Below are 72,089 nucleotides of genomic sequence, written 5' to 3' on the forward strand. Positions count from 1 at the left end.
GTTATAGCACTTATTCCATATAAGTGCTTATCTAAACTGATTTGCAATAGACTGAAGGTGGATGTGAATCAACTGGTAGCAGCAGATAATCAATCAGCCTTGGTCCAGGGGAGATCCATGTTACACAATGTCCTAATATGTCATGACATTCTTGAGGCACTACAATAGAAAGGCATCTCCTAGATGCCTTATGAAAATAGATCTAAGGAAAGCATATGATATGGTTAGCTGAGAATTTCTTGAAGAAGCACTAAGTGACTTTGGGTTTCCTGATAAATTCATCAAATGGATTATGATATGTGTATCAACTACCAAGTTCTCGGTCAAGATTAATGGAGAAAACCATGGTTTCTTCACAAGAAAGAGGGGCATTAGGCAAGAGGATCCTATCTCTCCCCTTCTGTTTTGTCATTGTAATGGAGCATCTATCAAGAATGCTGAAAACTGTTAGTATGTTACCAGATTTTAAGTATCATCCTATGTGTAAGTCTGTGAAACTTACTCACCTCATCTTTGCCCATGACTTGATGATTTTTTGCAAAGGGAATGAAAATTCAGTAAATAGAGTAATGGAGGCACTTAATCACTTTATTAATGTCACTAGACTGGTTGCAAATATGAAAGAGTCTAGTATTTATATGGAGGGATTGATGATAGCACAAAGGAAACATTGCTTGCCAGAACAAGTTTCACTCATGGAACCCTTCCTATCAAGTACTTGGGCCGTCCTCTTCCTCCAAAAAAGTGAAACAAGCTGGAGTGTCATTTGTTAGTTGAGAAAATCACGTAGAGAATAAAAGTTACATCTGAAATCTGTATCTATTACAACTGCTTTATCCCACTACACCTCTTCTGGAAAGGCCACAATCTTTTTTTAAATATTAAGTATTTTAAAGTATAAAAGTAAAGTATTTTTCTATAAAAAATATATTACATGTATCATTAGAAAATGAGACTCAGGCATATGCAAAGTTCAGACAAACATCCTACTTTGCTGAAATTTACTTACAACAAAGAAGTAAAGCTACCTGAATAAAGTTGGGGGATGATAACACTAAATATTTTTATTCAGTAATAAGAAATAGAAAATTGAAGCAAACAGCTACACAAATTAAAGGACTCAACAGGAAGTTGGCAGACAGATCCTGAAGTTCTTGCAGGTCTATTTCTCAATTACTATGAAGAGTTGTTGGGAAGGAGATCACATACTAAGAGCCAGCATTCAAAAGCATTCTAAGAAATGGCCATGTTCTCACAACTGAGCAACAAATTACATTAGTAAGGTCCTTTGCAGAAAAAGAAGTGAAAGAGACAATGTTTCAAATAGATAGTAATAAAAGCCTCGGTTTAGATGGGTATGGTAGTGGCTTTTACAAGGCAGCTTGGAAGATTATGGGACAAAATGTTACAGAAGCTGCGATGGAATTTTTTCAGAATAGACAACTGCTTAAACAGCTCAACTTAATTGTTATAACACTTATTCCATATAAGTGCATATCTAAACTGATTTGCAATAGACTGAAGGTGGCTGTGAATCAACTGGTAGCAGCAGATAATCAATCAGCCTTGGTCCAGGGGAGATCCATGTTACACAATGTCCTAATATGTCATGACATTCTTGAGGCACTACAATAAAAAGGCATCTCCTAGATGCATTATGAAAATAGATCTAAGGAAAGCATATGATATGGTTAGCTGAGAATTTCTTGAAGAAGCACTAAGTGACTTTGGGTTTCCTGATAAATTCATCAAATGGATTATGATATGTGTATCAACTACCAAGTTCTCTATCAAGATTAATGGAGAAAACCATGGTTTCTTCGCAGGAAAGAGGGGCCTTAGGCAAGGGGATCCTATCTCTCCTCTACTATTTTGTCATTGTAATGGAGCCTCTATCAAGAATGCTGAAAACTGTTAGTATGTTACCAGATTTTAAGTATCATCCTATGTGTAAGTCTGTGAAACTTACTCACCTCATCTTTGCCCATGACTTGATGATTTTTTGCAAAGGGAATGAAAATTCAGTAAATAGAGTAATGTAGGCACCTAATCACTTTATTAATGTCACTAGACTGGTTGCAAATATGAAAAGTCTAGTATTTTTATCGAGGGATTGATGATAGCACAAAGGAAACATTGCTGGCCAGAACAAGTTTCACTCCTGGAACCCTTCCTATCAAGTACTTGGGTCGTCCTCTTTCTCCAAAAAAGTGAAACAAGCTGGAGTGTCATTTGTTAGTGGAGAAAATCACGTAGATAATAAAAGTTACATCTGAAATCTGTATCTATTACAACTGCTTTATCCCACTACACCTCTTCTGGAAAGGCCACAATTTTTTTTTAAATATTAAGTATTTTAAAGTAGAAAAGTAAAGTATTTTTCTATAAAAAATATATTACATGTATCATTAGAAAATGAGCAATTGTAGCTGAAGCTGAGGAGGATAGGAAAGCACTAAAATATGCTCAGATACAGTTGCAGAGCAATCCAAAGAGTGCATCTCATCAAGAAACTGAGGCTCAGGCATATGCAAAGTTCAGACAAACATCCTACTTTGCTGAAATTTACTTACAACAAAGAAGTAATGCTACTTGAATAAAATTGGGGGATGATAACACTAAATATTTTTATTCAGTAATAAGAAATAGAAAATTGAAGCAGACGGCTACACAAATTAAAGGACTCAACAGGAAGTTGGCATACAGATCCTGAAGTTCTTGCAGGTCTATTTCTCAATTACTATGAAGAGTTGTTGGGAAGGAGATCACATACTAAGAGCCAGCATTCAAAAGCATTCTAAGAAATGGCCATGTTCTCACAACTGAGCAACAAATTACATTAGTAAGGCCCTTTGCAGAAAAAGAAGTGAAAGAGACAATGTTTCAAATAGATAGTAATAAAAGCCTCGGTTCAGATGGGTATGGTAGTGGCTTTTACAAGGCATCTTGGAAGATTATGGGACAAGATGTTACAGAAGCTGTGATGAAATTTTTTCAGAATAGACAACTGCTTAAACAGCTCAACTTAATTGTTATAACACTTATTCCATATAAGTGCATATCTAAACTTCAATAGACTGAAGGTGGCTGTGAATCAACTGGTAGCAGCAAATAATCAATCAGCCTTGGTCCAGGGGAGATCCATGTTACACAATGTCCTAATATGTCATGACATTCTTGAGGCACTACAATAGAAAGGCATCTCCTAGATGCATTATGAAAATAGATCTAAGGAAAGCATATGATATGGTTAGCTGAGAATTTCTTGAAGAATCACTAAGTGACTTTGGGTTTCTTGATAAATTCATCAAATGGATTATGATATGTGTATCAACTACCAAGTTCTCTGTCAAGATTAATGGAGAAAACCATGGTTTCTTCGCAGGAAAGAGGGGCCTTAGGCAAGGGGATCCTATCTCTCCTCTACTATTTTGTCATTGTAATGGAGCCTCTATTAAGAATGCTGAAAACTGTTAGTATGTTACCAGATTTTAAGTATCATCCTATGTGTAAGTCTGTGAAACTTACTCACCTCATCTTTGCCCATGACTTGATGATTTTTTGCAAAGGGAATGAAAGTTCAGTAAATAGAGTAATGGAGGCACTTAATCACTTTATTAATGTCACTAGACTGGTTGCAAATATGAAAAAGTCTAGTATTTTTATGGCAGGGATTGATGATAGCACAAAGGAAACATTGCTGGCCAGAACAAGTTTCATCATGGAACCCTTCCTATCAAGTACTTGGGCCGTCCTCTTTCTCCAAAAAAGTGGAACAAGCTGGATTGTCATTTGTTAGTAGAGAAAATCATGTAGAGAATAAAAGTTACATCTGAAATCTGTATCTATTACAACTGCTGAAGCCTTAATCACCCAAAACCTGGTGTCACAGTACCACAGACGGTCTAAGACTGCTAAATACAAGGTCTGAAAGTAAAAGACACATTGTTTCTGAATCAAAAGATGAAATAGGAAATAAATGATAGCGGAGACGTCAGGGCATGCGGACGCCTACAGGTCTACCTTGGATCTCCGCGTGGACTGAGAGTAGCCTCCAACTACGGTCCAAGAGCTGCTCCGGGATCTGCACATAATGCAGAGTGTAGTATCAGCACAACCGACCCTATGTGTTGGCAAGTGCCTAGCCTAACCTCGGTGAAGTAGTGACGAGGCTAGGACCATACTACCAAATAAACCTGTGCAGTTATATAATATACAACGGAAAGTGAAGCAGAAATAAACAAGTAAAGATGCGAGGGGAAAAACATACTTCGGGGAATAACAGGTAAAAAACAGAATATCAAGAGAATTATAAAGGAACCAAAATCCAACTACTAACAAGGATAAAGAAAACAAAGGCAGATTTCACATCTTGTTGCAGGCGTGCAACCCGATCCCATTTCATTTATCTCGTTGCAGGTGTGCAACCCGATCCCATTTCACATATTTTGTGGCAGGCGTGCCACCCGCTCCCATTTCATTTATCTCATTGCAGGCGTGCAACCCGATCCCATTTCACATATCTCGTGGCAGGCGTGTCACCCGCTCCCATTTCAAATATATCATGGTAGGTGTGCCACCCGCTCCTATTTCATTTATCTCGTGGCATGCGTGCCACCCGCTCCCATTTCAAATATCTCGTGGCAGGCGTGCCACCCACTCCTATTTCAAATATCTCGTGGCAGGCGTGCCACCTGCTCCCATTTCAAATATCCCGTGGCAGGCGTGCCACCCGCTTCCATTTCATATATTACTGCGGCGGTGTGCCACCCGATCTCAATTACAATCCAACAATAATCACAAAGAATCCCGGCAAGGAAACAAGAGCAATATAACAACTTCTCGGAAAGGGAACATTAATATTTCAACAACATCCCGGTAAGGGAACAATGATATTTCAACAATATCCTGGCAAGGGAACAATAATATCAAGACAAACATCCCAGCAAGGGAACAATGATGATAATAACATGTGAGGCACAATAACCCACAACGGAGTCATAACAATTACAATACAAGACGCACGTGCAAGCTTGACACCAACGTATAGATACTCGTCACCATGCCTATACATCGTACTCCACAGTTAACATGTAGCAAATAAGACACAACTCCTAATCCCTCAAGCGAAGGTTAGACCAAACACTTACCTCGATGCCACGAACACAATTCAAGCCCCAAATATAGCTTTACCTCGTGATTTCACCACCAATTCGCTCGTATCTAGTCACAAGTTACTTAATTGCATCAATAAATGCTAAATGAATCAATTTGAATGCATGAAAATGTTTTCCAAAGTTTTGCCCGAAAAGTCAAAAATCGGCCCCGGGCCCACATGGTCAAAACCCGAGGTTCAAACCAAAACCCGATTACCCATTCCCCCACGAACCCAAATATATTATTTGTTTTAAAAATCGGACCTCAAATTCCCAATTTTTGAAAACCTAGGTTCTACCCAAAACACCCAATTTTTCCCATAAAAATCATTGATTTTAAGTTGAAATCATGTTAAAAGATGTTAACGATTGAAGAAAATGAGTTAAAAACGACTTACAATTGACTTGGAGAAGAAGAAGCCTTTAAAAAATCGCTCTAGTGTGTTTATGTTTTGAGAGGATATGAAAAATGAGTTTAAAATCGTCTAGTATAAAAGTTGCAGGTCTCAGATGTAGGAATTGCGAACAGGGGTTTGCAATTGCGAACCCCGACCTCTGCTGGCTTGGAAATTGCGAAGGGAAGCTCGCATTTGCGAAACCTTAGGAAATCTGGATTTTTCGCATTTGCGAAAGGGACCCTCGCATTTGCGAGATAAGGAAGTCCTGGGCTGGCTCGCATTTGCGACCAAGCCCTCGCATTTGCGATATTGTATTTGCGAGCCAGCAGGCCTGATCACACCACCAAAAATCCTGCAATTTTTCTAAGTTCAAAATGCACCCCGTGGCCTATCCAAAACTCACGCGAGCCCTCGGGGCTCCAAACAATATACACACAACCTCAAAAACATCCTACGGACTTATTCGTATACTCAAATTACCAAAATAACATCATGAACATCGAATTAAACCTCAAGATCAATGAAATTTTGTCAAAACTTCTTTAAACATCAAATTTGCATTTAAGGTCCGAATCACGTCAAACGGATTTCGTTTCTCACCAAACTTCATAGAATTATCTTAAATCACATATAAGACCTGTACCGGGCGCCGGAACCAAAATACGGGCCTGATACCAACATGTTCTAATCAAGATTCATTTCCAAATCCTTTAAACAATTTCAGAAAACAATTTTCTTTAAAAATTCATTTCTCGGGCTTGGGACCTCGGAATTCGATTCCGGGCATACCCCCAAGTCTCATATTTTTCATGGACCCTCCGAGACCGTTAAATTACGGGTCTGGGCCCGTTTACCCAAAATATTGGCCGAGGTCAAATTAATTCATTTTATAGTCAAAATTTATCATTTTTCACAGATTTTCACATTTAGGCTTTCCGGCTAAGCGCCCAGACTGTGCACACAAATCGAGGTGATGCTAAAAGAGGTTTTTAAAGCCTCGGAATGCAGAATTCTTGTTAAAAACAAGTGATGACCTCTTGGGTCATCACAATTACCCTTTAAAAATAGATTTCATATTGGACAAAATAATTATTTAATTATTTCTCGAATATTTAGGACAATAATTATTTAATTATTTCTTTAATATTTAGGATTCTAATTATTTTATAATTTTTAGGACTTTTAAACCAACAAAATATTTATATAAAAGTTTTTTTTTTATTTGAACTATGTAGTATACTATATTTGTAAAAGAAAATTAATGTCAGATCATATTAGCAGTATTTTCTGCCTAGGCTCAGTTTTTTATATAGTGTAGTGATATGTATTTTATAGTTTGTATTATTCTCGAGCGGCGTCGACCTATTATAAATATACATATCTGTTGCATTGTGCAAATACCACGATGGATATAGATATTCCTATGGCTGAACAATAATATTGGGGACGACCTTTGTACAATAGAGAAAAAAATTCCAATAATTCTCAGTACAGTACTGAGAATTATTGAATTTTTTTTTCTCACAGCTCAATATGATACCACAAAAAGAGTATACAACAGGTAGATAACGAATAAACTAAACTATTATTCTGATCATCTCATATTCTCATTAACTTACTGCTTATGTACACTTTTGCTCATTTTACTACCACGAAAACGACAAATTATATTTTTTAGTCAAATGTATTATATGTTCTAACAATAGCCTCGTCTTCTCTTTTGGAGTGGAAGGAGAAAACAATATTGAATTATCTTACTCATAATTTTTCTCTTTAACGTTCTGTTTTTTTCTTTTCCAGATTGAATTGTAAATTGCAGTTACAATATTTTTGAAAGTTCAAGTGAGACAAACTTGATTGTTAATTCTACATTACTTGGGTTTATTTTTTTATTTATCAGCAACAATATAAAATAAAGTCAAAGATGCAATATATTCTCAGAAGATAACCATGGTCTCGTAACATAGATCCTTCCAAATTAAAATAACCTCAGTACTCAGAAGAATCAGTCGCTATCAAAGTTATACACACAATAATACATTAATAAGAAACTGAGTAAGATTCAGCAGATAATGATCATCACTAAAGAGTGAAAATTTATCGTAAAACACATTACCAAATTAAATAAAAAAAAAGGTACAAAGTTATGTGTAAAACAGAGGTCCAAAGCAGAGAACGTAGTATGAACCAAGGTGTTCTGGTTTTTTTTTGTTTTAGTTTCATTATTTTTTTAAATGTGATAGACTATCTTGTAAGTTCATAACTTAGCCAGATATATTATTTGATTATCCGCGTGAAGAGATATATTTTTCAGCTAATTCAATACGGTATATTATGGGATTCTGTCCAAAATTTTATTTTGGTTTTTCCTCACCCATCACAACATCTTTCTTGGACAATCCCATAATATCAAGTTTAAATCTTTATTAACATGAATATGTTATGAGAAAATTATACATCTGCCTGCAAATCTTGAACAAATTTAAATATGTAACCTTGAAAATATAGGGAAGAGTTTCTTATTTCAAATTTGCAATGGTTCCAGTCAATTTCTCTTTGACATGGATATTGCCTCATTGGCCTTTTTACCCTAACCCCGAACCAAGTCGTGATGACACCTCTCGTGAAGACAAGGACAACCAATTAAACTCAACTCACTTGTTAAAGCAGTCAAACAATATAAAAGCAGTCTAAAACATGATTTAATGATAATAAGTAGCGGAAATATAGATAACAAAAGCAAAATCCAACCCGACACCGCCCTGACCAGGGTGTCACAAGTCATGAGCAACCAAGGATCCTAACACAAGTCTACTAAATACAATATCTAGCACAACTGTTTGAAGAACATAAAAATAATAAGATAAGGGAGACACGGAGGTTGCGGACGCCAACAACTACCTCGTAGTCTCCGAAACACCGTCTGGACTGGAAGAATCAGCACTCTGGAGCGGGACCTAATGTCTGGCATATGCAGCAAAACCATATGACAAAGAATTCTTCTATCTACTTTGAGGTCGGATTCTGATTCGTCAATTTTTTTTCTCCATAATTCATTCACAAGTTCTTTTACTTTTCATGCCATGATCAAATAAAAATATTTATGACTAACCAATACCTTCAATTAAGCCATTCAGAGCAAATTCACCTGCACTGCCAAATTCACTATTAACACCCAATAACCCCAGTAATACCTAACACTTAGAGTTCTTAAGTTATTCATAAAACTCATGATTATCGTCCCCAAATATACTCAGTGGACTAAATCAAACTACAAAATATTTACCTTGGGATGGGTAAGTAATTGGAGTTGGCAATTTCACAATGGAGACCCCTCAGAGCTGAGTACACTTGAGGACGAGGAAAAGAAGTGATGAAACACAGAACTGGACATGCGCGCCTAGGTGCGCGACCGCGCTCCTTTTAGCGCATCCATGACAGAATCTTAGCCAACTAACGCGGCCAGATGCGCGTCCAGGTGCGCGGTCGCGCTAGTCCAAAATCTGGGAAGAGTTATTTAGGGGCAGAATTAAAAATCTGGAGGAAAACTCACTTAATCTATATAAAGTCAAGCTCTCCCAAGGAAGAAAAGAGGAAGGTTTTCATAGTCGAGTGCAAGAAAGAGATAGGGAAGAGGCAAGGAGGAGATTTGACCATCAAGTTCTTCTTTTCTTCTCTTGATTTTTCCTATTTGTGATGAAATTGAACCTATTTGTGATGAACACTAGTATGAGTGGCTAAAACCCATTGTTCTAGGGTCATGGGTGAAACATGAATGTTGTTGTTTGAAGTTTAATTTGACAAAGTTGGTTTATCATATTGGGTTGTTTATTTAATTCTGCTTTTAATTATTTTGCTGAGTAGCTAACAGTGAAATACTATCTACGAATCTTTAGTTGAACTCGAAAGTGGGAACCTTAGATTGCATATAGAATTAAATAGAGCAAGTTCTTGAACCCGGGCCTCGGGGAACGGATTAGCAATTGGGATAGACATATACCCAATTGCCTTGCTTGGTGGAAATACAGGAATTATAAATGCATTCTTGTTAATCTTAATTCCATAGACAGATAGGCATTGAGTTAACTTGAATAGGCGAGTAAGAACTCGACAGATTCTTATGAGTAACATTAACCCTGTCAATCAACAATCTAGATAAATCGATTAGTCATTTTAAGCCAAGAACATAACACGATTGTTAATTAGCCTGTGACCATGGGATATCCTCTCCTACTGTTTGTTACTCGAAATTGTTATTTGTTTGGTTAATTGCTCTAGCTAGATTATTGCTTGGTAGTTTAGGTAATGAAACAATTACATCTCTATTTTGTAAAAAACCTCTTGGATAGACAAATTAATTGAGTTTGAATTAGTCAACAGTTAATCATAAGTCTTCATGGGAACGATACTCTACTCACTACTCTACTACTTGACGATCACGTGCACTTGCGTGAGTATTTTTGGTCGCAACAAGTTTTTGGCGCCGTTACCGGGGACTTAAAAATTAGCTACTTGACTGAGTTGAGCTTTTATTATTTATTTATTCAAGTTTTAATTTTCAGTTCACTTTGTTTGTGCTAATACAGGTTTTTTTTTCTTGAATGCGAAGAAGTAGAAGCACAAACAATCTCCTTCCTCTTGATCCCGAAATTAAACGAACACTTCACAGATTGAGGAGGGAGGTAGACGCTAGAACTAGAATTGAAAGAGAGTTGGACATCGTAGTTCAATCACACCCAATTGAGATGGCAGGTAATGAGGAATGCGCGGTGATCGAAATCGCAATGCCCAGTCTGGCTAATATGACTCAGGCTATTGTGAAGCCTGATATCACTAGGCACTTTGATCTAAAACAATACATGGTGCAGCTGATCCAATCCACATGGCTATTTGTGGGCTTACCTCATGAAGACCCGCAGAGGCACATTCAGAATTTCTTGGAAATTACGGACACTTACAATTATCCGAACATTTCCAAGGACAATGTCAGGCTGACACTTTTTCCTTTTTCACTGATCGGGGAAGCTAAGGAGTGGTTGAATAAGGAGCCAGCGAATTCAGTCCGCACTTGGGATGATCTGGCAAGGAAATTCTTAATCAAGTTTTTCACCACTAAGAAAACAAAGATATTGAGGAGTCAAATTCTTGGGTTCGAACAACGAGCTGGCGAGACACTTCGTCAAGCATGGGATAGGTACAAGAAGATGCTCAGAGACTGTCCTCATCATTGCCAGATGGACGAGGTATTGGGTCACACTTTTGTAGATGGTTAGATGATGCTTCAAAGATGAATCTTGATTCAGCTTGTGGGGGTAGTTACATGGCCAGACCGCACAATGAAATCCAAATCTTGCTGAATAACTTCAGTGCTAATGATAATAACTGGCAAGGTGAGGATGATTCACGAAAGGCAGTTAAGCAAAAATTAGCTGGGTTACTTGAGCTCGATGAAGTGTCATCCATGAGAGCCGATATTGCAAAGCTGGCCAATCAGATGACTAGGATGACAATGCAGCAGCCACATACAATGCAACATGTACAACAAATGACTATTTGCTGCGAACTCTGTGGCGACAGTCATATGAGTGATATGTGCCCAACGAATCCAGAATCCATCTATTATGTGGGCAACAGAACAGAGGTCCACCGAATCAGCATGCACAATACGGGAATTCTTACAATCCAAATTGGAGGAATCTTTCCAACTTCTCATGGGTAGAAATCAGCAGAATCAGAATCAGCATAGACCCCAAGGGGGTTTCAATCAACCTCAGAGACCGCCCAAATAAATGGAAGAAAGTACCAATGATTTGCTAAAGAAGTTGTTGATTGACAATCAACAACTCAGGATCGACTTCAGAAATCTTGAAAGGCAAATGGGGCAGTTAGCAACAAATCAAAACACTAGACCCGCAGGCGCTCTCTCCAGTGATACAGAAAAGAACCCTCAAGTGAATGCAGTTACACTTAGAACGGGAGGGAGCTAGAGTAAGTGCCAAAGAAAAAGAAAGACAAGCCCATACCTGAGGGAGAGTTGATCCCTAAAGTGATTCACGAGCCAAAGAATGTTGCTGAAATCCCAGATCCAGTGGAGGCCCCAAGGCCACCACCACCTTTCCCCCAGAGATTGCAGAAAAAGAATGATGATCGCATGTTCAGAAAATTTCTCTCTATGTTGAGCCAGGTTCAATTGAATATCCCACTTGTTGATGTGCTTCGTGAAATTCCATAGTATGCTAAGTACATAAAAGATATAGTGGCTCACAAGAGAAGATTAACTGAATTTGAGACAGTGGCACTTACTGAGGAGTGCACTTCAAGGGTCCAAAATAAGCTCCCTCAAAAGCTTAAAGATCCTGGCAGCTTCACGATTCCTGTGCGCATTGGTAATATTGATGTGGGTCGTGCTCTTTGCGATTTGGGGGCGAGCATAAATCTGATGCCCTTATCTTTGTTCAAGCAATTGGTCCTGGAAGCTCCAAGGCCCACTATTGTGATGTAGCAGCTGGCTGATAAATCGATAGCACACCTTGAATGGGTGATTGAAGATGTGTTGCTGCAGATTGGGAAATTCATCTTCCCTGCTGATTTCATTATCCTCGATTATGAGGCTGATGAATTGGTTCCAATCATATTGGGGCGACCTCTCTTAGCTACTGGTGATGCAATTATCAAAGTGAGAGAGGGAAAGATGATTTTGAGGGTAGATGACGAGGAAGCAGTTTTTAATGTCTACAAAGCAATCCAACTTCCCCGCCACTATGAGGAGCTCTCAATGATATCTGTTGTTGAGGCTGATGAGCAGATTCATGATCTGAGTGTATATCTAGACGATTCTTTAGAGAAAGCACTTATATTGCTTGATAGCCTGGGGACTGAGGAGGAAGGTTTTCAGAGTCTAGTGCAAGAAATAGAGAGGCAAGAGGCAAGGAGGAGATTTGACCATCAAGTTCTTCTTTTCTTCTCTTGGTTTTTGCTATTTGTGATGAAATTGAACCTATTTGTGATAAACACTAGTATGAGTGGCTAAAACCCGTTGTTCTAGGGTCATGGGTGAAACATGAATGTTGTTGTTTGAAGTTTAATTTGACAAAGTTGGTTTATCATATTGGGTTGTTTATTTAATTCTGCTTTTAATTATTTTGCTGAGTAGCTAACAGTGAAATACTATCTACGAATCTTTAGTTGAACTCGAAAGTGGGAACCTTAGATTGCATATAGAATTAAATAGAGCAAGTTCTTGAACCCGGGCCTCGGGGAACGGATTAGCAATTGGGATAGACATATACCCAATTGCATTGCTTGGTGGAAATACAGGAATTGTAAATGCATTCTTGTTAATCTTAATTCCATAGACATATAGGCATTGAGTTAACTCGAATAGGCGAGTAAGAACTCGACAGATTCTTATGAGTAACATTAACCCTGTCAATCAACAATCCAGATAAATCGATTAGTCATTTTAAGCCAAGAACATAACACGATTGTTAACTAGCATGTGACCTTGGAATATCCTCTCCTACTGTTTGTTACTCGAAATTGTTATTTGTTTGGTTAATTGCTCTAGTTAGATTATTGCTTGGTAGTTTAGGTAATAAAACAATTACATCTCTATTTTGTAAAAAACCTCTTGGATAGACAAATTAATTGAGTTTGAGTTAGTCAACTGTTAATTATAAGTCTTCGTGGGAACGATACTCTACTCATTACTCTCTTACTTGACGATCACGTGCACTTGCGTGAGTGTTTTTGGTCGCAACAAGTTTTTGGCGCCGTTGCCGGGGACTTAGAAATTAGATACTTGAATGAGTTGAGCTTTTATTATTTATTTATTCAAGTTTTAATTTTCAGTTCACTTTGTTTGTGCTAATACAGGTTTTTTTTCTTGAATGCGAAGAAGTAGAAGCACAAACAATCTCCTTCCTCTTGATCCCGAAATTGAACGAACACTTCACAGATTGAGAAGAGAGGTAGACACTAGAACTAGAATTGAAAGAGAGTTGGATATCGTAGTTCAACCACAGCCAATTGAGATGGCAGGTAATGAGGAACGCGCGGTGATCGAAACCGCAATGCCCAGTCTGGCTAGTATGACTCAGGCTATTGTGAAGCCTGATATCACTAGGCACTTTGATCTAAAACAATACATGGTGCAGCTGATCCAATCCACATGGCTATTTGTGGGCTTACCTCATTAAGACCCGCACAGGCACATTCAGAATTTCTTGGAAATTACGGACACTTACAATTATCCGAACATTTCCAAGGACTATGTCAGGCTGACACTTTTCCCCTTTTCACTGATCGGGGAAGCTAAGGAGTGGTTGAATAAGGAGCCAGCGAATTCAGTCTGCACTTGGGATGATCTAGCAAGGAAATTCTTAATCAAATTTTTCACCACTAAGAAAACAAAGATATTGAGGAGTCAAATTCTTGGGTTCGAACAACGAGCTGGCGAGACACTTCGTCAAGCATGGGAAAGGTACTAGAAGATGCTCAGAGACTGTCCTCAACATTGCCAGATGGACGAGGTATTGGGTCACACTTTTGTAGATGGGTTAGATGATGCTTCAAAGAGGAATCTTTATTCAGCTTGTGGGGGTAGTTGCATGGCCAGACCGTACAATGAAATCCAAATCTTGCTGAATAACTTCACTGCTAATGATAATAACTGGCAAGGTGAGGGTGATTCACGAAAGCCAGTTAAGCAAAAATCAGCTGGGTTACTTGAGCTCGATGAAGTGTCATCCATGAGAGCCGATATTACAAAGCTGGCCAATCAGATGACTAGGATAACAATGCAGCAGCCACATACAATGCAACATGTACAACAAATGACTATTTGCTGCGAACTCTGTGGCGACAGTCATATGAGTGATATGTGCCCCACGAATCCAGAATCCATCTATAATGTGGGCAACAGAACAGAGGTCCACCGAATCAGCATGCACAATACGGGAATTCTTACAATCCAAATTGGAGGAATCTTCCCAACTTCTCATAGGTGGAAATCAGCAGAATCAGAATCAGCATAGACCCCAAGGGAGTTTCAATCAGCCTCAGAGACCACCCCAACAAATGGAAGAAAGTACCAATGATTTGCTAAAGAAGTTGTTGATTGACAATCAGCAACTCAGGATCGACTTCAGAAATCTTGAAAGGCAAATGGGGCAGTTAGCAACAAATCAAAACACTAGACCCGCAGGCGCTCTCCCCAGTGATACAGAAAAGAACCCTCAAGTGAATGCAGTTACACTTAGAACGGGAGGGAGCTAGAGTAAGTGCCAAAGAAAAAGAAAGACAAGCCCATACCTGAGGGAGAGTTGATCCCTAAAGTTATTCACGAGCCAAAGAATGCTGCTGAAATCCCAGAGCCAGTGGAGTCCCCAAGGCCACCACCACCTTTCCCCCAGAGATTGCAGAAAAAGAATGATGATCGCATGTTCAGAAAATTTCTCTCTATGTTGAGCCAGGTTCAATTGAATATCCCACTTGTTGATGTGCTTCGTGAAATTCCATAGTATGCTAAGTACATAAAAGATATAGTGGCTCACAAGAGAAGATTAACTGAATTTGAGACAGTGGCACTTACTGATGAGTGCACTTCAAGGGTCCAAAATAAGCTCCCTCAAAAGCTTAAAGATCCTGGCAGCTTCACGATTCCTGTGCACATTGGTAATATTGATGTGGGTCGTGCTCTTTGCGATTTGGGGGCGAGCATAAATCTGATGCCCCTATCTTTGTTCAAGCAATTGGGCCTGGGAGCTCCAAGGACCACTACTGTGATGTAGCAGTTGGCTGATAGATCAATAGCACACCCTGAAGGGGTGATTGAAGATGTGTTGCTGCAGATTGTGAAATTCATCTTCCATGCTGATTTCATTATCCTCGATTATGAGGCTGATAAACTGGTTCCAATCATATTGGGGCGACCTCTCTTAGCTACTGGTGGTGCAATTATCAAAGTGAGAGAGGGAAAGATGATTTTGAGGGTAGATGACGAGGAAGCAGTTTTTAATGTCTACAAAGTAATCCAACTTCCCCGCCACTATGAGGAGCTCTCAATGATATCTGTTGTTGAGGCTGATGAGCAGATTCATGATCCGAGTGTATATCTAGACGATTCTCTAGAGAAAGAACTTATATTGCTTGATAGCCTGGGGACTGAGGAGGAAGGTTTTCAGAGCCTAGTGCAAAAAATAGAGAGTCAAGAGGCAAGGAGGAGATTTGACCATCAATTTCTTCTTTTCTTCTCTTAGTTTTTGCTATTTGTGATGAACACTAGTATGAGTGGCTAAAACCCATTGTTCTAGTGTCATTGGTGAAACATGAATGTTGTTGTTTGAAGTTTAATTTGACAAAGTTGGTTTATCATATTGGGTTGTTTATTTAATTCTGCTTTTAATTATTTTGCTGAGTAGCTAACAGTGAAATACTATCTACGAACCTTTAGTTGAACTCGAAAGTGAGAACCTTAGATTACATATAGAATTAAATAGAGCAAGTTCTTGAACCTGGGCCTCGGGGAACGGATTAGCAATTGGGATAGACATATACCCAATTGCCTTGCTTGGTGGAAATACGGGAATTGTAAATGCATTCTTGTTAATCTTAATTTCATAGACATATAGGCATTGAGTTAACTTGAATAGGCGAGTTAGAACTCGACAGATTCTTATGAGTAACATTAACCTTGTCAATCAACAATCCAGATAAATTGATTAGTCATTTTAAGCCAAGAACATAACACGATAGTTAACTAGCCTGTGACCCTGGAATATCCTCTCCTACTGTTTGTTACTCGAAATTGTTATTTGTTTGGTTAATTGCTCTAGTTAGATTATTGCTTGGTAGTTTAGGTAATAAAACAATTACATCTCTATTTTGTAAAAAACCTCTTGGATAGACAAATTAATTGAGTTTGAATTAGTCAACAGTTAATCATAAGTCTTCCTGGGAACGATACTCTACTCACTACTCTATTACTTGACGATCAAGTGCACTTGCGTGAGTGTTTTTGGTCGCAACAAGTTTTTGACGCCGTTGCCGGGGACTTAGAAATTAGCTACTTGACTGAGTTGAACTTTTATTATTTATTTATTCAAGTTTTAATTTTCAGTTCACTTTGTTTGTGCTAATATAGGTTTTGTTTTCTTGAATGCGAAGAAGTAGAAGCGCAAACAATCTCCTTCCTCTTGATCCCGAAATTGAACGAACATTTCACAGATTGAGGAGGGAGGTAGATGCTAGAAGTAGAATTGAAAGAGAGTTGGACATCGTAGTTCAATCACAACCAATTGAGATGGCAGGTAATGAGGAATGCGCGGTGATCGAAATCGCAATGCCCAGTCTGGCTAATATGACTCAGGCTATTGTGAAGCCTGATATCACTAGGCACTTTGATCTAAAACAATACATGGTGCAGCTGATCCAATCCACATGGCTATTTGTGGGCTTACCTCATGAAGACCCGCAGAGGCACATTCAGAATTTCTTGGAAATTACGGACACTTACAATTATCCGAACATTTCCAAGGACAATGTCAGGCTGACACTTTTTCCTTTTTCACTGATCGGGGAAGCTAAGGAGTGGTTGAATAAGGAGCCAGCGAATTCAGTCTGCACTTGGGATGATCTGGCAAGGAAATTCTTAATCAAGTTTTTCCCTACTAATAAAACAAAGATATTGAGGAGTCAAATTCTTGGGTTCGAACAACGAGCTAGCGAGACACTTCGTCAAGCATGGGAAAGGTATAAGAAGATGCTCAGAGACTGTCCTCATCCTTGCCTGATGGACGAGGTATTGGATCACACTTTTGTAGATGGGTTAGATGATGCTTCAAAAATAAATCTTTATTCAGCTTGTGGGGGTAGTTGCATGGCCAGACCGTACAATGAAATCCAAATCTTGCTGAATAACTTCACTGCTAATGATAATAACTGGCAAGGTGAGGGTGATTCACGAAAGCCAGTTAAGCAAAAATCAGCTGGGTTACTTGAGCTCGATGAAGTGTCATCCATGAGAGCCGATATTGCAAAGCTGGCCAATCAGATGACTAGGATGACAATGCAGCAGCCACATACAATGCAACATGTACAACAAATGACTATTTGCTGCGAACTCTGTGGCGACAGTCATATAAGTGATATGTGCTCCACGAATCTAGAATCCATCTATTATGTGGGCAACAGAACAGAGGTCCACCGAATCAGCATGCACAATACGGGAATTCTTACAATCCAAATTGGAGGAATCATCCGAACTTCTCATGGGGTGGAAATCAGCAGAATCAGAATCAGCATAGACCCCAAGGGAGTTTCAATCAGCTTCAGAGACCACCCCAACAAATGGAAGAAAGTACTAATGATTTGCTAAAGAAGTTGTTGATTGACAATCAGCAACTCAGGATCGACTTCAGAAATCTTGAAAGGCAAATGGGGCAGTTATCAACAAATCAAAAAACTAGACCTGCAGGCGCTCTCCCCAGTGTTATAGAAAAGAACCCTCAAGTGAATGCAGTTACACTTAGAAACGGGAGGGAGCTAGAGGAAGTGCCAAAGAAAAATAAAGACAAGCCCATACCTGAGGGAGAGTTGATCCCTAAAGTGATTCACGAGCCAAAGAATGTTGCTGAAATCCCAGATCCAGTGGAGGCCCCAAGGCCACCACCACCTTTCCCCCAGAGATTGCAGAAAAAGAATGATGATCGCATGTTCAGAAAATTTCTCTCTATGTTGAGCCAGGTTCAATTGAATATCCCACTTGTTGATGTGCTTCGTGAAATTCCATAGTATGCTAAGTACATAAAAGATATAGTGGCTCACAAGAGAAGATTAACTGAATTTGAGACAGTGACACTTACTGAGGAGTGCACTTCAAGGGTCCAAAATAAGCTCCCTCAAAAGCTTAAAGATCCTGGCAGCTTCACGATTCCTGTGCACATTGGTAATATTGATGTGGGTCGTGCTCTTTGCGATTTGGGGGCGAGCATAAATCTGATGCCCTTATCTTTGTTCAAGCAATTGGTCCTGGAAGCTCCAAGGCCCACTATTGTGATGTAGCAGCTGGCTGATAAATCGATAGCACACCTTGAATGGGTGATTGAAGATGTGTTGCTGCAGATTGGGAAATTCATCTTCCCTGCTGATTTCATTATCCTCGATTATGAGGCTGATGAATTGGTTCCAATCATATTGGGGCGACCTCTCTTAGCTACTGGTGATGCAATTATCAAAGTGAGAGAGGGAAAGATGATTTTGAGGGTAGATGACGAGGAAGCAGTTTTTAATGTCTACAAAGCAATACAACTTCCCCGCCACTATGAGGAGCTCTCAATGATATCTGTTGTTGAGGCTGATGAGTAGATTCATGATTCGAGTGTATATCTAGACGATTCTCTAGAGAAAGCACTTATATTGCTTGATAGCCTGGGGACTGAGGAGGAAGGTTTTCAGAGTCTAGTGCAAGAAATAGAGAGGCAAGAGGCAAGGAGGAGATTTGACCATCAAGTTCTTCTTTTCTTCTCTTGGTTTTTGCTATTTGTGATGAAATTGAACCTATTTGTGATGAACACTAGTATGAGTGGCTAAAACCCATTGTTCTAGGGTCATGGGTGAAACATGAATGTTGTTGTTTGAAGTTTAATTTGACAAAGTTGGTTTATCATATTGGGTTATTTATTTAATTCTGCTTTTAATTATTTTGCTGAGTATCTAACAGTGAAATACTATCTACGAATCTTTAGTTGAACTCGAAAGTGGGAACCTTAGATTGCATATAGAATTAAATAGAGCAAGTTCTTGAACCCGGGCCTCGGGGAACGGATTAGCAATTGGGATAGACATATACCCAATTGCCTTGCTTGGTGGAAATACAGGAATTGTAAATGCATTCTTGTTAATCTTAATTCCATAGACATATAGGCATTGAGTTAACTTGAATAGGCGAGTAAGAACTCGACAGATTCTTATGAGTAACATTAACCCTGTCAATCAACAATCCAGATAAATCGATTAGTCATTTTAAGCCAAGAACATAACACGATTGTTAACTAGCCTGCGACCTTGGAATATCCTCTCCTACTGTTTGTTACTCGAAATTGTTATTTGTTTGGTTAATTGCTCTAGTTAGATTATTGCTTGGTAGTTTAGGTAATAAAACAATTACATCTCTATTTTGTAAAAAACCTCTTGGATAGACAAATTAATTGAGTTTGAATTAGTCAACGGTTAATTATAAGTCTTCGTGGGAACGATACTCTACTCATTACTCTATTACTTGACGATCACGTGCACTTGCGTGAGTGTTTTTGGTCGCAACAGCGAGTAAGAAGGAGAAGATGGGCGAATTTTGTAGAAAGCAAGATGGTGAAGCAGAGCAAAATTATGGTATTATGATAAAGCAGAGCAAAATTAAGCGGTGACAGTGGATTGCGAAATTACCTAAGTAGTCTTTCCTAAACAACACAAATCAATTAGTGTAAGGACACAACAGGAATTTTACCTAATATAGGGCACTACAAATACGAAATTGCCCTCCGTCGGCAAACAGAGATGTCGACGGAGAGCAGCTTGTGCGCTTTTCTATATAAGTAGAATACATATCTGTTGCCAGCAAAAATGTATTTACATACACATATAAGAACTTTAGTATTGAAAATACGAACTTTGCATTAATAAGTAGTGACAGATTTTATACAACAGAATGGCTGACATTTTTTCAGTGCCATGATTGGTATATTATTTCATGATAAGAAGATTCTATATATCATTTCTATGGAGCAATATATATCCTTATATATATTTGGATTTTGGATATATCAGCTGCTTGAATCTGATGCTGCTTTCGACATCAAACATAATGGGAACCTTCTCTTGCCATCTAGATTTAAAATGGTAAAAAAAATAAAATTAGGAGCCATAAATATGGTATATGTATATAGAGAGAGATCCAAGATTTTAAGACAGTAAAGGCAAATTATTACTAAATTCATTAATTGGTTGAGTCTTGGAGCAACGGTAAAGTTGTCTTGGTGTGACCTATAAATCACGAGTTCGAGCTGTAAAAACAGCCATTAATGCTAGTATTAGGGTAGACTGTCTATATCACACCCTTTGGGGTGCGGCCTTTTAAATTTTCGATAAAGGTGGTCAGTTGACCACCCTTTATCCAAAAATTGCAGTGTATATATAGATAAAATATTATATTTTAGAGATATATAACGCATATTGAACGCCCTTTGTCGTGATTTTTTTTTCACTTCTTTCAAATTTGAATATTCTTGGGTAAATTTCTAGCATCGCCACTAGATACGACTCTTTTCCGAACCGTGCGTGAACGCGGGATGCCTTATGCACATGACTGTCCTTTTTTTCTTTATTCGGTCGTGAAAATAAATGAAAATAAAGGAAATACTATCTTCGGTCTATGTTATTTTTCTTTATGACAAATTGAATTTGTCTTAAATATTTGTCGTTTTAGAAAATAAGAAGCATTTATCACCTTTTTTCCGAATCCACCTTCTAGTAGTGGAATATTAATTAAGTAAGATCTTTTAAAGAGAGACAAAATAGTAGTTTCGATAAATATTATTCTTATAATTAAAACTATTAAATATCTTTCTTAATTAAGGTGTGCGCAAAATTATTTAAAGACTAGAGAGATATACCTGAAAATAAGCCTCAAGCTTAGTCTTTAGAGTATTATACTCTTGCTTCACTCCTTGGAATGTGTTTTTGCACCTGCAATTTGGTCCATTAATAATAATACTAGAATTTATATGAAGGGGCCTAATTGGTAAAGTTGCTGTCATGTGACCAGGAGGTCACGGGTTGGAGCGGTGAAAATAGCCTTTTGCAAAAATGCAAGGTAAGACTGCATACAATAAACCCTTGCGATCCGGCTCTTTCCCATTCCACGCGCATAGCGGGAGCTTAGTGCACTGGACTGTCCTTTTTTACTAGAATATATAACTAACTTCAACTTGAATGAAAATTGCTCATTTTGAAATATTCATTGTCTTGGTCTATGTTGTTCGGACTTTTCAAAATATTGTCGTGTACTATGCGTCGAACCCTCTAAAATAGTGCATTTTTGGAGGATCCGACACAAATACGATAACAATATTGGAAAGTCCCAACAACATAAATCTTAATGAAGAAACTAGAAGTAGAAGGAGGAGGAGGCAAAGACATTTTTACCCTTCTATATTTTTGGCATTACAGTATTCCTGGAACTGACAACATTGTCTTTTTACTCTTCTAGCACCAATGCTGCAAACAAAATTTCTAATGTTATATATTATACTTCATTTTGGAAAAGAAATACACAACAACAACCCAGTATAATCTCACTTAGTGAGATTTGGGGAGGGTAGTGTATACGCAGATCTTACCCTTATCCTAAGGTAGAGAGGCTGTTTCCAAATAAACTAACTAGGAAAAAGAAATACACATATACTAATTAAAGGTATTGTTAGTTTTATAGTTCAAGATATTTAAGCTTAGGTAAATGTACAAATGGGATTTTAACTTGATTACTTTTATATAATAATAGTACAACTTTTTTTCACATTATCAAGTCACATTAAAAAAGGCATAATTAGTGGAACTAGTAACATTCAAAATAAGGAAGTAGCTTTTTCAACAAATTAAATTGCACTGATCGATTATGTAAATATTCATTCTTCAATAAATAAAAGATAAATGCTTAAAAACTATGCCAAAAATAAAACTAGGACAATATTTTAATAACGATTTTGAGAAAGGGAAAATTGTTGGGTAACGCTAACATCCTGCCTATGGCAAGCTCACGAGGGGGCTTAAGTGGCCTGAGTCAGAGTCATGGTCGAACATGGCGCTTGCTTGGTGGGCTTAATTAAGAAATAAAGTTGCGCTCTTGTTATCATATATAGCTTTTGGCACGATGATAACCACTTAATCTTAAAAAGTGGTATCAAAGCCAAGATCATGAGTTCGACTTCGAAGAGCAACATGCAGCATGAGGCAGGTGTTAGGAAAGGGATTGTTGGGTAATGCCAACATCCTGCCTATGGCAAGGCTCTCGAGGGGCTTGAATGCCCCGGTCGAAGTCATGGTTGAACAATGGCGGTACTTGGTAGGTTTACTTAAGAATTAAAGTTGTGCCCTTGCCATCAACTATAATTTTTGGCACGATGGTAAGCGCTTGATCCTAAAAAGAATTTCTCAATGAAAAAGTATGGAAATATGCATGAAAACGAAGCATACATAATCCTAGAAAAAATCATGATACGAACTCCCAGATGATTAGATTCTCCACTATAATTATATATTTTGTCTAGGAATCAAGGAAAAGAATTACACTTTTCTTTTGGTTGCTAACGATAAGGATATTCTAAATGATTCTAAGTGGAAAAGTAACTATTCTGCGAGAAAAGAAGAAGAATATAGTCAGTTAGTTTCCTTTTTGGTAAATTACTATTTTTATTATAAAATAATTAAAATATTGGGGGAATATGAAGCTTCTAAATTTGAAGAAATATGGGATTTGAGAATCATGCAAATGATAAGAAAGTCTAAATGGAATATGAGAAAGATAAATTAGTTCTTCAACGCTACCCAATAATTGATTGATCATTATTCACAGGCTTTTATAGCTTGACTATATTCAAAGAAAGGCCCGATTGTGGACACAAATAGATTCATTAAACTTTTCTATCTTTTTGTTAATAATAATAATAATAATAATAATAATAATAATAATAATAATAATAATAATAATAATAATTGAAATTGAACTCATATCACGTAAATGCAAAAATAATTATTGTTTCAATTTACATTACGTAACTTGCATCGACACAAAGCTTAATAAAAATTATGATCTTAAAAATGTCATAACATTATTAGAAGTGTAATATCATTTATTTCGAATTTAGTAAAAATATCAATAGTTTTGAAACCGACTGAAAATGAAATTGTGTCAGTTTGTTGCGAGCTTGAACACATACCTTGAGCTGCTACCCTTGAATTGGTACATCATATTATCCAGTCTAGTAAAATCATAAGGTCCATTTTCCCTGTTTGGAACAAATGAAATAATTAAATAAATATTTGGCCAATGACTAATTATAGTATTATACATATACATTTGTACATATTTTCCAACATAAAATATTGTAAATCATGTAGAAAACTCGTTTTCTAGGATGCTGACATCTAATGTCGTTCGGACTCTTCAGAAATTCTATCGGGTGCATGCCGGATCCTTAAAAAATAATGTATTATTGAAGGATTCGCACGGGTACGACAGTATTTTTGAAAGTCCACGCAACATAGGCTGACATGCCTATACATATATGCCAATTCTATACATATGGAAGCCTATTGTGATTTTCAGTACCAGATTTAGCATTTCTCTACGTATTTTGATATATAAAACATTGACCTAATAGGTTAGATGTTTTAATTTCGACCAATAAGAAGTTGCCACGTAGAATTTAGATAATAATTATTTTTAAATCAATATTGATCTAACAGTCAAAAGGCATAAGTGAATCAAAAAGATGGATGGAGGGGTATTTTTAGTCCAATAGGTGGATGAAAGGTATTTTTAAATCTTTTCCAATAGTTTAAGGGCATTTTAAACCCTTTTCTGTATATAAAAAGAATGCTGCATTTCAAAGTAGAATTTCATTATTTTATGATAATCATATATATATATAAACTTCTTACAGTGCAAGTTCAATATTGCGAATCAATCTGGCTGAATCTGTGTAAAATAGATTGACAACTTCTTCAACAAAGTTAGGGTTTGCATCATCTTGCAATTCTTCAAGATGAATAAATTGGTCATCAATGTATCCCTGCACAAGTAGTAAGAGTTAACCAAAGTTATACACCCTTAATTATAATAAACAAAAATAATTTTAAATTTTATTCACTAACAGTGTAAAATATTTTTAATTATACGTTCAGTATAATTAGTTGGTTGGCTACAAAAAGCTTACACGCCCTCTTTTGACTTCCAAATTTACCTAATTTTATAGTAAATAATTTTTGATTCGTATATGATAAAACTTAAACTCAACGAACATCTTTTGTACACCCACAATAGATAATTATTTAATACCATATCCTTGGGATTTCCTCGGTAAAATCATTGCATATTCCTTCAATTTTATAGATATGTTCTGTTAGAATAGACGTTAAAGAGGGTATTTATGCTCCTCATGTTCTTTATATGGACATCCAAGGCCGGGGTTTATTCCTTTGACTCGTACTGACGAGAGTTTGACTCCACGAGAAATTTATCAAAAAGCTACTAAATTAGTTAATTTCTTGCGTGTACCCATTGAGGTATTGTTGAGAATCAACGTACGTTCATTCAATTAAAGAAAACATATACATGAAAGAACCATAAAATTCATGTTAAATTACGTAAAACAACAAGACATTATTTATAATATGTCTAATAAGATAATTCAAAAAAAATTGAGTAATTTACTTAATATAACGGCTAAAATATATTGTTAATGTATATAAGTTAAATCATTCGGATAAATTTCAGCAAACAAATAATGTAATAATATGACCTGATCAAAGAGGCTTCTCCTCAAGTAAGCAGCTTGGCGTTGCTTTTGGTTCTCCATTTTTTGGTTTACGTGAAAAGGATTGGAAACTGAATGTAAAGACTATATATCCCTTTGTAGAATACAAAGGAGCTATACCATATTCATTCTAAAGGCTACCGTTGTATGTATATATAGGGAAAGAAAGTAAGAAAATCCAAAGAGGAAAAAGATTATTGATATAAAGTGGTCCAAATTTTAATAATTTTTCTGGTATTTTAGTGACAAAAATACTCAAAAGAATTAAACAAATTAGCATATATGGGGAAAAAAGGAAAGAAATTTAACGCTATAAGCAATAAGACGAATCAAGTCACTGGCCCTTGCGTTAGGATAGATTGTGTATCACATCCCCGAGGAGCGATATTTTCTCAAATCCTATGTTCAGAGGGTTTATCTTCTAAGTTCAGAGGAAATAGTTGTTTAAGTGAAAAAGATATTCATGGCATATATTTTATTGATTTTGAAAGAACTTATAATACAAATAATCTTTATGTATCACAAATAATATTATTTGAACGAGTATCATTATAACTTTTGTGCACTTGTGTTCCAATATTGTATTGTAGTTTAATAAATTGTTTCTACTTTAACATTAAAAGACCATTGCTTTATTGTAAGTTTTATGTTATATATTTTTGGTTTACAAGTTATGTAAAATTAGTATGGGGATACACGTGCAACGCACGTATTTAGAAACTAGTTTAGATCCTATTGTTCAATCCGTAAAAGATGTAGCGCACCCGGTTTTTCACCAACCCAATAAATATATGACATATGTTTTCGTATACAATCTTATCACTAAAATTATAGTTAATGAATATACATTTTCACCTTAATTTTTTTACTTAATCATGGTGAATTAGTATGATTTGACGTACATATCGATTACAGATTAGTTTATATACTAGTTCATTTATAATTTAAACTACAGAATTCAAAAGTTAAATAGTAATATTGCACTATCCAACCTCTTAAACACATTGTTATAAAAAATAGGAATTAGAAATGGACAAAGTCTATAGTTAATTAACAGCAAAATTCATCGCTAATCCTATTTAGTGATAGATTAGCGATAAATTATTAAAAAGTTATGTTAGCTTTGAGCAATTTAATAACAGATTAGCGACGGAATTCATAGCAAATTTCAGTTTTTTTGTAGTATTCACGGTTGTATGGGGTAAAATTGGTCTATAACAGATGGTCGAATGGTAACATGACACATGGAACCGAAGATAGGCAAAAGGCAAGTTAGGTAACAACTAATACTGGATACAACGAATGTAATCAATACCGGAGAAATCCCGAAGGGAGCGTAACAGATGGAAGAAGATCAAGGGTTTGGCATCCGATAGCATTCAACGAGGGAATATTCAGTAACATTAAATGAGCGACCGTTGCAGAGAATATTTACATTCATGACCTGCCGTTACATGTTAATCAATGACTCTTTTTTTTATCATTTAAGAGGAGCTTGATCCTAGGATCATGTTTCCCTAAGTAAATATATAAATAGCAGGCTCTGCAACCATTATATAGGGATGAGACTTTATGCATACAAAAGCTTTATTTCGTTACTTTTGCTCTCAATTTAACAACTTTATTTGCACTTTATCGTTACTTTCACTATTGCTTTTGGAGATACTGTGTTCGGAGCCAGACTTGTCATCTTTTTCAATTTTGATTGCTAATCTTAATATTAATCTTATCTCTTTATTATTTTTTTGGATCAAATTAATTCTCTTGTTTATTAATTATGTAACAAATTCAACTGTACTATTTTACGAGTAAATAGTTTGACGCCCGTCATGGGGCATAAACATCTACGTAATTGCTTTGATTCATTCGTTTATTACTAACTTGTTTTGATTCTTTCTTTAGTAAGAACAAAATATGGCAGCTAATGATGTCAACATCACGCACTATATTGAGGAACGCGAAGATTTGCCTCAAACATAATGACGTAATCAACGGTACCCGTAACGAAGGTGACGAAACAACCCCGGAGTGTGAAGGGCAGTACCCTCGACATGTGGTGGAGCCAACTCCCAATGATGCGGAGTAGGAACATGTCATGGAAACGGTAAAAATCTTAAGAGAACAATAGAAGGCAATCATGAGTCACTTCTCAAGGCAGGATCGGTAATGATGGAGTTAAAACAAGCATTGTCATACGCCTCCAGTAATGCAAACGGAAGGGGCATGATTCCTCCCATCGTTCTTACAAATCAAACGGCTCAGAGAGTCGATAATAACAGCCTAAGGGGTGAAGTCGATTTTGACGGTTCCGAAGGGACCGGTAGCGGATCTAGGAACAACAATGGGAATGATCCCTTAAATACTGAGCTCATGAAGTTTATAAGGGAAATGAACGAATGAGTGGATCAAAATGCGAAGGAGTTTCACACTCAAATGGATTAGATTCCGGTCGCACCACTAGTTCTGAAAGGCCCAGATTCAAAAAAATACATACAATTGTCGTTTAAGCAGAGCGCAACACCATAGTTAATTTCGAAGAGGCTCAAGATGTCGGGCATACGAAAATACGATGGGACTTTGGATCTGCAAGAGCACATCACAACCTACACCAAGGCTATGAAAGGGAACGATTTGGCTCAACATGAGATCGAGTCGATCTTGCTGAAGAAGTTTGGTGAAACCCTCACAAAAGGGGCACTGGCACAGTGTTCTCTTTTACCCGAGCATTCAATTGACTCTTTTGAGATGCTTGAAGACTCGTTCATTAAGGCCCATGCCAGAGCAAGGAAGGTTCAAGCCAGAAATGCGGACAAATTCAGAATTACGCAGGGCGAGTTCGAACTACTGCGAGAATTTGTGATCCGGTTCTAGAAAGAGAGGATGCTACTATTGATGTACTAGATGAGTGGGCGATGGAGGCATTCATAAAAGGTCTAGACTTGCGGAGCTCCGACGGCTGCCGAAAGCTGAAGGAAAGTCTGCTCGAGTTTCAAGCAACCACATGGGCAGATGTCTATAATCGCTACGAGTCAAAAATAAGGATAGAAGACAATCAGCTCGGGTTTCCAGTAACAACCAAGGGATAGGATTGAGACAAAAACCAAGGACAGTTTAAAAGTGACTTTGATGCGGATCGTTGGTGCTCTAGAGGTTGTTTTATGCCATATGAAAGAGCCAAAGGTCGTAGCGAAAAAGGGTTTCGATCATCAGATAAGTTTGCTCCCGATAGAAGAATTGATCATGGCCGGAGCAGCAGGTCATTACAGGAGAAGGATATGCCAGGGGCCCAAGACTCCGGATACCCCAAGTTATCAGATTACAACCTTAACATCATCTTAGTAGAGTTGGTATTGGCAATGACGCTTTTCAAAGAAGAACGATTCCCGAAGCCAATTTAATCAAATTCCTGCCAGAGGGATCCCAGTTTATAGTGTGAATATCATGGGACTCACGGCCATAGAATTGGGGACTGTCGATGTCTTCGTGAAGAGGTGGAGACATTGCCGAAAAATGGCCATCTTAGGGAATATTTAAGTGATCGATCCAAGAACAACTACGACTGAAGCCGGGACAATGTAGAGCCTTCGAAGGTGGCAGAAGGCTCGCTTCAGTTGGCTATCAACATGATTTTTGGAGAGAGTGAAGTCAATGGTGTAACCTTTTTAGCAGCCAAGAAAACAAATATTGGTGACTCACAACAAGAGACTCCGGGAAGTAGCAGAAGATGATATCACCTTCACAGAGGAAGACGCTGACGGACTTCTTCTACCATACAATGATGCTTTGGTAATCTCTCTCAATGTTTTAGATTTCAAAATTAAATGTGTTTTGGTCGACCCATAAAGCTCAGCCAACATCCAATAGAGAGTGCTAGAGCAAGCAAAGCTTACCAGAAGAATCATTCCGACGACAAAACTCTTAGCTAGATTCAACTTGACAAGTATGAAAACCTAAGGAGAGATTTTGCTGCCCACAAACACTGAGGGATTGATCAAAAAACACTGTATTCGAAGTGGTAGATGGGTATATGGGTTACAATGTAATCCTCGGAAGGCCGTGAATACACGAGATGAAGGTCATACCCTCAATGTATCATTGATTGTTGAAATTCTCAACCCCGGGAGGAATCAAGCAGATAAGAGGAGACCAACCAACGACAAGAGAGATGAACGTAGTAATAATGTTCAGCAGCAAGGGGAAGGATCCCAACAAATAGCAACTATAGAAACCAATGCCTTCTCCCTTCTCGTATGATGATGATAAAGGCAAGAACTAGTCAGAATCCCACCAGATGCCGAGTTACTTTCAGGTACCAGAGGATACGGATGCGACCAAGTCGACTGCGGAAGAACTCGAGTAAGTGGCCTTATTTGAAGAATTTTTGGAAAGTAAGTTTCACTTGGGAACAAAACTTAATCCCAAACTCTGTTTGGAATTTATAAATTTTCTTAAAGCTAATGCAAATTGCTATGTGTGGTTTCACTCGGATATGACAGGTATCCCATTAGAGGTGGCCGTTCACAAACAGAGTCTGGACCTAAACTTCCTACCGATACAGCAGAAGAAACGTCTGATAGCCGAGGTTAGGAACAGGTTTGTCAAAGAATAGGTAACCCAACTACTCAATATCGGGTTCCATCCAGGAGGTAAAATATCCAGAATGGTTACCCAATGTAGTTATAGTTCCAAAAAAGAATAACAAGTTTAGAATGTACATAGATTATAAGGATTTAAATAAGGCGTGACCTAAATACTTGTTCCCATTTTCAAACATTGATCAAATGATTGATGCCACGACCGGGCACAAGATAATGAGTTTCTTTGATGCTTAATCTGGGTACAATCAAATCAAGATGAACCCGGAGGATCAGGAAAAAACTTCTTTCATAACGAACTTTGGCACATATTGCTACAATGAGATTCCATTTGGGCTTAAGAACGCCAGAGCCACTTATTAGAGGTTCATTAACAAAATGATTGAAAATCAGATAGGCAAAATAATGGAGGTATACATTGATGACATGCTAGTCAAGTCTTTGAATGAAGGAGATCATTTGAAACATCTCCAAGAGACTTTCGACATCTTGAGGAAATATAATATGAAACTCAACCCAGAAAAATGTGCGTTCGAGGAGGCTCTGGTAATTTCTTTGGGTTCTTGGTCTCGCAAAGAGGGATCGAGGTAAATCCCGATAAAATCAGAGCTATCAAAGACTTTCCTGACCAACTAACGAGTGTGAAGGAAGTACAAAGGCTAACCGGGAGGTTGGCGGCTCTAAGCAAGTTCATTTTAAGATCCTCACAAAAGTTCCACCACTTCTTTTCACTTTTGAAAAAGACGAATAGTTTCACACGGACTCCGGAATGCCAACAGGCACTTAAAGACCTAAAATGATACCTATCCAGTCCCCCATTACTATCAAAATCAGGGGAGGGGGAACATTCATTGATATATCTAGCGATCTAGGAAGTAGCGGTAAATGACATTTTGGTCTGAGAGGAAGAAGATACGCAACTTCCCATTTATTGTGTTAGTAAGATATTGTCGGGAGCAAAAAATGTTACCCACACCTCGAAAAACTAGCCTTAGCTCTCGTATTTGCCTCTCAAAAGCTTAGGTTTTATTTTCAGTGCCACTTGATAACCATTATGATGACTTTTCTACAAAGGAATGTCCTTTACGAGCCTGAATTATCAAGTCATTTGGCTAAATGGGCGGTCGAAATTAGTGAATTTGACATTGAGTACAAACCTAGGACCGTGATCAACTCTCAATTTTTGGACAACTTTGTGGCCGATTTCAGTCCTATGTTAATGCCCTTGATTGCTAAGGAAACGGTACTGATGTCCGAAACGTCATCGGGAGTTTGGACCTTGTTTACGGATGGAGCTTTCAATATGAAAGTAAAAATAGCATGGTATAGCCAGTTTTCGGACTGGTCATTCAAAAATAGCCAGCGTTTACGAAGTCAATGAAAAATAGCCACTATTTTGCTGCAATAGAGACCGGTCCAGCATAATATACTGGAGTTCGGTGCACCTGTGTATGAACTCCAGCATATTATGCTGGACCGGTATACTTTGCTGACTCCAGTATAATATACTGGAGACTGGAGCACCGGTGCTCCAAACTCCAGTATATTATACTGGACAATTATACTTGCTGGAACTCCAGTATATTATGCTGGAGTTCTAGTGTACTTATGATGGAACTCCATCATATTATGCTGGAGTTCCATCATACTTATCCTGGAACTCCAGTATAATATGTTGGAGTTTAAGCATGCTTTTGCTGGAACTCCAGTATAATATACTGGCGTATTTTTTGGGGTTTTGAACAGTGTTTTCGCTCAGATTTATCTTTACATGAAAAATGACTAAATTTTGATTACTTTTGAAACTGGGCTATTTTTGAACGACCAATTGTAAATCTGGCTATTTTTGAATTTCTCCCAATATGAAAGGGTCCATTCTCGGGGTAGTCCTAGTCACGCCCTCAGGGAAAACCCTAAGACAAGCCATTAAAACGGTTTCACTAACTAACAATGAAGTCGAGTATGAGGCTTTGGTTGCAAAACTTAAACTAGCCCGGGGACTAGGCTCCGAGGTCATTGAGATAAAGTGCAATTCCCAGTTGGTAATGAATTATAAGGGATTTTTACTCAAAGAAAGAGCGCAACAACAACAACAACTACTACTACTACTACAACAATAACAAGCCCAATAATTTTCCACAAGTGGGGTCCGGAGAGGGTAAGATATACGCAGCCTTACCCCTACCCTAGAACAAAGGAAGAGGGAATGCACCAATATTTGAACAATGTTCAGGCATTTCTTGCACGATTTAGGTAATGGTCAATCATACACATTCCAAAGGAAGAAAATACAGAAGCAGATGCATTGGCTAATTTGGGGTCATCCACGGAGATGAAAGGATCAGATTCTGGTACTGTCATTCAACTCCTACATTCGGTACTGAATGTGGATGTTTACTGCAAAGTCAATTCGACTAGCTTAGTCTAGGATTGGAGGAATGAGTTCGTCGAGTTCCTTCGGCATGGTAAATTACCCGAAGACCCGAAGGCATCCTGGGCACTACAAAAAAAGCAGCTCTTTACTGCCTCATAGATGGGCAGTTATACAAAAGATCATACCAAGGACCATTGGCCCGGTGTTTGGAGGCCTCAGAGACGGACTACGTGATAAGGGAAGTCCACGAAGGGGTTTGCGAAAAATATTATGGTGCAGATTCATTAGTTCTAAAGTTGATCAACGCTGGTTACTATTGGCCTCGGATGGAACATGACACAAAGCATTCAGAAGTGTGATAAATGTCAATGCCATGCATAATTGGTGCACCAACCAGCAGAACCCCTACATTTGTTATTGTCCCCATGGTCATTCATGAAATATTTGATGGACATAGTTGGTCCTCTACCACCGGGTCCAAGGAATATAACATTTCTTTTAGTTTTAACTAACTACTTCATTAAATAGGTTGAAGCATGTCCTTACCAAAAGATCAGTGAACGCGAAGTGATGGACTTCATATGGGACCACATAATATTTTAATTCGGGATACTGAAGGAAATTGCTTATGATAACGGGTCGCTATTCATAGGCTCAAAAGTCACCAAATTTTTGGAAGGATTGAAAATTAAGAGAATTACATCTTCATCATACCATCATAGTTCTAATGGACAGGCGGAATCAACCAACAAGGTAATCATTTAAAACCTGAAGAAGAAATTAGAAGATGCAAAAGGCAAATGGACCGATGAGCTATCGAGAGTACTATCGGCATACCAGAAAATGGTGAAGTCGAGCACAGGAGAAACACCTTTATCTCTCGTATATGGCGCAAAAGCTCTGATACCAGTAGAAGTGAGGGAGCCGACTTTATGATTTTTCCGAACAAACGAATAAGCAAATAATGAAGCGTTGCTAGTGAGGCTGTACTTGCTTGAGGAAGATAGAGACTTGGCATATGTGAGGATGGTAGCTCAGAAACAAAGGATGGAAAGATATTATAATCGCAGGGCCAATCTCCATTCAAGGTAGTAGACATGGTTTTGAGAAATCAGAGCACTCAGGAAGTCAATACCGTGAAGATGGGACTAACATGAGAAGGTACTTACTGTGTTTCAGCTATCACCGGTAATTAGTCGTATGATTTGGAAAATCAAGATGGAGTCAAGTTGGCCAACAGTTGGAATGTGACTCACCTCAAAAGGTATTATTGCTGACGGATACCACCAATATTGAAAGTATGTGCTGCACTCTTTTTTTCCTTCGTCCAATTTTTGTCCCCATCGGGTTTTCCCAGCAAGGTTTTTAACGAGTTAGCAATGAAAATCATACTACGAAGGGAGCGTTATCGGCAAAGGAAAGAACTTTAGATATCAAGGCACGAAAACTCTCACATCGATGGGAAACAACTATGTGGATGGTTAAGTAATCTTTGGTACAATGACAAGCTTTGCCTTCCATCACTAAAAAAAGATTACTTAGTCGTTCATAAGATGTTTCCATTGATGAAGCAAGACTTCCAGTGTTCGAATCTGCATGCTTCACATTCAAACACTGGAGGGGGGAGGGAATACCCGATACGACACAAAGAGAAAAATCGGGGACTATTAGAACCAGGATCAATATTTCATAAGGATCGGAGACTGCATGATCAGCCCTGTAGAAATAAGCTGTACAAGTTAGCCACATGTATTGGCAGTTTTATTTACTTTAGCAAACGAATGATTATGTACTTTTAAAGATAGAAGGAGTAAAATAAAGTCCTTTTATTTTTATCTTATTTATTTGTCCAAATGATGAGCTAATTTTATCGTTTGAAAGTTAACTAAAACTTCATATGCTTGTGCTAGAATAAACATGAGACGTCCTCTTCAAGAGCACCATAAATATAATGACCCTCTCTTATGAAACCCTCATAGGAAAGGGTATATTCCGGAAGAGTTTTCGCGCAGAATCAAAAGCTATCAGATGAAAATATACCTGAAGCTTTAATTAGCTAAACACAAAAGGAATATTTTTGCACAACACTTAATCAAGAAATTCTTTAGTTATTTATCAGGTGCCAAATTCGGAGAAAGGTTTGGCAAAATTACAAAAAATGAAGAAGAAATTATACTTCATTTCCTCTAAAGCCTGAAAGGAGAGATGGATCCACATTTCCCTCGGTAGAGAAAGGCGGGTTCACTACCGGTTCAGGACCTTCATCTTCTTCAGTCTCCCTATCGATCCCCGAGCCCTGAGTACATGGAACCGGTACTCAAAAAGTCAGTTGCAGCAAGCCGAACAAGAAGATTTTGACGAGCAGATAACTCCAGTTCCCGGGCATGGGCAATACAATCGTCTATGTTGGCGATGCCCACTTTGGCCTCCTCCAAGGTCTTCCTCTTCATATGGTATATGGAATATGTCTTTTCAAAGATAAGGGAATCCTCTTAGCCTTGGAGTTTGGCTTGAAGTTGATCGATTTTGGCCTAGACCTCTTCTCTTTCAGATTTTATAGCATAAAGGTGGACGTCGAGCTCAACATTCGTAGTTGAGTGAAGCCGGTTCTGGTCCATGGACCGCTTAAGACTCTCTTCCATTCAGGCCCTCTTTTCTTCGACGACATTGGCCTCCTCGGTTTTAGAGCTTAAGTTTGCCTTTAAATTACTGATCTACTCTTTGAAGGTACACTCGTGCTAGGTAGTAGCAAGCACAGCGTTATGGAGTTCTCCCCATTCAGCCTTAGCCTCTTGAAGTTTTTTGTGTAATTGGGCAACTTCTTAGTTGTGGACCATTTTATCTTGTTCTCTCTACTGCAACCGAGCCTGAAGCTCGCCCATCTCAGTAGCCTTTGCCTCCAACACTAGGAGGTATGCAATAAGTTGGTTCCTTTCAGCCAAAAGTTGATCCCACTCGAAAGCAAGTCCTTACTTATCGAGGATCAACCTTTGCAGGCCTTCAGAAGCAAGAAAGTTGGCCTGTAAAAACAAAAAATATTAAACTTAGGATTTTCGTGGCATGTAAGTAGAAAAGAGGATACGAGGAAACTAGTACAGTACCTACGTCGCGCTATGGATGGCATTGTTTATCAAGCACTCTCTAGAAAGGGAGCGCATATTCTTCTAATATTTCTTCAAAGCCAACGACTTCAAATAATTTGTAAGTTCCATTGCCTTGGACAGAAGAGGTTGAATAATTGTGCCCCAAATTCCCGTGGTCGGGAGACCGAGGAGAAGAAACACCCCTTTTTTGTTCAGATAGTACATGGGAGATGTAGTTGTTACTGGTAGCGAAGGAGCAGCTGGTTTCATGGGCATGAACCCATCAGTGTGGAAGGTGAAGAAGTAGTAGTGGTAGAAGAAGTGTTGATTGTTATTATCTCAGTGGTCGGAGGTAGACGAGGCCCAGGGTCTAAACTCCTTAGAACAGAGGAAACAAAAAGGGCCGGGTAATGAGATTCAGCGTTCTCGATCAGGGCCATCTCACCCCAAAGGGCCTCAACATCATTTGATGTCAGGTTCTGGAGCTCTCCCAGCTGAGCATCCAGTTGAGGTGATGAAGTTATTATTCTCCTTTGAAGGGAATCCCCTTCATCACTGGATTCATCTTCATCAATAAGGACTATTGTGGTCGGCTCGGATGGTATTTTCTTTGCTTTCTTCTCCTGAGTCCCAGCCGGGGGGGGGGGTGTTTTCTCTTTAGTTTCTTGTCCTTGAGCTCGAGGATTATGAGAAAAGGCACCCTCACCGGAAGCAAATCTGTGAGCTCTACTTCGGGCAAGGGCACTTTGCAGCACCCTCCTCGCCTCCTCGACGTCAACTAAGGCATCGACCCAGGCAAAGTGACAAAGCCCCTGGGAAGTCCTATACCTGGCCAAAAATAGAGTTAGCAAATTGTTCATGAAGGTTTCTTATGTTAGAGCAAGGATAGAAGAAAGGGTATTTGACTTACCATGGTGCTTGGCCTTCCACCCGTATTTGGGGGCCATTTTCTTCCACCGACGGAATTCTGGTGTCGTGATTTTTAGAATTTTCTGAACCCATTGGTCTAGGCCTTGAACCCATGGTGTTTCCCATCGGGTAACTAAAACAAAAGAAACAAGAAAATTAGCAACAATCTTTTCATAGAGGAAGAAAGTGAATGATAAAAAACTTACAAAAGTGATTCCATGACTCAAGAAAAGATGGAGTTGTGGCCGGGATGATGTCCCTGGTAGCAATGACGATGAATTGTTCCATCCATTAACGATCATTGTCATCGTCTATGCTGGTGAGGTGAGGAGAGTGTGGTAACCATGCTTGCTAAAGTTTATTACTCCCTCATAAAATATTTTGGGAGAGTAAAGGTTCATTATGTGTGCAAGGGTTAGGGTTTCCCCGATCTCCAAGCATAGTTGATGAAGACAGGCTACTGTCTGCCATATAAAAGGTCCTACTTGTGCTAAGCAGACCTGATACTGGTGGCAAAACTCCAAAATATTTGGTAGATCCCTCACTCGACCCCAAGGTAAATGGACCCAAGGTAAAGATATACGTATAAAAATACGTAAACCCCTCCTTGGAGAAGGTAACCCGCTCTATCATATCTGGGGCAAGGATTTTAAGATTGGGGTAGTTGCAGTCCTCCATCACAACTGGGATGCTAGAAGGGTGAATGGAAGAGGGATACCTACTAATTGGCCATATCCGTGAAGACGCTGAAGGAGCCTTCTCTTGAAAATCGTTCGCAATATTGAGATGATGTGGTATGGTGGTGCTAACAGTGGGAGGATCAGAATCGACTTCAACCTCCTTATCCTTGTTTTCTTTGGTCCACCACCGGAGACAAGACCAGTGTTTCCCAAAAAAGTAGTGAAAGAAGCCACGGTAATAAAAGGTTAGTAAAATTTTTGCTGAGAAAGTTGAAGAAGATAGAAAGATTTCTAAGAAAATGTAGGGAAGAAGGAAGACATATGAAAATTTTAAAAGTAAAAAAGTAAAAATAATGAGTAGAAGGAAATTTATAGAAGACAAAAATCGTGGTCATAATTACCTCAAAAATCAGCGAAAATATTTGTTGAATCGTGGGGCAACATGTGTTTGAGGTATTAAATACGAGAAGACGTGTGTCCTTTCAAGCGTCAGAGAATGTTCAGGAACTTTTCCGCCAAGAAAGGAATCTTCACCAACTTCTCGGTGACACTAAGATATGTCACTGGAAAGTAGGGGGACTATCTGTATGGGGTAAAATTGGTTTATAACAGATGGTCGAATGGCAACATGACACGTGAAACTGAAGATAGGCAACAGACAAGTGAGGTAACAACCAATATCGGATACAACAAATGTAATCAGCACTGGGTAAATCCCGAACAGAGTGTAGCCAACAGGAGAAGCTCAAGCGTTTGCCATTGGATAGCATTCAATGAAGGAATATTTATTAACATTTGAGCAACCGTTGCAAAAAATATTTGCATTCATGACCTGTCGTTACATATTCATCAATGACTATTTTATTATCGTTTAAGTGGAGCTTGATTCTAGGATCTTGTTTCCCTAGGTAAAGATATAAATAGCTGGCTCTGCAGCCATTGCAGAGGGACGAGACTTTCTGCAACAAAAGCTTTATTTTGTTACTTTTGCTCTCAATTTAACAACTTTATTTGCACTTTATCGTTACTTTCACTTTTACTTTCGGAGACACTGCGTTCGAAGTTAGGCTTGTCATCCTTTTCAATTTCAATTGCTAGATTTAATATTAATATTATCGCTTTTTTATTTTTTGGATCAAATCAATCCACTTGTCTATTAACCACATAACAAATTCAATTGTACCATTTTACGGGTGAACAATGATAATATTCAACTTGTTTGGTTCTAATTTCTACGAAAATGGAAAGCAAGTGTCCTGAGTAGAGTCTCAAGTATTATTATGAAGTTAATCATCTGCATAATCGTGAAACTACATAGATCTGTTAGGTCAGCAGAGATGGATCTACAGTTACGACTTTGGTCCAAGCTCTATATTTACGTTAAAGTTAAAAATTCATTTAACATGTATAAATAATTTATCATCAAATCCAATAAGCTATTCCTGTACTAGAATCTAAAATCTATAATCTTAAAATCCTAAATCTACTTCTTAGACCGTGCTTAATATATATATCCGCATGGACTTCTATTGCTTTTAACTATGATAAATTGATATATTTTGGTGTAAATACCGAACGTGGATTAAATATTTACCATTGTAAACCTTGGTTCTCTTATTTTTCAAATTCTCATTTTTCAGTCCATTAATTAGCTTCCTTTATATACCTTCACATCTATGATGGAGACAATAGAAGTAAGTTGACGAATCTTTTGCCAGTAAAAGTTTTACATATTCTAGTCCTGCATTCTTTATATCGAAGTCCTTTGTTTGCTTTGAACGGAGGGCCAACCTCTCATTTTGACTTTAGTATATCCCAAGAATAGAGTTCCTATATAGTAGGCTTTCATTATAGTTTATGCGTATACAAACTTAGCGACAGTCCCGTATAGTGGTGGCAAAATGCATTAAAATACAGTTATTCATTCATATTATCCGTTAAAAATGGGTTAGATAATTAATATTTTAAAAACGTGTCAAATATGGATAAGATTCATATTATCCACTTAAAAAATAGATAACCAATGAGTTTAACTTTTACATTTGCTAAGACTCAAATTGGGTATTTCTCAAGTTTGGGAGACTAATAATTCTTCCGGAAGTGATTAAATTCAAGAAGTCATGGATAGTATAGATATCCATATTACCCGTCGGTTAACACATTTTCTATCCGTATTAACTATAGGTCGGATCGAATATTTTATCTGTTTTTATATTATCCATTTTCGACTCGCTCAAATCCGACTCGACTCGCCCGCTTGCCACCCCTAGTCCTATATATGTGTCTCATTTTCTGCATGTCAACTACGGTGGAGGAGCTACAATATAGCTATAGATTCAGACGAATTCAGTAACTTATGCTTAGATTTTATATTTGTATAAGGAAATTTATTTTAAAAATATAAACAATTAATAACGACCCAATAATTAAAAAGAATTATGCGTCCTACGATAAGTTCAGAACCCATAAACTTTAAATCCAAACTCTGTCTCTTATAACTTAATGTCCAAAGTAAGAAGAAAAAAGAACAAGAAATACCCTTTATTCCTCTTCCACCAAATTCAAGGAGAGGGTAAAAAAGCGTTCTAGAGTAACCCATTGACCTCTCACTATCCCCTCTATGGCAAATTATTAAAGGTTTGTGGTCACAATATTTACCTTTATGAAAGTGGTGGATGGATTAGGTATCAAAAGTGGATGGATTAGGTATCAAAATATGATTGGATGCTATCATTTTCTCTTTCATTGTTAAAATTAGGGTTCAACTACAAAAACCTCTTTCGGCATCATCTCAATTTGCGTGCGCAGTCCGGGCGCGTAGCCGGGAAGCTATTATGTAAAAATCTATGAAAATATTAAAATTTTGACTTAAAATGCATTTAAGTTGACTTCGGTCAACATTTTGGGTAAATGGACCCGGACCCGTAATTTTGGGTAAATGGACCCGGACCCGTATGCCCGAAATCGAATTTCGAGGTCCCAAGCCCGAGAAATAAATTTTTAAAGAAACTTATTTTCTGAAAATTTCTATGAGTTTTGGAAATTAAATGCATTTAGAATTTGATGGTATCGGGCATGTATTCTGGTTCCGGGGCTCGGTACAAGTCTTATATGTGAAATAAGATATGTCTATGAAATTTGATAAGAAACGGGTGTCATTTAACGTGATTCGGACCTTAAATGCAAAAAATTGATGTTTTAAGAAGTTTTGAAATATTTCATTGATTTTGGGGTTTAATTCATTGTCTAATGGGTTATTTTGGCGATTTGATCGCATGGATAAGTTCATATGGTGCTTTTGAGTTAGTACATATGTTTGGTTTGGAGCCCTGAGGGCTCGGGTGAGTTTCACATGTGTTTCAGAAGGTTTTGAACTCATAAAAAGTTGCAGGTTTTTCAGTTTCTGGTGTTATGGTATTTTCCTCTTCGCGTTCGCGGAAGGACCCTCGTGAATGCGATGAGTTATTCAGGCTGTAGGAAATTTCCTTTTACGCGAACGCAAGACCCATGTTGCGAACGCGAAGCTTTGAGGGGTCTTCCCTTCGCGAATGTGGGCCTGGTATCGCGAACACGAAGGCTTATGAGCCTGGGTAGGGGGGTATTATACCCTACACAAACGCGACCACTTGGATGCGAACACGAAGGCTCGAGGAGTTATTGCTCCATGTACGTGAGACCATTTTCGCGAACGCGAAGGCCACTCAGGCTTAATTCATCGTGAACGCGATAAGCCTATCGCGAACGCATAGACCAAAATCCGCCCAGTGATTTTAAGCTCAAAAATAGAATGTATTACGGGAGTTTCACCATTTTTCATAAACTTCTTCTTCTCCACACCTCTTGGGCGATTTTTGAAGAGGAACTTCACCATAGCTTCATAGGTATGTAATATTAAGCTCATTTTCTTCCATTTTTATCAACACCCACTAGATTTCTAGGCCTAAAATATGAGATTAAGGGTAGAAAATAAGGGTTTTGGGTAGAGTTAGGGCTTTTTGATTATTTGGGAATTAGACCACATTTTGGGGTCGGATTTCAAAATAAATTATATATTCGGGCTCGTGGGTGAATGAGTGATCGGCTTTTGGTCCGCATCTCGTGTTTTGACCAAGCGGGGCGGGGGTCAGTTTTTGACTTTTTGGGAAGGATGATGGGAAAGCGATAATTAAGCATTGGAATTGGATTGTTTAGTGTTTATTGATGTTATTAAGTCGATTATGTCTAGATACGATTGATTTAGAGCCAAATTCAAAAGGGAAAGTGGTGTTTGAGGCTTGAGTTGGCCATGGAAGTTCGAGAAAAGTGTTCGGCCTAACCTTAGCTTGAGGGATTAGGAGTTGTGTCCTATTTGCTATTTGCTTCTTGTTGAGTACTACATATAGCCATGGTGACGAGTATCTATACGTTGGTATCGAGCATGACCGTGAGTCTTAAATTTCAATTTATTGTGTTCTTAAATAATTCTAGAGATGCTTTAATTGATGATTCTCGGTATTGAGCAAGGACTAAAATTGTCCCCGTGGAAACTACTTTTGATTGAGTATTGGTGTTAGCTGAGATGGTTAGAATGTTGGAATAAGATTGGTTATAGTTGTATCTCCCTTGCGGGGACATATTTACTTTTACTGTCGATTCCCTTACCGGGGTAGTGTAGTTCTTTGTTGATCCCTTGCCGGGACTCTTGGTATGATTGCTGTTAAATGTACATATATGTGGATCGGGTTGCCCTCCGCAACAATGATATAAATGGATCGGGTTGCACGCCGCAACAATGATATAAATGGATCGGGTTGCACGCCGCAACAATGTTATATTGGATCTGGTTGCACGCCGTAACAATAATACAATTGGATCTGGTTGCACACTACAACAGTGTTAAATGATAGGGATCGGGTTGCACACCGCAATAGTGTTATTATTGTTTTGTTGTAGATCTTGAATTGTTGTCTTATATTTCTTTAAATTTTCTGTTGGATTTGATATTTCCCCCGCAGCATGCACCCCCTCCCATCTTTAATTGTTTATTCCTATTCTATTTTCCGTTGTATATTACATAACTACACAGGTTTATCTGGGGTTTGGTCCTAGCCTCGTCACTACTACCAGCACATGGGTTCAGTTGTGCTGATGCTACACTCTGCACTATGTGCAGATCCCGAAGTAGCTCTTGGACCATAGCATACGGGTGGTTGCTTTCAGTTCAGCTAGAGATCCTTAGGTAGTTTTGCAGGTGTCTGCAGGCCCGGCGTTCTCTTCTATTTCATTATGTGTTCTGTTTTCACGTATATTCAAAATAGCTTGTAGTTCCTTTTCAGACTCTTGTATGTAGTACTCATAGACAGTCCGTGATATTGTGACTCCAGATTCCGGGTAGAGGCGTATATTGGCATTGTAGTACTGGATTTGGTTATTTTTATCTGTTTAAGTCTTCCGCTTGTTCTATTTATCGTTCATATTCAATGTTGATTACTTATTAATCTAAATTGGTAAAAAGGACTAAAAGTTGAAAGAGTTAGTGATTCTTTATTGCGTGGCTTGCCTAGCTCCCACGAGTAGGCTCCATTACTACTCCCGAGGATGGGAATTCCGGGTCGTGAAAAGTTAGTATCAAAGCTCTATGTTACATAGGTCTCACAATTCATGGACAAACTTAGTAGAGTCTGAGGGATCGGTACAGAGATGTCTGTATTTATCCCAGAGGCTAAAGAGTTTGGAAGAACTTCACATTTATTCTTTCTTGTCGTACGGTTTGGTTTCTCAATGCTAATTGAATTTTTACTCTATTCTTTCGCAGATGGAAAGAACACGTGCTTCCTCATTCACCGATCAGCAGCCCGAGCCCCCAGCATCAGCTCCTACAAGGGGCAGAGGGCGAGGCTGAGGCCGTGCTAAAGGCCGAGGCAGGGGCAGAGCTCAGCCCAGAGCAGCAGCACTAGCAGCGGAGCCTCAGGTCAACATTGATGATGAGGCTCCGACCCAGACAATTCCAGTGGGCCCAGCTCAAGTCCCAGAGGGGTTTATTTCTATCCTAGTGCTCCAGAATGCTTTGGTCCGTCTAGTGGTCCTTATGGAGAGTGTCACCCGGGCAGGCCCAGCCGTCTCTCAGCCTGGAGGAGGAGCCCAGACTCCTACTCGCACTCCGGAGCAGATGGCTCCCCAGTTTCAAACTCCAGCAGCTCAGCCAGTTGGAGCAGTTTAGTCGGGTGTGGTAGCTCAGACGCCATGTATGTCGATGCTTTGTGGATATTGGACAGGTTCACCAAGCTCGTCACTACTACTTTCAGCGGTGCATCTTCCAAGGATCCTCAAGATTATATAGACAGTTGTCATGAGATTCTTAGGAACATGGGGATAGTTGAGATTAATGGGGTCAATTTTGCTACTTTTCACTTATTTGGATCCACCAAGACTTGGTGGAGAGATTATTGCTTGGCCAGACTTGGTAGAGATATTATCTAGATAGTTGCTTGGCCAAATTCACAGTCACTTGGCTCAAAATATCTAGGAATTTCTTATACTTAGCATCATCTTTTTGCTTCTGCAGTATTTGTGGAAACGGAGGTGGTGGCCTAGTCTCAATTACTGGCTCGAGCCCTTTATCATCTTTCTCATTCTCCTCAACTGGCTTGGGAACTAATTCTCCCTCAGGATGAGTTGTATTCTTGTTTTTCTTTGGAACTTCTTCTAATGCTCTTCCATTTCTCAAGGTAACCACATTGACTTGAGCTTTATGATTGGGCTCCGTATCACTAGGAAGAGCCCCTACTGGTATGGTATTTTGGGCTCTGGCAAGTTGGCCCACGTGGTGCTCTAAATTTCTTAGTGTTGCGGCTTGAGCCTACTGATCAGCCATTATTTTCTGATTGAAAATTTGTTGATCTGCTATTAATTGTTGATTGAAAGTTTGTTGATCTGCTATTAATTTCTCATTGAGGGCTTGCTGGTCGGCCATCAATTTCTTCATCATCTCATCAAGACTAGCTTGTTATTCAGCTTGAGGTGGTCTGGATTGTTGTTTAGGTGCTTAAGGCCGGTATTGATTCTGATTGCCTTGATTTCCACCCCAAGAGAAGTTTGGGTGATCCTTTAGTTAGGATTGTAGGTGTCCCCATACTGATTTGTTTGGCCTCAATTTTAATTACCCACAAAATATACAGACTCTGGATTTGCTGGGCATAGATTGCTCATGTGACACTCTCCACATACTTCACAATATATTTGAACTTGTTGCACTAGCTGGGCTTGTTGCTTGTTAATGATCATGGTCATCTGATTGACTTGGTTGGTCAGCATAGAGACCTGTGCTGACAATGCTGAGACAACATCTAATTCAAGAACCCATGGTGATTTTTGTACCATGTTCCTACCCATCTATCCTTGCCAACCCGGATTGCTTTTGGAGAATATGTTCAATAATGCATAAATTTCATCAAAGCTTTTCTCCAATACTTGACCTACAGCTGCAGCACCTGCTACAATTTTTGTTTGGGGATGGAGCCCTTCTGTGAAAGTGTGAACTAACACTTTATTCATCTGATTGTGATGAGGACAACCTATGAGTAGCCCCTTGAACCTTTCCCAAGCTGAGTATAAAGATTCTCCTGCTTTCTGTTTGAAGGAAACTATCTCACTTCTGATCTTTTCAGTTTTGCCTGAAGGGAAGAACTTTGATCACAACTTTCTTGCCAAATCATTCCATGATGTAATGGAATTAGCTGGTTCTGCCTTTAGCCATCGCTTAGCTTCGCCCAACAGAGAGAATGGAAAAGTGTGAGCCTCACATAATCTGGAGTGACCCCGTTAGTGATGTAAGTATCACTAATCTCCAAGAGGTTCATAATATGTTGTTGTGGATCCTCGTGTTGAAGACCCATAAACTGCCCATTTGCATGAAGTAGCTGGATCAAGCTCTGTTTCAACACGAACTGCCCAGTGATTCTGGGCTTCACTATGCTGGAGGTAACATTAGAAATACTGGGCATTGCTACCTCCTGAACAACCATATGTTGCTCCTCTGCCATGTTCATAGGAAATTGGATGAGTGTTTGAATATTGTTTATATCCTTTTCTTCCCTCAACCTCCTGTGAAATGTTTTTCTCAAGTTCGGGGTCAAAGTCATTGAGTTTGTCCTGGCTTCCGACCCTACGCATTCAATCAAAGTTTCTGAGATTAGAGCAATAATCGAGTAACGTTAGACTCGACAAAATAAACAATTAAAGCAAAAACTAGAAAGTAGTTTATATTCAAGCTCTTGGCAGCGGCGCCAAAAACTTGCTGCTCCCAAACGCACACGCAAGTATACGTGGTCGACAAGTAATATAATGATAAGTTGAGTGTCGAACCCACAAAGACTTGTATAAACTACTCACTAAATCACTAAAATTATTATTCAATCTAGCTAAAATCAAAGTCCAATAATATGATTATATTATACTACGATTCTAAATAATAACTAAATTATCAAGTAACAAGTTGATTGTTGTGTATTCAGTAGAGACAAGTATTACAGGGTTGTGATTGATTCACCATTCGTATTGTGTTCTAATTAACTCTCCCTTTCATATAATTCACTCATGGTTGCTAATTAATCGATAAATGCTCTCATAGCCTTCTCCCGAAGTACTACTCACCTATTCTCAATAGATTAACGCCTATATTCCTATGAAATCAATCTATTAAGAACGCATTAAGATTATGATATTTAATTAAGCACGATGACTAGGTATATTCCTATCCTAACCATAAATTCGCTCCCCCTTAAGGGTTAAGATCATGCTCTCTTCAATTCTTCTCTAATCTAAACACGACTTTCCCAAGCATAGCATAGATAGTAAATAGAAATAAAATCTAACTGCTAGCTAGATAATTAAGCAATTAAACACATAATTGAAGAAACAACCATATATTGATGAATTATAATCAAGGTCAAGCTAATATCAAACAACAATATTGCTAAATCACAACCCCATAACAATGGGTGTTTAGCCACTCATGATGTAATCAAACAATTGTATAAGTGTTGAATCAATTGGAAATACTAGAAAAATATGAAGAAAACTGAGAATTTTCCGCTTCCTCACGATCCCGTGTGTATCCTTCCTCCTAAAGTGTGTCTCTCCCATCAAAAATAAGTTTAGTCTTGCTTTTATACGTGTTGAGTAGATCTAGGGCTGAGATAACCTTGTCCCGGGCAAAATTGGAGAAAATTCACGTCACTGGCGCCCTGGCTAGCGCAAGGCGCCCTCCAGGCGCTCCAATATTTTTAGCTACTATTTTTGGCACCATAAGTAGGGTGGCGACCAAATTCGCAAGTTTCCCGATTTCGTTCGTTTTGGCTCAAATCTTGCGCGCTTTGGCCCCCAATTGCTCCCAAATCATTCCTACACATAAAAACACTTCAAATTAATATAAATCATAGCATTTAACATTCCAAATTCACGAAACAAAAGTAAAATATGAGGCGATATACATAGAAATATATATGCTTTAAGCTAAACATCAATGACATAACGGAGCTGTTCCAACTCTCGGAATTGCATTCCGACCCAGATATCAGAAAAATCAACTATGGGTCAAATTTTTCAATTTTCCAACTTTCACCGAAAAACCTCAAATTACCCTACGGGCCTCCAAATCCGAATCCAGAGGCATGCCTAAGTCCCAAATCACCGTACAAAGCTGTTGAAATCATCCAAAATCCATTCCAGGGCCGTTTACACAAAAGTCAAATTCCAGTCAAATCCTCGCCGCTTAAGCTTCCAAAACTAGCTTCCTTCTTCCAATTTGACTCTGACTTATCCGATAACTGAATTCAACCATGAACGTAAGTCGGTACACATAATATGAATTTGTTCAAGACCTTATGCCGCCAAACAGAACTTAAATTCTCAAAATGATCGGCCAGATCGTCACATTAATGTTATGTGATTATTGGCCCGAATGGGAGAATGTTAGATTTTTTCTAATTATTTATGTGACCCAATAAACATAAGCCCATAATTAGTATTTAATGAATGACAAATCATGTTTGTTGGATCGGTTACTTGATGGATATACCCGATAAAGTTAATTACTATATAAATTGGTCATTTCTCCACCCATTAAAGTTACCATATTTTATTCTTCTTTTCCATTACTAAAGTAGGTAGAAACAAAAACTAGGGCAAGACGCGAAAAACCAATTTCAATAAACGCTTCCTCTTTGTGATAATGGCTTCTGCTTCAGGTATGTCTTCTGTAACGATTTTATGTAGGATATCATGTTTAAAATCCTAGTATACGCTAAAGTTTATGTTTTAATATGGTATCCGAGCCTGAATATTTGAACCATTTCACTTTGTGGGAAAGTGAAGAAAATCAATTTTGGAAAGTCATTGTTGCTCGCAAGTCCTATGTGATGACCAAGATGTCATCACTTGTGTTTAAAATGAATTCTGCGTTCCGAGGCCTTAAATAAAAAAGATATTTTAGCATCACCTCAATTTGCATGCGTAGTCCGGGCACATAGCCTGAAAGCTTATATGTGAAAATCTGTGAAAAATGATCAACTTTGACTATAAAATGAATAAATTTGACTTCGGTCAACGTTTTGGGTAAATGGACCCGGACACGTGATTTGACGGTCCCATAGGGTCGTAGAAAACTATGGAACTTAGGCGTATGCCCGAAATCGAATTCCGAGGTCCCAAGCCCGAGAAATGAATTTTTAAAGAAAATTATTTTCTGAAATTGTTTAAAGGATTTTGGAAAGGAATTTTGATTAGAACATGTTGGTAGAGGGCCCATATTTTAATTCCAGTTTTCGGTACAGGTCTTATATGTGATTTAAGATAATTCTATAAAGTTTGGTAAGCAACGGAATTCATTTGACGTAATTCATACCTTAAATGCAAAATTTGGTGGTTAAAGAAGTTTTGAGAAATTTCATTGATTTTGAGGTTTAATTCGATGTTCATGATGTTATTTTGGTGATCTGATTACACGAATAAGTCCGTAGGATGTTTTTGAGGTTGTGTGTATATTTGGCGTGGAGCCCCGAGGGTTCGGGTGAGTTTTGGATAGCCCATAAGACACATTTTGTACTTAGAATGCGAGACCTCCATCGGAAATGCGAAAATAGGACCTAAGCAAGCCTGATCGGAAATGCGACCACTTGGCTCGCAAATGCGGAAGGCCAGTCGCAAATGCGACATTTTTTATCGCAAACACGAAACTCTAATTTTCCTGAATTTGCGAACCCTGCTTCGTATTCCCCCAACCTAGTAGAGGTCGGGGTTCGCAATTGCGAACCCCTGTTTGTAATTCCCACATCTGAGACCTGCAACTTTTATACTTAGACAAATTTTAACCTATTTTTATATCCTCTGAAACATAAACACACTAGGGCGATTTTTCAAAGGCTTCTTCTTCTCCAAATCAATTGTAAGTTATTTTAACTAGTTTTCTTCAATCATTAACATCTTTTAACATGATTTCAACTTAAAATCAATTATTTTCATGGGGGAAATTGAGTGTTTTGGGTAGAACCTAGGTTTTTCAAAAAATTGGCGATTTGGACCTTTATTTGAGTCAGATTTAAATACAAATCATTTATTTGGGTTCGTGGGGGAATGGGCAATCGGGTTTTGGTTCGAACCTCGAGTTTTGACCATGTAGGCCTGGGGGAGATTTTTGACTTTTTGGGTAAAACTTTGGAAAACTCATTTTCATGCATTGGGGTTGATTCGTTTAGCATTTATTGATGTAATTAAGTAACTTGTGGCTAGATTCAAGCGAATTGGTGGTGGAATCAAGGGGTAAAGTTGTAATTGAAATGTGTATTGTGTTCGTGGCATTGAGGTAAGTGTTTAGTCTAACCTTAGCTTGAGGTATTAGGAGTTGTGTCCTATTTGTTACTTGTTTCTTGTTGAGTACGACGTATAGGCATGATGACGGGTATCTATACGTTGGTGTCAAGCATGATCGTGAGTCTTATATTGTGATTTTCATGACTTTGTCGTATTATTCATGCCTTGGTGAAGAGTTCTATTTGTTGTGGAAAGTTGTGGAACGAATTGTGACATATGAACATTGAGGAGCGTTGGCTCAAGTTGTATAACGAATTGCGAAAGTATAAGCGATAATTGAACATCTAGAGCATTGGCTCGAGTTGTGAAGTGAATTCTGAAGTAAAAGTGAGAAAGAGAAGAGATCATTATGTTGCCCCCCTTTGCCGGGCTATTGTTGCTTTATTTGTTATTTTACTTGCCAGGATGTTGATGTTATTGATGTTGTTCCCTTGTTGGGACTTGATTATTGAGTTGTTGTTCCCTTGCATTGTGTTCTTAATTGATATTATGGATTCTTAGGTTGATGATTCTATGTGTTGGGAAAGGATTATGGTTATTCTCGGGAAATAGGTTTGGTTATAGCTGAGGTAGTTAGATGTTGGAATAAGTTTGGTTATAGCTGAGGTAATTAGATGTTGGAACAAATTTGGTTATAGATGAGGTAGTTAGATGTTGGGATAAGTTTGGTTATAGCTGAGGTAGTTTGATATTGGAACAAGTTTGGTTATAGTTGTTTCTCCCTTGTCGGGATGTAATTACTTATGTTGTCAAATCCCTTGCCGGAATACTGTAGACCTTATTGATCCCCTGGTCGGGAATCTTGTTATGATTGTTGTTAATATTATATGTGGATCGGATTGCACACCGCAACAATATTATATATGGATCGGGTTGCACACCGCAACAATATTATATGTGGATCGGGTTGCACTCCGCAACAATATTATATGGATCAGGTTGCATTCCGCAATAATATTATATGTGGATCGGGTTGCATGCCGCAACAATGATATATGTGGATTGGGTTGCACGCCGAAACAATGATAAATGATATGGATCGGTTTGCACGCAACAACAATGTTATTATATATTGGGATCAGGTTGCGCGCCGCAACAATTATTGATACAAGTGTGTTTAGTTTGGATACTAGTTTCTTTTGTTTTGCTGTGAATTCTAAGTTGCCCTTAGGCGATTACTCTAAATTTACTATTAATACTAGTATACCCCCGCAACATGTTTCCCTCTCCCGTCTTTACTTGCTTATTCCTGCTTTACTTTCTGCTGTATATTGTATAACTACCCAGGTTTATTTGGTAGTCTGGTCCTAGCCTCGTCACTACTTCGCCGAGGTTAGGCTAGGCACTTGCCAACACATGGGGTCGGTTGTGCTGATACTACACTCTGCACTCTTTTGTGCAGACCCCAGTGTTGTAAACTTCGGACCGTAGTGAGATTGTTGATTCTTGTTCATTTGGTGACCCGAGGTAGACCTGTAGGCGTCCGTAGGCCTTGGCATCTCCTTCCATCTACTTTTCCTATTTCTTACATGTATTTCTAGAGGCAGTGTTGTATTTATTTCTTTCAGACCTTTATATGTAATATTCTTAGACCGTCTGTGAAACTGTGACACCAGTTCTGGGTAGTCGAGACTCAAACAATTGTATTAGGTATTCATGTTCAGATAGCTTATTATTTTTCTTCCGCTTATGTTAAATTCCGCTGTTTAAATGTTATTTCTTCGTAATTGTTAAAGAATATAAAATGGGTAAATAGGTAAACTGTTCAAATAATTGTCTTTCCTAGATCACATTAGTAGGCATCATCACGACTCTCGAGGGTTGGAAATCTGGGTCGTGACAAGTTGGTATCAGAGCTCTAGGTTACATGGGTCTCACAGTTCACAAACAAGCTTAGTAGAGTGTGAGGGATCGGTACAAAAACATCTGTATTTAACTCCCAAAGGCTACAAAGTCAGGGAAAACTTCATATTCATTCTTTCTTGTCATGCGATTTTGTTCTCTCAATGCTAAATTGAAACCCCTACTCTTGTCCTCTCACGAATGGCGAGGTCACATACCGTTTCTTCAGCCGAACAACAGCACAGATCGGTGATAGATCAGCTACATCTTCGGAGGCTTTGTGGAGCTTGGATAGGTTTCACTAAGCTCTTCACTACTACTTTCAACGGTGCATCTTCTGAGGATCCCCAGGATTTATAGACAACTGTCACGAGGTTCTTAGGAACATGGAGATAGTTGAGACCAATGGGGTCGATTTTGCTACTTTTTGCTTGTCTGGATCCGCCAAGACTTGGTGGAGAGATTACTGTTTGGCTAGACCAGCCAGATCACCAACTTTGACTTGGGAGCAGTTTACTCAGCTATTTCTGGAGGAGTTTTTTCCCATCACTTAGAGAGAGGCCTATCGGAAGCAGTTTGAGCGTCTCCAGCAGGGTTCTATGACTGTTACTCAGTACGAGATCAGATTCATCGACTTGACTCGTCATGCTCTTATCATACTTCCCACTGATAGAGAGAGTGAGGAGGTTCATTGAGGGACTCATCCAGACCGCTCAGTTAGCTAGAGGCGGAGGTAGTGGTATTAGAGGTGGAGGTAGAGATGCTAGAGGTGGAGGTAGAGGTATTATAGGTGGAGGTACAAGTACTGTTCTGGTTTGTAATAGAGGAGCTTTGGTTTATTTTGCGCCGCATCTGGTCATGCCTAGTGGTTCTTTGGGTGCTCCTGTATATGTGTATACATCGGTGGGTGATTTTGTTGTGGTAGATTGTGTCCATCGTTCATGTATAGTTGTGATTGTGGGTCTTAAGACTCGTGTAGATTTGCTTCTACTAGACATGGTTGATTTTGATATTATATTGGGGATGGACTGATTATCACCTTACCACGGTATCTTGGACTGTCATGCCAAGACTGTGACCTTAGGCTTGCCGGGTTTACCCCATTTAGAGTGTAGAGGGACTCCTGGTCATTCTACCAGTAGTGTTATCTCTTATGTGAAGGCTCGGTGTATGGTCGAGAAGGGTGTTTGGCCTATTTGGCATATGTTCGTGATTCTAGTGCTGAGGTTCCTTCTGTTGATTCTGTGCCTGTTGTTCGTGAGTGTCCTAAGGTTTTCCCTTCAGACTTGCCGGGAATGCCATCCGACAGGGATATTGACTTTTGCATTGATTTGGTTCCACGTACTCAGCCCATTTCTATCCCGCCGTATCGTATGGCCCCACTTGAGTTGAAAAAGTTGAAGGAACGGTTGCAAGACTTGCTTGAGAAGGGCTTCATTAAGCTAAGTGTTTCGCCTTAGGGTGCGCTGGTGTTGTTTGTTAAGAAGAAGGACGGATCGATGGGGATGTGTATTGATTACCGGTAGTTGAACAAGGTTACAATCAAGAATAAGTATCCATTGCCAAGGATTGATGATTTGTTTAATCATCTTCAGGGTGCCAAAGTATTTTCGAAGATTGACTTGAGATTTGGCTACCATCAGTTGAGGATTAGGGCATCCGATGTCCCTAAGACAGCTTTCCGCACTCGGTATAGGCATTATAAGTTCTTGGTGATGTTATTCTAGTTGACAAATGCCCAGCATCTTTTATGGACTTGATTAACCAAGTGTTCAAGCCTTATTTGGATGCATTCGTGATAGTCTTCATTGATGATATTTTGATATATTCCCGCAGCCGGGAGGAGCACGAGCAACATCTTAAAGTGGTTCTTCAGACCTTGATGGATAGTCAGTTATATTATAAGTTCTCGAAGTATGAGTTCTGGTTTAGTTCAGTTGCATTGCTGGGTCATGTTGTATCAGTAGAGGGTATTCAAGTGTATCCGAAGAAGATTGAGGCAGTCAAGAACTAGCCTAGACCAGCATCAGCTACAGAGATTCGGAGTTTCTTGGGATTGGCAGGCTACTATCGCCGGTTCGTGGAGATGTTTTCATCTATCGCAGTCCCAGATGACCAGGTTGACCCAGAAGGGTGCCCAATTCAGATGGCCGGTTCGTGAGGTGAGCTTTCAGAAGCTCAAGACAGCTCTAACTACAGTACCGGTGTTGGTTTTGCCCACAGGTTCAGGGCCTTATACAATTTATTGTGATGCGTCTCGTATTGGGCTTGGTGCAGTATTGATGCAGGATGACAAGGTCATTGCCTATGCTTAGCGTTAGTTGAAGATTCATGAGAAGAACTATCCGGTTCATGATTTGGAGTTGGCAGCCATTGTTCACGCATTGAAGATTTGGAGGCATTATCTGTATAGTGTGGCATGTGAGGTGTTCATGGATCACAAGAGTCTTCAGTATTTGTTCAAGTAAAAGGAGTTGAATTCGAGGCAGAGGAGGTGGTTAGAGTTGTTAAAGGATTATGATATCACCATCTTATATCATTCGGGAAAGGCCAATTGGTGGCTGATGCTTTGAGTAGGAAGTCAGCCAGTATGGGCAGTCTTGCTTATATTCCGGTCGGTGAGAGACAACTTGCTTTGGATGTTCAGGCTTTGGCCAATCAGTTCGTGAGTGTTACATCTCGCATTTTCGTACGTTAAAAGTTTCGTCTTCGGTTAACCGACGTAGAATCGGGGATGAGATCATCTTAACATTGACTAAGGAGTCACTATGCCTAGGTGGCAAACTAGGATTAAGTAAGAAATGGTTGTCTTTACAATCTGATATGAATCAAAATTCCAAGAAAACAAAAACGTGTTCCTTTCAAAATCTCAAGGATAATCCAAAGTGAATTATGCAAGTTTAAGTATGATATAACAATAGCAACCATCTATGAGACCAAATATCATTGAAATGGATGTTCCTACTACAACTATTTCATCTCCGGAAACGTTGTCCATTTCCCTCTTTTAACCTTAATTGGTTTAACTCTTTGGCATTTGAAACCACTGGCTCAACTAATACAGAAAACGTTAGTTCATTCCAAAGAAGCAATTTCGTCCATGAATTTTTAAGAAGTAGGGACAAATTTCGTTTAATCAACGAAGGTTTTCCAACGGAATATTTTACGAAGTTTTCCCTACTCCAGGTATGTTAAAGCCCTCCCCTCTTTCTTTTGGAATGGTCTAGATTATACGAAAGAAACGAGAAAATACACGGTTTGTATAAATTATTCTATCATAGAAATAGTAGGGGTGTCTATATTCTTGATTCCCCATGAGAATTATTATTTTCTTCTGTTCATGAGTCTCAGAATAATACGCAGTTGGAAAAATTTATCCGGAAGGAATATTGAGATTATTACGTATTTTTCATGCATTTCGTACATGTGCATTGACCCATGACCAGATGGTGTTATATACGCATATATATGTAAATATATGTATATGGGATATGGGAAAAGGTTACGGCGTTATATATGCAATATGAAAAAAAGTTACGGCGTTATATACGCACCACCACCTGATCAGTTGGTATATGATGATGATATTGCCCACAGTGGCTAAAATATGATTCAAACGGCGTTATATACGCGTATATATGTATGTATATATATGTATATGGGATATGAGAAAGGTTATGGCATTATATATGCACCACCACCTGATCAGCATGTATACGTTATATACGCACCACCACCTGATTAGCTGGTATATGTTGATGATATTGCCCACAATGGCGGAGATGATATGATGGGATGCCCCCAATGGCTTGATGATATTATGTAAACCATACCTATGTATGGCATGGCATTTACACACACGTGCATGATGTTATAAATGTTTCAGTATTTACAAAGTTAATCAAATTTAAAAATATGTTTCAGTATTCCATATTTCATTTATGTTTTTACGTACTAATTTTCATGCCTTACATACTTAGTACATTTTTTGTACTGACGCCCTCTTCACGGGGCCTGCGTTTCATGCCCGGAGGTGCAGGTAGGCAAGCTGACGGTCCCCATTCTTAGGATCCTTGATCAGCGAGAGTTGGCGTGCTACATTTGATCTAGAGCTTCTTTTGATATTGGTACGATAAATTTGTACATATATATGTATATGAGTATGACATGGCTCAGTCCCGTCTTTGTACAGTTATGTTTCTGTTAGAGGTCTGTAGACAGTATGTCTAGTTGGGTTGTGTGTGGCCTTGTCGGCTTTCTATTTTTTATGTATAGTTGTCTATAGCAGCCTTGTCGGCTGGCCCACTGTATTCTGCCTGTATACGTACATATGCCTTGATGGCAGGCTTCTTTCACGTATGTTAATTTTGTAATGCATCAGATGTTATTCAGGTCATATTTTAGACGCATTCTTAGGGGTGTTTGACAGGTAAGACTCAGGCGCCCGTCGCGGCCCATCGGTTTGGGTCGTGATAGTGAGGTTGGATGTTTCTAAGCCCAGCCATGTGTTAGCTTGCACATTTGCTTGTTCTTCATTATTAGAGCGTATCCGAGATCGGCAGTATGATGATCCCCATTTGTGTGTCCTCAAAGATACGGTGCAGCACGGAGGTGCCAAGCAAGTTACCTTAGGTGATGATGGAGTTTTGAGATTTCAGGGTCGAGTTTGTGTGCCTAATGTGGATGAGCTCCGAGAGTTGATTTTAGAGGAGGAACATATTTCTCGGTACTTTATTCATCTGGGTGCTGCGAACATGTATCATGATTTGCGGTAACATTATTGGTGGCATAGAATGAAGAAGGATATCGTTGTATATGTGGCTCAGTGTTTGAATTGTCAGCAGGTTATACGAGCATCAGAGGCCTGTGGTTCATTTTAGAGGATTGAGCTTCCCGAGTGGAAGTGGGAGCGGATCACTATAGATTTCGTTGTTGGACTCCCACAGACTTAGAGGAAGTTTGATGCAGTGTGGGTTATTGTTGATAGGCTGACCAAGTCAGCGCATTTCATTCCTGTGGAAGTCTCTTATTCCTCTGAGGGGTTAGCTGAGATCTATATCCAGAAGAATGTTCGCCTTCATGGTGTGCCCGCGTCTATCATTTCACCGAGGTATGCAGTTTACCTCACGCTTCTAGAGAGTAGTTCAGCAAGAGTTGGGCACGCGGGTTGAGTTGAGCACAGTGTTTCATCCTCAGACGGACAGGCAGTCCGAGCGGACTATTCAGATTTTGGAGGATATGCTCCGATCTTGTGTCATTGACTTTGGAGGCTCGTGGTTTTTGCCTTTAGTAGAGTTTGGCTACAACAATAGCTATCAGTCGAGTATCCAGATGGCTTCTTATGAGGCATAATATGGTAGGCGGTGTCGGTCTCCAGTTGGATGGTTTGAGCCGGGAGAGGCTCGGTCGTTGGGTACGGATCTGGTTCAGGATGCCTTGGACAAGGTCAGGATCATTTAGGATAGGCTTCGTACAGCTCAGTCCAGGCAGAAGAGTTATGCCGACCGCAAGGTTCATGATTTGGCATTCATGGTCGTTGAGCGGGTTTTTCTTTGAGTGTCGCCTATGAAGGGCGTGATGAGATTTGGGAAGAAGGGAAAGCTTAGCCCTAGGTTCATTGGCCTATTTGAGATTCTTGATCGAGTGGGAGAGTTGGCTTATAAACTTGCATTGCCGCTGAGCTTGTCAGTCGTGCATCCAGTGTTTCATGTGTCCATGCTTCAGAAGTATCATGACGATCCATCCTACATGTTAGATTTTAGTACTGTCCAGTTGGACAAGGACTTGTCTTATGAGGAGGAGCTGGTAGCTATTATAGACAGGCAGGTTCGTTAGTTAAGATCAAAGAGTTGTCCTTATGTTCGTGTTTCGTGGAGAGGCTGGGAGTCCTAGTTCGATATGCAGAGCCGTTATCCCCATCTTTTCCCCGACTCAGGTACTTCCTTCTTCTGTCCGTTAGAGGCCAAACGGTTGTTTTAGAGGTGGAGAATGTGATGACCCCACTTGTATTTAAAATTAATTTTGCATTCTAAGGCCATAAAAACCTTTTTAGCATCACCTCGATTTGCGTGCACAGTTCGGGCGCGTAGCCGGAAAACCTATCTATGAAAAATGATTACTTTGACTATGAAATAAATTAGTTTGACATCGGTCAACGCTTTGGGTAAAAGAACCCGGACCCGTGATTTGACGGTCCTGGAGGGTCCGTAGGAAAATATGGGACTTGGGAGTATGCCCGGAATCGAATTCTGAGGTCCCAAGCCCGAGAAATGAATTTTTAAAGAAAATTATTTTCTGAAATTGTTTAAAGGATTTGGAAAGGAATTTTGATTTGAATATGTTGGTATCCGGCCCGTGTTTTGGTTCCGGCATCCGATACAAGTCTTATATGTGATTTAAGATAATTCTGTGAAGTTTGGTAAGAAACAGAATTCATTTGACGTGATTCGGACCTAAAATGCAAAATATGGTGTTTAAAGAAGTTTTGAGAAATATTTTGATTTTTAATTCAATGTTCATGATGTTTATTGGTGATTTGATTACACAAATAAGTCTGTAGGATGTTTTTGAGGTTGTCTGTATATTTGGTTTGGAGCCCTGAGGGCTCGGGTGAGTTTTGGATAGACCACGGGATGCATTTTGTACTTAGAAAAATTGCAAGTTTTTAGCTAATGTGCACAGGTCTGCAGGCTTCGCAAATGTGAAGCCTGGCTCGAAAGTATGAAACCTCCATCGCAAATGCGAAAATAGGACCTGGACAGGCCTGATCGCAAATGCGGAAGGTTAGTCGCAAATGCGACATTTCTGATCGCAAATGTGAAACTCCAATTTTCCTGAATTTGCGAACCCTGCTTCGCATTTCCCCAACTTAGCAGTGGTTAGTGTTCGCAATTGCGAACCCCTGTTCGCAATTCCCACATCTGAGACCTGCAACATTTATACTTAGACGAATTTTAACCCATTTTTCATATCCTCTCAAAACATATACACACTAGAGCAATTTTTCAAAGGCTTCTTCTTCTCCAAATCAATTGTAAGTCGTTTTTAAGTAGTTTTCTTCAATCATTAACATCTTTTAACATGATTTCAACTTAAAATCAATGCGTGAAATTGGGTGTTTTGGGTATAACCTAGGTTTTTTAAAAATTGGGAATTTAGACCTCGATTTGAGGTCCGATCTAAAAACAAATCATATATTTGGGTTCGTGGGGGAATGGGCAATCGGACTTTGGTTCGAACCTCGAGTTTTGACCATGTAGGCCTGGGGGCGATTTTTGACTTTTTGGGTAAAACTTTGGAGAACTCATTTTCATGCATTGGGGTTGATTTGTTTAGCGTTTATTAATGTAATTAAGTAACTTGTAGCTAGATTCAAGAGAATTGGTGGTGGAATCAAGGGGTAAAGTTGTAATTGAACGTGAATTGTGTTCGTGGCATCGAGGTAAGTGTTTAGTCTAACCTTAGCTTGAGGTATTAGGAGTTGTATCCTATTTGTTACTTGTTTCTTGTTTAGTACGACGTATAGGCATGGTGACGGGTATCTATACGTTGGTGTCGAGCATGACCGTGAGTCTTATATTGTGATTTTCATGACTTTGTCGTATTATTCATGCCTTGGTGAAGAGTTCTATTTGTTGTGGAAAGTTGTGGAAAGAATTGTTCCATATGAACATTGAGGAGTGTTGGCTCAAGTTGTATAACGAATTGCGAAAGTATAAGCGATAATTGAACCTCTAGAGTATTGGCTCGAGTTGTGAAGTGAATTGTGATGTAAAAGTGAGAAAGAGAAGAGATCATTATGTTGCCCCCCTTGTCGGGCTATTGTTGCTTTATTTGTTATTTCTCTTGTCGGGATGTTGATGCTATTGATGTTGTTCCCTTATCGGGACTTGATTGTTGAGTCGTTGTTCTCTTGCATTGTGTTCTTAATTGATATTACGGATGCTTAGGTTGATGATTATCTGTGTTGGGCAAGGATTATGGTTATTCTCGAGTAATAAGTTTGGTTATAGCTCAGGTAGTTAGATGTTAGAATAAGTTTGGTTATAGTTGAGGTAGTTAGATGTTAGAACAAGTTTGGTTATAGCTGAGGTAGTTAGATGTTGGAACAAGTTTGGTTATAGCTGAGATAGTTTGATGTTGGAACAAGTTTGGTTATAGTTGTTTCTCCCTTGCAGGGACGTAATTACTTATGTTGTCGAATCCCTTGCTGGGATAGTGTAGACCCTTATTGATCCCCTGGTCGGGACTCTTGTTATGATTGTTGTTAATATTATATGTGGATCAGGTTGCACGCGGCAACAATATTATATGTGGATCGGGTTGCACGCCGCAACAATATTATATGTGAATCGGGTTGCACGCCGCAACAATATTATATGTGGATCGGGTTGCAGGCCGCAACAATGATATATTGGGATCGGGTTGCACACCGCAACAATGTTGTTATATATTGGGATCGGGTTGCACGCTGCAACAGTGTTGTTATATAATGGGATCGGGTTGCACGCCGTAACAGTGTATATGTGGATCGGGTTACATGCCGCAATAATGATAAATGATATCGATCGGGTTGCACGCCGCAACAGTATTGTTATATATTAGGATCGGGTTGCGCGCCGCAACAATTATTGATGCATGTGTGTTTAGTTTGGATACTAGTTTCTTTGTTTTGCTGTGAATTCTAAGTTGCCCTTAGACTGTTACTCTGGATTTACTGTTAATACTGGTCTACCCCCGTAGCATGTTTCCCCCTCCTATGTTTACTTGCTTATTCCTGCTTTACTTTCCGTTGTATATTGTATAACTGCACAAATTTATTTGGTAATCGGGTCCTAGCCTCGTCACTACTTCGTCGAGGCTAGGCTAGGCACTTACCATCACATGGGGTCGGTTGTGCTGATACTATATTCTGCACTCTTTTATGCAGACCCCAGTGTTGTAAATTTCGGACTACAGTGAGATTGTTGATTCTTGTTCATCTGGTGACCCGAGGTAGACCTGCAGGCGTCTGTAGGCCTTGGCGTCTCCTTCCATCTACTTTTCCTGTTTCTTACATATATTTCTAGAGATAGTGTTGCATGTATTTCTTTCAGACCTTTATATGTAATATTCTTAGACAGTCTGTGAAACTGTGACACTAGTTCTGGGTAGTCGAGACTCAAACAGTTGTATTAGGTATTCATGTTCAAATAACTTATTGTTTTTCTTCCGTTTATGTTAAATTCGATGTTTAAATGTTATTTCTTCGTAATTATTAAAGAATATAAAATTGGTAAAAATGTGAATTGTTCAAATAATTAGCTTGTCTAGCTCACATTAGTAAGCTCCATCACGACTCTCGAGGGAGAAAAATCTGGGTCGTGACATCCTACCTACCAAACCATTCTCTACAGCTCGCTCAAATCCATTCTTCGCGGTAAAAGTTCTTGCTTCTAAACAAGAAATACCTTTTATTCCTCTTCCACAAAATTCAAGGAGAGGGTCAAAAAAGCCTTGTAGAACTACCCATTGACCTCTCGCTATCCTCTTCTATGAAAGATTATTAAAGCGTACGTGGTCACATATTTACATTTGTGAAAGTGGGTGGATGAATTAACTAAAAGGTATCAGAATATGATGAGAGGCTATCATTTCCTCTTTCATTGGTAAAAATTGTCTTCTTTCCAATCACTATCTTGTATATGCTGATAAGGAACACACCTCGGGGATATGATCATCTTATGCGGATATCTTCAACAACAAATAAAAAGTCCATCCTCTCTAATTTTTTGCCACCTGGCATCTTATATTTGTTTTGGGGTAGGCTACTTTGGATTAGCACTAAAACATTACACTTTAGGGTTCAACTACAAAAACCTCTTTCGGCATCATCTCAATTTGCGTGCGCAGTCCGGGCGCGTAGTCGGAAAGCTATTATGTGAAAATCTATGAAAATGTTAAATTTTTGACTTAAAATGCATTTAAGTTGACTTCGGTCAACATTTTGGTTAAATTGACCCGGATCTGTGATTTGACAATCCCGGAGGGTCCCTAGAAAAATATGGGACTTGGGCGTATGACCGAAATCGAATTCCGAGGTCCCAAGCCCGAGAAATGAATTTTTAAAGAAAATTATTTTCTGGAAATTTCTATGAGTTTTAGAAATGAAATGCATTTAGAATTTGATGGTATCGGGCATGTATTCTGGTTCCGGGGCTCGGAACATATCTTATATGTGAAATAAGATAAGTATGTGAAATTTGATATGAAACGAGTATCATTTGACGTGATTCGGACCTTAAATGCAAATAATTGATGTTTTAAAAGGTTTTGAAATATTTCATTGATTTTGAGGTTTAATTCGTTGTCTAAGGGGCTATTTTGGTAATTTGATCGCATGTAAAAGTTCATATGGTGTTTTTGAGTTAGTACGTATGTTTTTTTGGAGCCCCGAGGGCTCGGGTGAGTTTCGGATGTGTTTCGGAAGGTTTTGAACTCCTCAAAGGTTGCAGGTTTTTCAGTTTCTAGTGTTCTAGTATTTTCTTCTTCGCGTTCGTGGGAGGACCCTCGCGAATGCGATGAGTTATTCAGGCTATAGAAACTTTCCTTCTACGCGAGAGACCCAGGTTGCAAACGTGAAGCTTTGAGGGGTCTTCCTTTCGTGAACGCGGGCCTGGTGTCGCAAACACGAAGGCTTATGAGCCTGGGCAGGGGGAGGGGTATTATACCCTACGCGAACGCGACCATCTGGACGCAAACACGAATGCTCGAGGAGTTAGTGCTCCATGAACGTGAGCCCATTTTTGCGAACGTGAAGGCCACTCAGGATTAATTCATCGCGAACACGATAAGCCTATCGCGAACGCATAGACCAAAATCCGCCCAGTGATTTTAAGTTCAAAAATAGAACGTATTACGGGAGTTTCACCATTTTTCATAATTTTCTTCTTCTCCACACCTGTTGGGCGATTTGTGAAGAGGAACTTCACCATAGCTTCATAGGTATGTAATCCTAAGCTCATTTTCTTCCATTTTTATCAGCACCTACTAGATTTCTAGGCTTAAAACATGAGATTAAGGGTAGAAAATTAGGGATTAGGGTAGAGTTAGGGCTTTTTTATTATTTGGGAATTTGACCTCGTTTTGGGGTCGGATTTCAAAACAAATTATATATTCGGGTTCGTGGGTGAATGGGTGATCGGATTTTGGTCCGAACCTCGTGTTTTGACCTAGCGGGTTGGGGGTCAATTTTTGACTTTTTGGGAAGGATGATGGGAAAGCGATAATTAAGCATTGAAATTGGATTGTTTTGTGTTTATTGATGTTATTACGTCGATTATATCTAGATACGATTGATTTGGAGCCAAATTCAAAAGGGAAAGTTGTGTTTGAGGCTTGAGTTGGCCATGGAAGTTCGAGGTAAGTGTTCGGCCTAACCTTAGCTTGAGGTATTAGGAGTTATGTCCTATTTGCTATTTGCTTCTTGTTGAGTACGACATATAACCATGGTGACGAGTATCTATACGTTGGTATCGGGCATGACTGTGAGTCTTAAATTGCAATTTATTGTGTTCTTAAATAATACTAAAGATGCTTTAATTGATGATTCTCGGTATTGAGCAAGGATTAAAATTGTCCCTGTGGAAACTACTTTTGATTGAGTATTGGTGTTAGATGAGATGGTTAGAATGTTGGAATAGAATTGGTTATAGTTGTATCTCCCTTGCCGGGACGTATTTACTTTTACTGTCGATTCCCTTGTCAGGGTAGTGTAGTTCTTTAGTGATCCCTTGTCGGGACTCTTGGTATGATTGTTGTTAAATGTACATATATATGGATCGGGTTGCACGCCACAACAATGATATAAATGAATCGGGTTACATGCCTCAACAATGATATAAATGGATCGGGTTGGATACCACAACAATGTTATATTGGATCGGGTTGCACACCGTAACAATAATACAATTGGATCGGGTTGCACACCATAACAGTGTTAAATGATAGAGATCGGGTTGCACAACGCAACAATGTTATTATTGTTTTGTTGTAGATCTTGAATTGCTCTCTTATATTTCTTTAAATTTTCTGCTGGATTTGATATTTCCCCTGCATCATGCACCCCCTCCCATCTTTAATTATTTATTCCTCTTTTATTTTCCGCTGTATATTACATAAATGCACAAGTTTATCTAGGGTCTGGTCCTAGCCTTGTCACTGCTACCAGCACATGGGGTTGATTGTGCTGATGCTACACTTTGCACTATGTGCAGATCCCGGATCAGCTCTTGGACCATAGCATACAGGTGGATGCCTTCAGTCCAGCTAGAGATCCCGAGGTAGTCCGGCAGGTGTCCACAGGCCCGTCGTTCTTTTCTATTTCATTATGTGTTCTGTTTTCACTTGTATTCGAAATAGATTGTAGTTCCTTTTCAGACTCTTGTATGTAGTACTCATAGACAGTCTGTTATATTGTGACTCCAGATTCCGGGTAGAGGCGTATATTGGCATTGTAGTATTGGCTTTGGTTATTTTTATCTGTTTAAGTCTTCCGCTTGTTTTATTTATCGTTAATATTCGATGTTGATTACCTATTAATCTAAGTTGTTAATAAGGACTAAATGTTGAAAGAGTTAGTGATTCTTTATTGCGTGCCTTGCCTAGCTTCCACGAGTAGGGGCCATTACGACTCCTAAGGATGGGAATTCCGGATCGTGAAAAGTTGGTATCAAAGCTCTAGGTTACATAGGTCTCACAATTCATGGACAAGCTTAGTAGAGTATGAGGGATCAGTATAGAGACGTTTGTATTTATCCCCATAGGCTAAAGAGTTAGGAAGAACTTCACATTTATTCTTTCTTGTCGTGCGGTTTGGTTTCTCAATGCTAATTGAATTTTTACTTTGTTCTTTCACAGATGGCAAGAACACACGCTTCCTCATTCATCGATCAGCATCCCGAGCCCCCAACAACAGCTCCTACGAGGGGTAAAGGGCGAGGCCGAGGCCGTGCTAGAGGCCGAGGCAGGGGCAGAGCTCAGCCTAGAGCAGCAGCACCAGCGGCGGAGCCTCAGGTTGACTTTGATGATGAGGTTCCGGCCCGGACAATTCCGGTAGGCCCAGCTCAGATCCCAGAGGGGTTTATTGCTATCCAAGTACTCTAGGATGCTCTGGTACGTCTAGTAGGCCTTATGGAGAGTGTCACCCGGGCAGGCTTGCTTCCTGTAGAACTAGTCATCTCTCAGGCTGGAGGAGGAGCCCAGACTCCTCCTACTCGCACTTCAGCGCAGATGGCTCCCCAGTTTTAAACTCCAGCAGCTCAGCCAGTTGGAGTAGTTCAGCCGGGTATGGTAGCTCAAACGCCATGTCTGCCGATGATTTATGGATATTGGACAGGTTCACCAAGCTCTTCACTACTACTTTTAGCGGTGCATCTTTCGAGAATCCTTAGGATTATCTAGACATTTGTCATGATATTCTCAGGAACATGGGGATAGTTGAGACCAATGGGGTCGATTTTGCTACTTTTCGCTTATTTGGATCCGCCAAGACTTGGTGGAGAGATTATTGCTTGGCCAGACCAGCCGGATCACCAGCTTTGACTTGGGAGCAGTTTACTTAGCTATTTCTGGAGAAGTTTCTCCCCATCACTCAGAGAGGGGCATATCGGAGGCAGTTTGAGCGCCTCCAGCAGGGTTCTATGACTGTTACCTAGTATGAGACTAGATTCATCGACTTGGCTCGTCATGCTCTTGTCATACTTCCCACCGGGAGAGAGAGGTGAGGAGGTTCATTGATGGACTTATTCAGTCGATTCATCTTCAGATGGCTAAAGAGACAGGGAGTGAGATTTCCTTCCAGGAGATAGCTAATGTGGCCAGGAGAGTAGATATGGTTCTATCATAGGGAGGTGGTCATGGGTCGGACAAGAGGCCTCGTTATTTAGGCAGGTTCAGTGGTGCCTCGTTTGGAGGCAGGGATTCATATGGTAGATGCCATCCTCCTAGGTCCTTTCAGTCAGCGCTTCAGGTTTCTCACGGTGCTTCAGGTGGCTGTGGTTCTCACATGCAGTATTCTGATTAGCAACCCTATAGTGAACCACCAGCTCCTATCAGTGCGCTATCACTCCAGAGTTTTCGGAGTGGTCATTTGGGTCGCTAGGTCAGTCTCAGTTTCCTCAGCCGCAACACTCAGGTGGATGTTTTGAGTGTGGTGAGTATGGTCATATCAGGAAGGCTTGTCCGAGATTGGTGGGTACTCAGTCGCAGCAGCAGGGTTCCCGTGCTATAGTTCAGGCACCAGGTGTTCCACAGATCACCTAGCCAGCTAGTGATGGGGGTAGAGGTGCCAGAGGTGAAGTTAGAGGTGCTAGATGTGCAGCTCAGACCGCTAGAGGTGGAGGCCAGCCAACTGCAGCCCGTCCTAAAGATGTAGTCCAGGGTGGTGGGCCCCAGCCCCGATGTAATGCTCTTCCAGCCAAGCCTGAGGCTGAGGCTTCCGATGTAGTTATCACATGTACTGATCTGGTTTGTGGTCAAGTTGCTTCGGTTTTATTTGATCTAGGGTCTACGTACTCCTATATGTCATCTTATTTTGCACTATACCTGGTCATGCCTAGTTATTCCTTGAGTGCCCCTGTATATGTTTCTACACCGGTGGGTGATTCTATTGTGGTAAATTGAGTCCATCGCTCTTGTATAGTTGTGATTGGGGGTCTTGAGACCTGTGTAGATTTGTTGCTTCTGGACATGGTTGATTTTGATATTATATTGGGGATGGACTGGTTATCACCTTACCACGCTATCTTGGATTGTCATGCAAGACTGTGACCTTAGCCTTACCGAGTTTGCCTCGTTTAGAGTGGAGGGGGACTCCTGGTCATTCTACCCGTAGTATGATCACTTATGTGAAGGCTCGGCGTATGGTCGAGAAAGGGTGTCTGGCCTATTTTGCATATGTTTGTGATTCTAGTGCTGAGGTTCCATCTATTGATTTTTTGCCTATTTTTCATGAGTTTCCTGAGGTATTCTCTGCAGACCTGCCGGGTATGCCACCCGACAAGAATATTGACTTCTACATTGATTTGGCTCTGGGCACTCAGCACATTTCTATCCCGTCGTATCGTATGGCCCTACTTGAATTGAAAGAGTTGAAGAAGCAGTTGCAAGACTTGCTTGAGAAGGGTTTCATTAGTCCCAGTGTTTCGTCTTGGGGTGCACCGGTGTTTTTTGTTAAGAAGAAGGATGGATCGATGAGAATTTGTATTGATTACCGGTAGTTGAACAAGGTTACAATCAAGAATAAGTATCTATTGACGAAAATTGATGATTTGTTTGATCAACTTCAGGGTGCCAAAGTATTTTCGAAGATTGACTTGAGATCTAGCTACCATCGGTTGAGGATTAGGGCATCATATGTCCCTAAGACAGCTTTCTACACTTGGTACAGGCATTATGAGTTCTTGGTGATGTCATTCGGGTTGACAAATGCCCAGCAGCTTCTATGGATTTGATGAACCGAGTGTTCAAGCCTTATTTGGATTCGTTCGTGGTAGTCTTCATTGATGATATTTTGATCTATTCCCGCAACTGGGAGGATCACGAGCATCATCTTAGAGTGGTTCTTCAAACATTGAGGGATAGTCAGTTAAATGCTAAGTTCTCGAAGAGTCAGTTCTGGTTGAGTTCAGTTGCATTCCTGGGTCATGTTGTATCAGCAGAGGGTATTCAGGTTGATCCGAAGAAGATTGAGGCAGTCAAGAACTGGCCTAGACTAGCATCAGCTACAGAGATTCGGAATTTATTGGGATTGGCAGGCTACTATCATCGGTTCGTGGAGGGGTTTTCATCTATCGCAGTCCCGATGAACAGGTTGACCCAGAAGGGTGCCCAGTTCAGATGGTCGGACGAGTATGAGGCGAGCTTTCAAAAACTCAAGACAGCTCTGACTACGGCACCGGTGTTGGTTTTGCCCACAGGTTCAGGGCTATATATAGTTCATTATGATGCATCTCGTATTGGACTTGGTGTTGTGTTGATACAGGATGCAAGGTCATTGCCTATGTTTCGCGGCTGTTGAAGATTCATAAGAAGAACTATCCGGTTCATGATTTGGAGTTGGCAGCCATTATTCACGCGTTGAAGATTTGGAGGCATTATCTGTATGTCGTGGCATGTGAGGTGTTCACGGGCCACAAAAGTCTGCAGTATTTGTTTACGCGGAAAGAGTTGAATTTGAGGCACAGAAGGTGGTTGGATCTATTAAAGGACTATGATATCACTATCTTATATCATCCGGGAAATGCCAATGTGGTGGCCGATGCTTTTAGTAAGAAGTCAGCCAGTATGGGCAGTCTTGCTTATATTTCGTTCAATGAGAGGCCGCTTGCTTTGGATGTTCCGGCTTTGGCCAATCAGTTTGTGAGGTTGGATGTTTCTGAGCCCAGTCAGGTGTTAGCTTGCACGGTCGCTCATTCTTCTTTATTGAAGCGTATATGTGATCGGCTGTATGATGATCCCCATTTGTGTGTCCTTAGAGATATTGTGCAGCACGGAGGTGCCAAGCAGGTTACCTTAGGTAATGATGGAGTTTTGAGATTGCAGGGTCAAGTTTGTGTGCCTAATGTGGATAGACTCAGAGAGTTGATTTTAGAGGAGGCCCATAGCTCCCGGTACTCTATTTATCCGGGCACCAAGAAGATTTATTAGAATTTGTGGTAGCATTATTGGTGGAGGAGAATGAAGAAGGATATTGTTGCATATGTGGCTCGGTGTTTGAATTGTCAACAGGTTAAGTATGAGCATCAGAGGCCTGGTGGTTTGTTCCAGATGATTGAGATTCCTGAGTAGATGTGGGAGCGGATCACTATGGACTTTGTTGTTGGACTCCCACGGACTCAAAGGAAGGTCGATGCAGTGTGGGTCATTGTTGATAGGCTGACCAAGTCCACGCAGTTCATTCCTGTGGCAGTCTCCTATTCTTCCGAGAGGTTAGCTGAGATCTATATCCGGGAGATTATTTGTCTTTATAGTGTGCCCGAGTCTATTATTTCGGACCGAGGTACGCAGTTTACCTCACATTTCTAGAGAGCAGTTCAGCGGGAGTTGGGCACACGGGTTAAGTTGAGCCTAGTGTTTCATTTGCAGACAGACGGGCAGTCCGAGCGGACTATTCAGATTTTAGAGGATATGCTCCGAGCTTGTGTCATTGACTTTGGAGGCTCGTAGGATCAGTTTTTGTCTTAAGCAGAGTTTGCCTACAACAACAACTACCAGTCGAGTATTTAGATGGCTCCATATGAGGCTTTATATGGTAGGCGGTGCGCGTGGATGGTTTGAGTCGGGAGAGGCTTGGTTATTGGGTATGGATCTAGTTCATGATGCCTTGGACAAGGTCAAGATTATTCAGGATAGGCTTCGTACAGTTCAGTCCAAGCAAAAGAGCTATGCCGACCGCAAGGTTCGAGATTTGGATTTCATGGTCGGTAAGCGGGTATTGCTTAGAGTGTCGCCTATGAAGGGCGTAATGATATTTGGGAAGAACGGAAAGTTTAGACCTAGATTCATTGGCCCATTTGAAATTCTTGATCGAGTGGGAGAGATGACTTATAGACTTGCATTGCCGCCGAGCTTATCAGTCGTGCATCCAGTGTTTCATGTGTCCACGCTTCGGAAATATCATGGCGATCCATTCTTATGAGGAGTAACCAGTAGCTATTCTATACCGGCAGGTTCGTCAGTTGAGATCGAAGAGTTTTCCTTCTGTTCGTATTTACTAGAAAGGTCAGACTACTGAGGCATCGACCTGGGAGTCCGAGTCCGATATGCGGAGCTATTATCCCCATCTTTTCCCCAACTCAGGTACTTCCTTCTTATGTCCGTTCGATGACGAACGGTGTCATCACTTGTTTTTAAAATGAATTCTGCGTTCTGAGGCCATAAAAAACTCTTTTGGCATCATCTCGATTTGTATGCGCAGTCCGGACGCTTAGCCGAAAAGCTATTATGTGAAAATCTGTGAAAATGTTAAAATTTTGACTCAAAATGCATTTAAGTGACTTCGGTCAACATTTTGGGTAAACGGATCCAGACCCATGATTTGACGGTCCCAGAGGGTCCGTGGAAAAATATGGGACTTGGGCTTATGTCCAGAATCGAATTCCGAGGTCCCAAACCCGAGAAATGAATTCTTTAAGAAAATTATTTTCTGGAAATTTCTATAAGCTTTTGAAATGAAATTCATTTAGAATTTGATGGTAGCAGGCCCGTATTCTGGTTCCGCGGCCCGGTACATGTCTTATATGTGAAATATGATAAGTCTGTGAAATTTGATAAGAAACGGATCTCATTTGACCTGATTCGGACCTTAAATGCAAAAAATTAATGTTTTAAGAAGTTTTGAAATATTTCATTGATTTTGAGGTTTAATTCGTTGTCTAAGGGGTTATTTTGGCAATTTGATCGCACAAATAAGTTCATATGGTGTTTTTGAGTTAGTATGTATATTTGGTTTGGAGCTACAAGGGCTCGGGTGAGTTTTGGATGTGTTTCGGAAGGTTTTGAACTCTTAAAAAGTTGCAGGCTTTTCAATTTCTGGTGTTCTGGTATTTTCTTCTTCGCGTTCGCGAGAGGACCCTCGCGAATGCGATAAGTTAGTCAGGCTAAAGGAAATTTCCTTCTACGCGAACGCGACCACCTTGACGCGAACGTAAAGGCTCGAGAAGTTAGTGGTCCGCGAACCCGAGCCTATTTTCGCGAACGCGAAGGCCACTCAGGCTTAATTCATCGCGAATGCGATAAGCCTATCGTGAACGTATAGACAAAAATCCGCCCAGTGATTTTAAGTTCAAAAACAGAATGTATTACGGGAGTTTCACCATTTTTCATAAACTTCTTCTTCTCCACACCTCTTGGGCGATTTTTGAAGAGGAACTTCACCATAGCTTCATAGGTATGTAATCCTAAGCTCATTTTCTTCCATTTTTATCATCACCCACTAGAATTTTAGGCCTAAAACATGAGATTAAGGGTAGAAAATTAGGGATTTGGGCAGAGTTAGGGCTTTTTGATTATTTGGAAATTTGACCTCGTTTTGGAGTCAGATTTCAAAACAAATTATATATTCCGGCTCATGGGTGAATGGGTGATCGGATTTTGGTCCGAACCTCGTGTTTTGACCAAGCGGGCCCGGAGTTAATTTTTGACTTTTTGGAAAGAATGATGGGAAAGCGATAATTAAGCATTGAAATTAGATTGTTTGGCGTTTATTGATGTTATTAAGTCGGTTATATCTAGATACGATTGATCTGGAGCCAAATTCAAAAGGAAAAGCGATGTTTGAGGCTTGAGTTGGCCGTGGAAGTTCGAGGTAAGTGTTCGGGCTAACCTTAGCTTGAGGGATTAGGAGTTGTGTCCTATTTGCTATTTGCTTCTTGTTGAGTACGACATATAGCCATGGTGACGAGTATCTATACGTAGGTGTCGAGCATGACAGTGAGTCTTAAATTACAATTTGTTGTGTTCTTAAATAATACTACGGATGTGTTAATTGATGATTCTCAGTATTGAGCAAGGATTAAAATTGTCCCCGTGGAAACTACTTATGATTGAGTATTGGTGTTAGCTGAGATGGTTAGAATGTTAGAATAAGATTGGTTATAGCTGTATCTCCCTTGCTGGGACATATTTACTTTTACTGACGATTCCCTTGCGGGGTAGTATAGTTCTTTGTTGATCCCTTGCCGGGAGTCTTGGTATGATTGTTGTTAAATGTACATATATATGGATTGGGAAGCACACTGCAACAATGATATAAATGGATCGGGTTGCACGCCGCAACAATGATATAAATGGATCGGGTTGCACGCCACAACAATGTTATATTGGATCGGGTTGCACGCCGCAACAATGTTATAAATGGATCGGGTTGCATGCCGCAACAGTGTTAAATGATAGGGATCGGGTTGCGCGCCGCAACAATATTATTATTGTTTTGTTGTAGATCTTGAATTGTTCTCTTATATTTCTTTAAATGTTTTGTTGGATTTGATATTTCCCCCGTAGCATGCACCCCTCTGATCTTTAATTATTTATTCCTATTTTAGTTTTCGTTGTATATTATATAACTGCACAGGTTTATCTGGGCTCTGGTCCTAGCCTCGTCACTACTTCGTCGGGGTTAGGCCAGGCACTTACCAGCACATGGGGTCGGTTGTGCTGATGCTACACTCTGCACTATATGCAGATTCTGGAGCAGATTTTGAACAGTAGCACTTGGGGAGTCAACCTTTAGTCCATCCAGAGATCCTGAGGTAGTCCTGCAGGCGTCCGCAGGCCCGACGTTCCCTTCAATTTCATTATGTACTCGTAATAAGTACAAAGTACTAACGATTAGGCTCAAATACAACCAAAGTGTAATAATTAGAGTGCAAAATATAGCTAAAACACGAGCTCCTAGTCTATCATCATTAGCATCGAAAATTCTACTTTGAGGGTTAAAGTATTCCCTATCAAAGACGATTTTATTTTTAAGGCACAAACCCGAGACCTCTAATTAAGAATGAATGCAAATTACAACTCCACCACAATTTTTGGTAGTATCCACCTCTCTTAGTTGTTACTCATCCATTAATTTCTTTAAAATAAAAAAGATTAACCATTCTAGAACAACAAAAAGTATGTACCTTAAAGCCCCACAAGCTTGGTTTTCCATGCCAATTGGGTTTGAAGAATCCTTGTAAACAAATAGTACAAATGAGAGGAGACTTGTGCAATGGCATGCAAAACTACTCTTTGCATACGCGAGCAGCCGCAGACACACGCATGCACAAAGGCACACACACGCACTCACATATATCTCTTGGAAAATCATTGTTTAGCATGAATACGAAAGCGGTGGGATTCACTCTTTATTTTTCTTAACTAATATAGATTAAATACAATAATTATATACGATTATAAATATATTATTTATGTATTTTATATATAATATACATACTCCGACTATTTTTAGTTTAAGCAATTGAATGCAAGTGGTTATTCGAGTTAATTCTTCATGAATTTGGGAGGAAACTCCAAATGAAGATCAAAACATTAGAGATTTCCATTTAGGAAGTTCTCATAATTGTCAATGATAGAAGTTAGAAGAAGATAGTAAGTATTTAAAGAAGAGTCCCTTTGGGGACATCCGATAAAATTGGAATGATACAGAGAAGATTAGCATGGCCTCTGCGCAAGGATGACATGCACAAATCGAGAAATGGTCCAAAATTGTTTTAAAAAAAACAAAAGATGTGGTGCAGTGGATAGGGCTGCTCCTCCCTTAACCAGAGGTCTCAAATTCCAGCCCTGGGTATGGAAAAATCCTTGGTAGGGAGCACTACCCCCAGAATGGGGCCTTACCCGGCGCGAATCTGAATATAGTCGGGCTCCAATGCGGGTACCGGACACCGAGTGGGAAACCAAAAAAAAGTATTTAAAGAAGAAATCAGAGCATTAGTTCTCAAAGTGATATATATATATATGGAACAGAATAGGGCAAAACAAAATATAAACTACAAGGACGGAGGGTTTGGGGGGAAGGGGGGTGAGCAAATGAGTTCTTCACGGAGCAGGTCAAATTTGTTAGATTTTTTTAAAA

General features: G+C 39.5%; 1 protein-coding gene and 2 non-coding genes across 3 annotated transcripts; 2 read left to right on the forward strand and 1 right to left on the reverse strand.

Moving 5' to 3' along the window:
- Positions 1 to 20,174: 20,174 nt before the first annotated feature.
- LOC107786104 (histidine-containing phosphotransfer protein 4-like) lies at positions 20,175 to 25,259 on the reverse strand. Its single transcript, XM_016607541.2, has 6 exons — positions 25,129 to 25,259; positions 24,269 to 24,399; positions 23,545 to 23,613; positions 21,755 to 21,826; positions 21,223 to 21,295; positions 20,175 to 20,435 (listed from the first exon to the last, which is right to left on the reverse strand). Exons 1-6 carry the CDS (start codon positions 25,183 to 25,185, stop codon positions 20,406 to 20,408), a joined length of 432 nt encoding a protein of 143 aa, XP_016463027.1. The 5' UTR covers positions 25,186 to 25,259; the 3' UTR covers positions 20,175 to 20,405.
- Positions 25,260 to 44,320: 19,061 nt separating this feature from the next.
- LOC142176819 (small nucleolar RNA R71) lies at positions 44,321 to 44,425 on the forward strand. Its single transcript, XR_012705627.1, has one exon. It is a non-coding gene; the product is annotated as a small nucleolar RNA R71 (small nucleolar RNA).
- A 27,195-nt stretch (positions 44,426 to 71,620) lies between these two features.
- LOC142176899 (U6 spliceosomal RNA) lies at positions 71,621 to 71,723 on the forward strand. Its single transcript, XR_012705703.1, has one exon. It is a non-coding gene; the product is annotated as a U6 spliceosomal RNA (small nuclear RNA).
- Positions 71,724 to 72,089: the final 366 nt, after the last annotated feature.

Source organism: Nicotiana tabacum, chromosome 22 (assembly GCF_000715075.1).
Source record: "Nicotiana tabacum cultivar K326 chromosome 22, ASM71507v2, whole genome shotgun sequence".
NCBI classification, from domain to species: domain Eukaryota; kingdom Viridiplantae; phylum Streptophyta; class Magnoliopsida; order Solanales; family Solanaceae; genus Nicotiana; species Nicotiana tabacum.

Bases quoted from the DNA above. Each gene is read 5' to 3' on its own strand.
- LOC107786104 (XM_016607541.2), bottom strand. From the start codon at position 25,185: ATGGAGAACCAAAAGCAACGCCAAGCTGCTTACTTGAGGAGAAGCCTC. The intron at 24,400-25,128 runs GTCATATTATTA...CTACTTGTGCAG, and splicing joins GGAGAAGCCTCTTTGATCAG to GGATACATTGATGACCAATT. The intron at 21,827-23,544 runs GTATGTGTTCAA...TTTTGTTTGCAG, and splicing joins TTCAAGGGTAGCAGCTCAAG to CATTGGTGCTAGAAGAGTAA.